This window comes from Prionailurus bengalensis, chromosome B3 (genome assembly GCF_016509475.1).
Source record: "Prionailurus bengalensis isolate Pbe53 chromosome B3, Fcat_Pben_1.1_paternal_pri, whole genome shotgun sequence".
Lineage (NCBI taxonomy): Eukaryota > Metazoa > Chordata > Mammalia > Carnivora > Felidae > Prionailurus > Prionailurus bengalensis.
This window is the reverse complement of record NC_057355.1, coordinates 7,396,080-7,468,168: the sequence shown is the minus strand read 5'-3', so window position 1 is coordinate 7,468,168 and position 72,089 is coordinate 7,396,080.

Below are 72,089 nucleotides of genomic sequence, written 5' to 3'. Positions count from 1 at the left end.
TATGTATAAATGTATCCTCAACGTATCTATAAGCATAGAGAAGAGACTGATAGGATAAACAGGAAACTGTGAGTGGTTATTTCTGAGTAGTAAAATTTCAAATGGCTTTTCTTCTTTTGGCTCATTTCTATTTTCTACATTTTCTGCAATTAGTTTGGATTGCTTTTGTAACATGGAAAAATATTTTAGAAGAGTTCTATTTTTAACAATCTTCGAATTCCCTTGAGCCATCTTATTTTCTAAGTCTTGCGTTATGGATTTGGCCACCTTTTCTTCAGTTCTACTCAGTTCTACCTTCTTACGGTTTCTGATTATGCCCAGTTTCATCCACTCTCAGATAGACTGGGAGCTTCCCAAAGACACTGGCCATTTCTTCTTAATCAACCAATTTCTGTTTATCAGTTCAAAGACTAGAGTCCTAGGACCCCATGAGTTTCCACCTGTCCAACAGATGAATTTAACAGGAAGGGAGGTCTAAAGGTTGTCAGAGACTCGGCCTGTAGTTGAATGGGATTTCAAGCTGGGTGGATTTCCCCATCCAGAGCTGCCTCACTCTTGCACAGGTTGTTCACTGCACAAGGCACCCACACATCCAAGGGGTCAAGCGGAGGCTGAAACCCCAGCCTTATTCTGCTCACTGAGTCTCATGCTCACTGGGCTCACAGGGTACAAGGGGTCCTTTTTAAAATTCAGAAGTCAAGGGGCACCTGGGTGGCTCAGTCGGTTAAGCGGCTGACTTCAGCTCAGGTCATGATCTTGCAGTCCGTGAGTTCGAGCCCCCCGTCGTGCTCTGTGCTGACAGCTCAGAGCCTGGAGCCTGTTTCCGATTCTGTGTCTCCCTCTCTCTGACCCTCCCCCGTTCATGCTCTGTCTCTCTCTGTCTCAAAAATAAATGTTAAAAAAATTTTTTTAAATAATAATAAAATTCAGAGGTCAAATACTATATGATCTCACTCATCTTTGGAATTTAAGAAGCAAATGAGCAAAGGAAAAAAGAGGGGTGGGGGAGAGAGAGAGAGAGAGAGAGAGAGAGAGAGAGAGACAGACCAATAAACCGACACTTAACCATAGACAACAAACTGATGGTTACCAGAAGGGAGGTGGGTGGAGGGATGGGTCAAATAGGTGATGGGGATTATGGAGTACACTTACCATGATGAAAAAATAAATAAAATAATAATTTTTTTTAAATGAAAGAAAGCAGGTGATCAAAATGTGAGGGGAATGCGTCAAAAAGGCAGTCCTGCTGGCCAGATCTGGGACAATGTAAGCATCAAATAAATAATAAGGGTAACAACAGATTATAAGCCACGGAATAAACTATGAATCGTGTATAACTCCTGATATCAATGAAAAACAATTAAAAATAAAAATAAATAAATGTTGTTAAAAAACATTCTTGGGTATAAGTGCAGGTCTCTCTAAATGTCCATTTAGAAGTAATATTTGCATCTTGCCAGCAGTACCTGATGGTCAAAACTTGTTTGTTGTGCTAAGTTCTGCCAGTTTGATGGGTGTGAAAGGGCATCTTACGTGAAAAATCTTAGAATATTGCCTGGTTCATAGTAGGGTCTCAGTAAGGTTGAGTTACTATTTTAATTAACATCTCCATAATCAATATGGACATGGGGCACCTTTTCATTTGCTTGCTGATCGTGAAAGTTTCCTCTTTGGTGAAAAAAATTAAATTTTAAAATTAAAAAATAAATAAAATTCAGATGGGCAACCATCCTCCTGCCAATCATGGCACCTGCAAGGCTGAGTCTCTCTAGAGGGGATGTGTTTCTAATTTGCACAAAAATGCCGTGTGCTAGCAGTGGCCTTGTCCCCAACACCGTCTGCATCAGGAAGCCAGTACTGATTTCCTTCATCAGGCTTCTATACGGATATTAGATCTCTTCCTTTGTCCTATCATCTCCTCGAATGCTTTCTAATTTGTTTCTACCCTGAGTTCCTCGACTCTCTCCTGGAGCAAGCAACAGCCTTGCATGCCACCCCATGGAGGGGGAGTGGGGTTCTGCTCAGGTTCTCGGCCCTGGCTGCATATTAGAATCCCTCAGGGAGATTCGTAAAGTCTAGATGCCTCAGCCACACCTCAGACCAATTAAATCAGAAGGCCTGACATGAGACCCAGCCAGAGTTGGAAAGCACTATAGCACTGGAAACAACTTGAATTAAAAAAAAAAAAAAAAAAAAAAAATCCTGGGTTTAAGGCTCAGCTTCTCTCTGCTTCTCACCACACAATCCTGGACAAATTACTTTATTTTTTTCTGGCCCGGTTCTTCAACTGTGAATCCACCAGATCAGTGTCTTCAATCAAAATTAGAATGTGACCTGGTAAACCCTCTGACTGTCCTATCGCTGACCCCAGAATGAGAGAGTGAAAGAGATCCAGCCACCGTGACTGAGAGAGAAGGGTGCAGTTGGGAAACGGGGGGAGGGTACGGGCATGAGGTGCTAAAATTTTGGCTCACCAGGCCATAAAACAGTGGTTGAGAATTCTAAGTCTAGATGCTCCCTGAGAGTCCTCTCCTCCCTAACAATTGGTATTCTGTACATGTGTACGAAGCTGGCAGGAAGATAAAACTCTGCTTCCACATGGCTCAGAGGGGATTGTGAATTGCCTAAATATGACACCATTTATTTCTCCCAGATTCAGGTCATCAGGCTCAGAGAATTTGCTGCTCCTGCCACTCCCTCCCTCCGCCATCTTGAGTCCTCCCTCCCCTTGTACTCGGGAAAACCTTTCAGCTACTGCCAGCCATTGCCAACCAGCTGGCTCCACTGAGAGATCACCAAGAGAAACAAAGTCACCGGGCCAGGAAAGTAACAACCCTTCAAGGAATTCGTCAAGTCTCTTAACCTTTTCCCACTTTTTCAGCTCCTCCCACAAAGACAAGCCACATGCCATTTTCTCCACACTGAGAAGCTACCCTGTCGGATGATGTGATATAGTAGAAAGAAGTGGGTGAAGCCCCAAAAGACTTGAGGTCAGGACAGAGCTCCACCACTTCCTAATTGCTTGAAGAAGCATACCCTCCATGAGCCTCAACTTCCTCATCTGTAAAATGAGGTTGATAATATCTGTTTTACTTTTCTCACAAGGTTTTGTAAGGATCGGTTGAAGAAGTGCAGCTAAAAGCAATTAACACACTCTGTTATTTCAGCCTAGTTTCCCAGCCTACATCCTGCCACCCTTAAACTCTGTGGTTCAGTGGGGCCAACAGCATCCCCCAACCATGCTCACTGGACAAGGGATGGTCATATGACCTAAGCTGGCCAGTGGGCCTTTTGCCGGTTCTACTACAGAACAGTCCTCTCTGCTGGGAGCCATCTTGTCCCCCCACAGGAAGAGGTATTCCAAAGAATGCAAGCAACACAGAGAGAAGCAGAACGGGAGATGTTTCAGAACAAATTTCCCATGATGTCATTTGAGCACCTGCATGAACTCATTCATTCATTCTTTCATTCAACAACTGGTCATTATGTCCGTCCTATATTCCATGTCCATTTCCGGATGCTTGGCATTTTGTGGTGAACAAAAGAAAGACTCTACCCACCTGGAGCCTGCAGGCCAGTAGGAATCCCAGGCAGTAAACAAATACCAAGTATATACATAACATAATGCCAAGTAATGATAAGTTATGAAGGAAAATTAAAGCAGGGTAAGTGGATGAACACAGAAGGGAAGATGCTGTTTAGATAAAGTGACTGACTCCAGCTCTCCCTACGGATCTTCAAGCTCCGTGAGCCAATAAAGCCTCATTGTGTTAGGCGAGCTTGAACTGGGTTGCCCTCGGTGCCACCAAGATTCCTCATGAACACAGCTTTACAAATGTAAGCATTGGTAATGCTGCTGCTGCTGATGATTACTATAATAGCAACAAAACAGCCTCTTGAGAAGGAACTGGACCACACCCTGGGGAATGCATATCTAAGATATTTATGCCCATGGAACAACCCAAGGACAGGAAATTATCAATCGATTTCCAAAAGTATTGTCTGCGGAATTAAACACATACAAAGGTCATTCCTCTAGATTCACCCACTCCATCCGTTGACTTGAGAGTCAGAAACTTAAAAAAAAAAAATGTGTTTAGGTCAACTACAATTGAATTAAAAAAATAATAATTTTAAAAATGTGCTTAGAAAATTGGAGTTGATCATCGAGTGAAATAAACTGTTAGGTTGGTCCATCTGTGGCCTGTTGGCTATCGAAATATTGCCAGCACGAACACCCTACCACTTACATGGATTTAAGGGACACTCTAAGGGCATGAGGAATAATTCAGTTACAGAGCATCCACAGCCAGTATTCGTGGGGAGCTGACTCCCTGTGGATCTTACAGAGTAGTTAGAGGCTGATAGTTGCAAACTCTGACCTCACATAACCAGTTGCCAAGGGTAAGAATGCAAATGCCCAATAATATCAGCATTCCCACAAAAGTTTTCAAACTTTCATCCCTTTAATTTTAAGTTCCTAAAACCCAGGACATTTTTCATGCTTTCTAACTCACCCCACGCCCCCTCACATACATAGACACATAGGCACATAATCTCTGGAATTCTGATGTGATGATTAGTATTTAAGGGGAGCTCCAAACAAACATAGGGTCTCTTAGCTTGAGCTCTTAGAAGGACTTGGGAGCATCCTATATCACTTTGATGCACAGGATGTATAACCAAATAAAGAAAAATGTGAAACTGGAACTTCTATCATTGTCCTCCTAGGCTGCCACACCCACACTGTGAATAATAATTTGCTTTACTCAGATTAAGACATGTGCAAGCCAAGATGAGCCTACTCAAAAAAAAAAAAAAAAAAAACAAAGAAAGTGCTTCAAGCCTTCCTGTAGCTGCTAGAGTTTCCTCATGTTTCTCTTCCACAAATTGCAACCATTGTGGAGATATCACATTACCTGCTGGGGAAAGGTGTTCAGTAGCACTGAACTAGACAGCATGAGGACCCTTTCCAGAATGTCTAGCAGGCATTGTCTTCTGTAACTGGGCTGGTTTAAAGTATTGCACACCAGGAATGAAATGAGCTTTGCAAGGGCGGTGTTCTGTCAGAGGTGCTGTGACTATGGTTTTGGTTCCTTTTTGTACCTGAATCTTGACTCCAAGAAACGTTTATAATCTACCTGATAAATATATATCTCAACATGTCCCCAAAAATGTTGGAACACAGGCTGTTACATGAGGAAGGAGTTCTATGGTAAAGGAAGTTTGAAAAACACTAGGTTTTCTTTTTAAAAAAAGACTTTTTAAGTGATAATACCCATTGGTTACCCAGAGCCTTTTAAATGGTAATACACATTGTGACTATCCCAGAGCGAGGTATGCCAGCGCTCCCAATTTTTTTTATCACAGATATTTTTTAGGTAGGAGCACCTGTTAACACCCCGCAGAGCACAATCTGAGACAAAGCGAATTGTGACAATATTCAGTAGAATTCTTTATTCCCAGACATTGGGGCTTCAACACAAAGGGATAAATGAGAATGTTTGAACTAACACACTATGGAGAGAGATTAAAAAGAGATTATACTCTGGTTTTAACTTAAGTATAATTAAATTCAACAAATTACAGATTAAAAATTTTGAAAACTTCTCTACTTATGAATGTCCAAGTTACAAACTTTCATGGAGACAAAGCTGCAACACATCAGCTCGGCCTCCCACCAGCAGATGGCAGTAGTTGTAGTGCAAGGTCCTTCCAGTTTGGACCACAGAGTCCTTTGTTAGCAAGCAGCAATCTTGCCAGAGTTCTACTTAGTTTTGCAAACGTGGTTAATCCCACTGTATCCAATGAGTACAAGAACAGCAAATGTTTTAAATAAAAGGTGTGCAATTGCAATGGAACTGAAAGAAGAGATAATAAAAGACTGAAAGTGCAGAGAAAAAATAAGGACTGTTGTGCTCCTGGTGCTGTGATTCATCCCAAGAGGAGGCATGGTTTGGGAGAATGCTTAGCATAAGCCCCGCTGCACACACACCCTCCATGACAATCAGCAAGAGAGGAGGGGAAAGAACAAACGCCAGGGGGCTTGAGAGCAGGGGGCTGCAAGATGAGCACCCACATGGGCTTCCCATAAGCCAGATGTCAATTCAGAAGAAAGCTGGGACTTGGCTCAAGGACCCAACGGCAGAGCATGGCGAATGTGCTGTTGTTGAAGTGTGTATTCGTTCATTCAGCACCTGTTTTACTGAGTGCCTAATACGACCCAAACATACTTGCTGGCTACCGGCAACACATTAGTGACTAAAACAGATATGTCCCCACCCTTGAGAAACATACATACTATGGGAAGATGCGGAGAGAAACAGGCAATAAACAAACAAAAACATAAAAGTGTACATGTTGGTGAGTACTATAAAAGAAGCAAAATGGAAAACAGTGGTAGAAAGCAAGAGAAGTGAAGGTGGGGTGCTGGTGGTGTAGATGTGGTCCTCAGTGGATAACCGGGGGTGGGCCCTAAGTTCCGGTCCCTCCAAATCTTCACAGCATCACACTGAGTGGGGAGGTAGAAAATGTAGCTACCATGGCAGCTTAGGGGCTCCACAGGAGGCAGGTGGAGGTGGGAGAGTGTCATCCAGATCCACAGACCTCCTAGTACACTGCACTGATCTACTTTGGAGAAAAGATGGCCCAGGAAATATTTATCAGCACAAAGAAGAAGCATCTGCTGGTTTTCAAGTTTCACAAGACTCATACTCCAATTAAGTGGAAATGCTCCCCAGGTCTTGGTTCCCCTGGACTCAAACAACAAATAGAGGAACTTCTGTGGTACCTAGCAAGGCTGTGGTGTTAATTTTTAACTTCTTATCACTTAATAACTGAAGACATGTTTTAGTGGATTTAACTAAAAGAACCATCTGTTAACCTGATCTGGATTTTTTCTTATCTTGTGTACCAAGGAGTCTGCTGAGCCTCTTCTATTCTTCCTACACTGATCTTGACCCACAGTTGTCTGCACTTCCTGTGTCACAGCCTTCTATTTGCAGACAGCCCCCAGTTTTTATTTAACATATCAAAATCACGTTCAGCATTTATCCATTATGATGCTGTGTTTGCTAAGATTAGGTTTGGCGATGAGTAGTAGCCAATTCAAAATAACAATGGCTTAAAAAGACAGAAGTTTATATTTCTCTCTCAAATAAGCATTGGAAGACAAATAGTCCAAGGATAATGGCAGCTCTGCTCCACAAAATCCTCATGAAGCGAAGCTCCTTTTCTCTTATAGCTCCAGCAAGCATGGCCTCTGTTTACTCAGGAGCCAATATGGCTGCTACAGCTCCAGCCACCATATCTGCATTCTCAGATAGGACAAAAAAGGAAGAACAGTCCCTTCGTGGACCCTTCCCAGTAGTTGCACTCACCTCTTCCACTTACATCCCATTGCCTAGTCATATGCCCAGACTTAGCTGCAAGGGAGTCTGGGAACTTATTCTCCATCAAAAATAAAAGGGCTGCCTCAGCCAACAAGCTCTACAAGTTGTCTGTTACTAGTTTTGATGGCTCTGCTGTGTTGTTTTTCATCTGTATTCCTACCTTAGCTCCTTCTGGGTTCTGTGCTCTATGAGAAGTCATATCTCCCTCTCCTCTGAGGTGAAAAGACACAGTGTGATTTTGACAGGGCTAAAAATGGCACATTGGGCAAACACCCAAACACCAGGATATACCCTAATTATTATAAGAAAATAATTTGTCTAGATTGCAGCAGCTTATAAATTTTCTATTTAAAATCATCATTTCCAGGGTGCCTGGGTGGCTCAGTTGGTTAAGCATCTGACTCGATTTTGGCTCAGATCATGATCTCACAGTTCATGAGTTCGAGCCCTGTGTTTGAGTCTTGAGTTGGGCTCTGTGCTGACAGCATGGAGCCTGCTTGGGATTCTCTTTTGCTCTTTATCTGTCTCTCTCTCTCAGTAAAATAACTTAAAAAATAAATAAAGGTAAATAAAAATAAAATCATCATATTCACTGTTCTAAGGACTGAAGCAGTAATTTTAGTAAAGGGTCTGAACAAGGAGGCAAAGATGGGAAATAATTTTAATGAAAAAAACCACGTTATACCACACATAAGCTCAGAAGCACTTTACCCACTTACAACCTCCAAGAAATAAATATTGCCTCAGAGACATTCATTAACTGTATTACTTCATTCAACACCTACTTCTTGAGCACGTGCTATGTGCCTGACACTGCTCTAGCCATGGGGCATGCAGCAGTAAACAAGACAGGCAGGGTCCCTATCCTCATGGTTCTTGTATTCTAGAAGCAGAGAGGAAAATAAGAAATAAGAAAATAAAATAATCACACATTCTTGCATAGTGGATAAAAGGACAGAATGGCAGGGGTTAGTGAAGGTAACATGTTATTGACTAATAGTAATAGCTAACTCTTACAAGAACTTACATGGGATGGGCATTATCCTGAGACTTGACAGACACTGACTCATTTAATCTCCACAACAATTCAGGCACTCAGGCACATGGAGCCATTACCATGCTCAAGGTGGCAGAGCTTAGATTTGAACCGAGGCTGACTGGCTCTAGAGTTCTCTCTGTTAATGCTACATGATAATATCCTCCTGAAAGAATGAGTAGAAGCCTGCCATGTGAAGAACTGGGAAAGAACATTCTAGAAAATGGAATAAACTTCAGTATGGGCCCTGAGGTTAGACCAATCCGAGATGTTTAGAGAACCATAGGAAAGGAAGCAGGATTAGAGACTGGAGGTGGTGAATGAGGTAGAGAGTGACATAAATAGGCCAAGTCCACTGACACAGGGCCGGGAAAGCCAGCCCAGGTAAGGAATTGCCAGAGAGTCACAGAAGCAGGTCTTTGTGCCACTTTCTTCACCACCACTCATCCTCTCTCAATGTGACACTGCCCCAGAGATGCTGAGCTGTGCTCAGCCAGAAAACACCCATGACCATCTGCTTCTAGTCGAAAGCAAGGTCATCTACAAAGGGACACTATGCCAACATTGGCTCAAAAGCCCTATTGTTAAGCTCTTGGAGTTAAGAAGAGTCGCCATTTTTTTCTTTTATAATCTGTCACATTTTTTTTAATGTTTATTTCTTTGTGAGAGAGAGACAGCACAAGCAGGGGAGGGGCAGAGAGAGCGGGAGACACAGAATCCGAAGCAGGCTCCAGGCTCTGAGCTGTCAGCACAGAGCCCGACATGGGGCTCGAACTTGTGAACTATGAGACCATGACCTGAGCTGAAGTCAGACACCTAACTGACTGAGCCACCCAGGCACCCCTGGAGCCTTGTACTAAGGCTGATAGCAGGCACTTTCAGGGCTCCTCAGAAGAAGAACCCACAGCTCCTATCCATTCCTCTGTAGGTACTGCAGAGTCTCGGCATGGTGTTTCCGCCCTCTTGATGACGTGAAGGAGAAGCAGTGGGAGGCAGGAGTTCTGTGTGATGGAGTGGTCTTCTCCCACACCACTGGGCCTAGGACAGACCTCTTCCCTTGGAAGTGCTGGCCATGGCCATGGAGTTTACCTCCTCAGGTGGGTTGATAACACCACACAATAATGCCCCTGAATCAATACTCACTGAGGTCTGGGGCTGGCTGCTGAGAAGTATCCTTAGAGAACCTGCCTGAAGGAGTCAAGCCAGTAACAAGGGCTGTCTGTCCACAGTGACCTCTTATATTGGCAAGTCATCCACATGCTTGTTCCACGAGACAAACTTCACCTTCTTTTTTCTTTTTTTTAGTGTTTATTTATTTTTGAGACAGAGAGGGACAGGGCATGAATGGGGGAGGGTCAGAGAGAGAGGGAGACACAGAATCCGAAGCAGGCTCCAGGCCCTGAGCTGTCAGCACAGAGCCCGACGCGGGGCTCGAACTCACAGACCATGAGATCATGACCTGAGCCGAAGTCGGAAGCCCAACCAACTGAGCCACCCAGGCGCCCCAGACCTCACCTTCTTTGTCACCCTGCTACCTCAAAACCTTAAAGGCTCCCATTCCTATAAAATAGAGCAAACACTCCCATTGTGTGTACGCGGCTTTTTAATGACCAATTGCTGCTTCACTGTTCAGGTTCATCTCCCCCCCCCCCCCGCCCCGTCCTCCATCATGCCCACTTTCCTCCCTCATGTCAAATACTCTATTCCTCAAACACATGTCCATTGGTTCAGGCTCTGCTCTCTACCTAGACTGTCTTCCCATCTTCCAGAGAACTCCATCCTTCATGGTTTTCATTCAAAGTCCACATCATCTGCAGAACCTTCTCTGACTTCCCCAGGCACAGGGGACATTCCTTCCCCATCCTGGTCAAATAGCTCCTTGCACACTGCACTATCAAGTTTATCTGCCACTGCCTCCACATGCACTGGTTGAGACAGGGTCCAGTTTTTACTTACCTTTGTCCCCCAGTAAAATTTTAGAATTGTCTCCATAAAGGTCTGGCATATATATCCTGTTTAAGATTACTCTCAGTATTGGGGCACTTGGGTGGCTCAGTCAGTTGATCTCACGGTTCGTGAGTTTGAGCCCCACATCAAGCTCTGTGCTGACAGCTCAGAGCCCGGAGCCTGCTTCAGATTCTGTGTCTCCTTCTCTCTCTGCACCTCCCCTGTTCACACTCTGTCTCTCTCTCTCTCTCTCAAAAAAATTTTTTTTTTCCTGGGTACCATTATAGAAGTTTTATTTCCCTAGTGAATGGGACTTTTTTTCTGTATTATATATTCTGGTTAATGACTACTCATATATTAGGTGTTTTTTTTTTTTTTTTGCTTTTACTTTTATCAATCTATCAAGCTATTGTATTAATCTATCAATCTATATTGATAAACATAAAAGTCTTTGAACAGTCATCTGGTTCAAAGACTTTTTCTTAAAATAAACATGAAGCTTCAGTCTTCCTTCTCCCCTACCTCTTTAACCCATTGCCACAGACAACTTTTCATTTTTTTTTAGATGATTCTTTTGGTATTTACCTTGCGATCTCTAAATACCATGTTTCTACTGCTATTTCTTGATATTATTTGTAGAAATTATCTGTTAACTTCCCCCTAACCTTCCCCTGACCAACATGCACATACTCCCCATCCACATTAGTTTACTAGGGCTGCTGTAACAAAGAACAATCAACTAGGTGGCTTAACCAAGAGAAAGTTATTGTCTTGTGGGTCTCGGGGCTAGAAGTCCAAAATCAGGACGTCATCAGGGGTGGTTCTTTCTGAGGGCAGTGAGGAAGAATTTGTCTCATGCCTCTCTCTTAGATTCTGGTGGTCTACCACCCGTCTTTGGCATTCCTTGGCTTGTGGACGTAAAATTGCAATCTTCATGTGGCATTCTCACTGTGTGTTTGTCTCTATGTCCAGATTTGCCCTTTTTATAAATACACCAGTCATATCAGATTAGAGCTCACCCTAATGACCTCCTCTTAATTTGATCACTGCAAGACATTATGTCTAAAAAAGATCACATTCACGCATAATAGGAGTTAGGACTTCAACATATTTCAGAGGAATACAATTCAACCCATAACACCATCCTTTCAAAACTATATAATTATATCACCACACTGTTAATGTTCAGTATTTACACTGTAATGAACCTATAGCTAGGCAGAGCTAAGCCATGTAGCTCTATTCCCTTTCCTGAATAATTTTGTTATATCCCTGGAGTTAACAATTATATTTTATTCTGTTTGATTATTTTTTTGTGTGTTCTTATCCCAAGCTCAACTGAAAACTCCCTGCCAGTTGTCTAATTTATTTTTCATCACATTCCCCCACCTCAGCTACTGTATCAATTTCATCATGATGAATTTCCCCTTCCCGAGCCTTCTGTCCTGCACTAATGTGGCCAGATTACTCTTTGGAGGATGTCCCTTCACCACTATGCTAGAGATTCTCCTTATTTCCTGTTTCTTGGATCAGATATCTTCCCTTTTTTAGCTACTCCCTTGATTTATATAGTCTCCAATAGTTTCCTAAGAAAAAGTGTGCAAGAGACAAATATTCGAGACCTTTTATTTCCAATAATATCTGTATCCTACTTTCACATTCAATGGATAGCTTGACTGGGTATAGAACTGTAGGTAAGAAATCATTTCACTTCAGAATTATGACAGCAATAGCTCCAATACCGCTATTCAGAAGGCTGAATCACTCTGCTTCCTATTGTTTGTGTGAACCTATTTATTTATAAGAGCTTCTTTTGGTTTTTTTTCTTGGTTTGTTTGTTTTTCAGTGTAGTTAGAACACAGTGTTATATTAATTTCAGGTGTACAATATAGTGATTCAACACTTCCATACATCACCCAGTGCTCATTACAAGTGCCCTTCTTAACCCCTATCACCTATTTCCCCCATCCACCCGCCTCCCCTCTGGTAACCAGCAGTGTGTTCTCTATAGTTAAGAGTCTGTTTCTTGGTTTCTCTCTCTCTCTCTCTCTCTCTCTCTCTCTCTTTTCTTTTCTTATCTTTCTTTGCTCATTTGTTTTGTTTCTTAAATTCTACATATGAGTGAAATCATATGGCATTTGTCTTTCTCTGACTTATTTTGCTTAGGATTATACACTCTAGCTCCATCCACGTTGTTGCCAATGGCAGGATTTCATTCTTTTTATGGCTGAATAATATTCCATTTTGTATATATACCACATCTTCCTAATCTATTCATCTATCAGTAGACACTTGGGCTGCTTCCATATCTTGGTTAATAATGCTGCCATAAACATTGAAGTGCATGTATCCCTTTGAATTAGCATTTTTGTATTTTGAGGGTATGTAAGAGCTTTGTTTGATCAACAGTTGTGGTAGGCAGAATTCTAAGATGACCACCCAGTGATTTACACCCTTATAGAATCTGAATGTGAGTAGAACCTGTGATTTACTTCTAGCCAATAGATTATGGAATGGTAACTTCCTTGATTAGATGACATTCTATGACAAAGGTGATGGGCTAATCACTCGTGATTGTATTATATACATAGAAGGTTCTGTCTTAGACTGGAATGGGAGATTTTCCCATAGGCTCTGAAGAAGTAGGTTGCCATATTGTGAGAGGGCTTGTGAAAGGGCAGTGTGGCAAGGAACTGAGGGATCTCCAGGAGCTGAGGGTGACCTCTAGCTGACAGCCAGAAGGGAAGCAGGGACCTCAGTCCTATGATCACAAAGAACTGACTTCTGTCAACAACCACATGAGCTTGGAAGAGAACTCCAAGTTCCAGACTGTAATGTGGCATAGACTGCAGCCTTGGGAGCCCCTAAGCAGAGGACCCGTCTAACCCATGTCCTGACCCCTGGAGACTGTGACATAAGTGTACGTTGACTTGAGATACTTACGTGCATGGTAATTAACTACAGAGTGATAGGAAACTAATACAATAGTACTCTAAAATTTCATGATGAAAAGCTTTTAGTAATGGTTTATTTTCATTTTCTTAAGTAATGAGAAATTTTCTTGAATTATTTCACCAATTATTTTCTCGTGTCCATTTTCTTTGTTTCATCCTTCTGACTCCTATTATTTGGATATTGAATATCCTAGGTTGATTTACATGTAGATTTATATATTTTTTTCTTTTCTACTTTGCATTTTTCTGTCTTCTTGTTATACTAGCTGAGAGATCTGCTCAGCTTTATCTTCTAACCCTTCCATTGAGTTTTTCATTTCTGCTACCATGATTTTCATTTATAACAGCATATTTTGTTCTTTGAATATTCTTTCTTCAGAGAGCATTATGTTCTTGTTTCATAGATGCAATGTCATCCGTTATGTCACTAAGGATATTTATGATAGCCTTTTTCATTGACATTTTCTTCTCCCTTCAAAATTTCTATTTTCTCCCTGTTCCCTCCCTATAAGCTTGTTAGAGTTTCAGTCTTTCATATCAGAATCTTTTCTCAGATCTCTGGTGGTCATATTTAAGAGTAGGGGCCTAAAGCACTGACTGGAAGCTCTGAGCCCATTGGTGGAACTTGCTGGTTGTGAACAACACTGTCAAATGATATGGCTGAACCATTTGCTAGGGAACCTCAACATCAGTCCTTCAATGTCAGCTTCTTCTGGAGCTACTCAAATTTCACAGAGAAGAGTTTTCCAATCTCCTGCTATGCAGTTGAAGGCCTGTGTTTGGGGATTCAAGGAGGGCAAGGTGTAGGAGAGAAGGTTGGGAGTCTTAGCATTTGGTTTGTGCTCAGTTATTTTTGTCCCCCTATTTTCAGTATGTACCCCTGACTTCAACTGTGTCTGGACCCTCTCTTTTACCTGTCCATAAAATAAGCCAGGATGGGAGAAAGCCTGTACTTTTATGAACAGGAAAGCCTGTCCATAAAATAAGCCAGGATGGGAGTACAGCCAAGGCCTGTACTTTGGCCAGGATGGGAGAACTTCCTACCCGGCAGCAAGAAGAAAGGGAGGGGCTGTAAAGGTCTGACTACTTCTTTTATTATTGTGGTAAAACATATATAACATAAAATTTGCCATATTAACCATTTTTAAGTGTACAATTCAGTGGCATTATTTATATTTACAATGTTGTGCAACAACTGCCACTACCTATTTCCAAAAATTTTCATCACAGAAATTCTGTACGCATTAAGCAAAAACTGTCATTCCAACTGCTTTTTAAACAGCTTTCCACCAACCCTCTTTATTCCCCCTTCTACCTCCAGTCTCAAAAGTTTCCAGTGCCACTGATCCCTGAGTCTTTGAGGATGCTGCAGTGTAAATGATTGGTTCTTAGGACTTTTCTTTGTTATGTTAGTTACAAAAGCTATCATTTTCCCATCTGCTTTCTAACTTCCAAAGTGATGTTGTCTCCACTCTCACTGTAATCCTTGCAGATTTATGGCAAAAAAGGAACTCTTTACTGGTAGTTTTAGTGGCATTTCAGGACAGTACAAGTTAGATGAGTGTGCTTAACCCACCATTTTTACTAAAAATTTGATTGGGTATGCAGATCTTATATCTGACCACCTTGCCAAAATGCTCTGATTTCCAACTACTTTCCAGTCCATTTCTTAAGTATATGATCATGTTGTGTACAAATAATGAGAGCTTTAAGATTTCTTGCAACATGGTCTCTTGAATTGATGCAATTCCCCCATCAAACTACAAATATGTAGAAAATTCAAGAGCTGTACTTGAAAGAAGGAGAAATGCCACGGTGTCAGAAATCAAGAGAGAAGTCAGAACTAAAAAAGTACAGGAAAGGTAATAACCACCCACAGAGGGCTTGGGGTTATGGACCAGGGTCAAACACTCACATAAGACAAAAGATGCTGCCTTAGCTCTTGAAGTGGGGACTCTGGAACTGAGCTGTAAGAGGTGTTTTTTGTGTCCTGTGTTATATTCTTTGGCCAGCCCCTGGTTTCCATGTGACAACATGACAGTGTCCCATGTCTAGTGTGCACCTAAGAGCAGAAGCCAGGTCATGTGGGGCCTAATAGACCAAGATAAGAAGTTTGGAAGGTTTTTACATCGCAGAATGATAGTATCTTATCTATGTTTCCAAAACATGCCTGTGGCTGCTATTAGTGGGAGCAAGAAAACAAGTTGGGAGGCCACTGTAGTTGTCAAGGGGACTGGTCTGATCTATTATCTATTGCTGGATAACAGACCAAATTTAAGTAGCATTAAAACAATAACCATTTTATTATACTCATGGATTCTCTGGACCCAGAATTCAGAAAGGGTACAGTAAAGAAAGCTTACTTCTGCTCTGTGAGGTCTGGCTCCTCAGCAGGAAAGTCAGATGAGTGTGGATAATTTCAAAGACTAGCAACTATGAAAGTGGGACTTAGCCAGAATTGTCAACTGGGCCACCTACATGTGCCTCTCTTGGGCTTCCTCACAGCATGGCAGCTCAGTCAAGAGAGAGCATCTGAAGGGAGAATCCCAACAGGACCAAACAGAAGACTCGTATGATCCATCCTGAGAAGTCATGTAGCATCACTTCTGCAATACTCTATTGGCACCATAGTCCTAGGCCCATCCAAGTTCAAGGGGAGGGAACATCACCACCACCTCTCAATGGAGAAGCATCAAAGAATTTGGAGGATGTGTTTTTAAAGCACTAAGGGAGAGATGACTGTGGCTACAACTAATACAATAGCAGTGGAGATGGTGGGAGAAATCAGATTCAAGAGACATTCAGGAGCCAAGCCAAGGAACTTGCTATTGAATTGTGTGCCAGAAAAAGGTGGAGTTCTATTTTAAAAATGAATCAAGGGTAGCTCCTATCCTGGGCATTTGGGTAAATGGCAGTGCCATTTATGAGATGGGGGGTGGAGTTATCCCAGAAGGTTTTATTTCATTCCAAAGGAAAGGTTAAAATAAAATTACATTTTTGACCACCTAATATACACAGATTTTGCGCTTGAAATGTGTCTTTTCATTTAATCTTTGAAACACCTCTGCGAAGTAGGAATATTTACTTACATTTTTCAGATGTAGTAACCAAAGCCCCAAGGATAAGCTACTTGCATAAGGTTGCGCGGAAAGTGAGGGTCAGAGCCAGGATTCAAACTTTAGACTCTACTCTCTCCTCAACAATCCTCCCTTAGCCAAGCTCACATAGCTAGGAAATGGAAGAACTAGACTTTGGAATAAATTCTAGCCCTAAAGCCGCTGCTCTTAACAGTGCAGGTCGTGACTGAAGGCAACGCAGCAGGTTTACCACTGGGACCCAGCCCATTCATGGAAGAATGCTAACTCTCTGAATAAGAATGTCAAGGCCCCACACGATGCCCAGTGCTCCCTGGACAGTCCCACGCACATCAGGATGCTCTGTGGATCGTAGATGATTTTCAATTTCAAAAACAGAGAAAGGAGAGGAAAAGGAAGAAAAATGCCTGCCCTTGAACACCTTGACCTAGAAGTCACTACCTAAAACTTGCCCACAGATCATCCATCCACCCAGGGTATGGTCTTATGGATGTTCTTTGAAGACACAGAGCTGTATGGGTGTTAACCCAAAGGGAACAGCAGTATCATCAACTTTTGAAATTCGAGAGAAGAGGTGTTTGTTTTGCTTAAGTCCCAAATCTTTGATCATCTGCATCACAAATTTTTGATGCTTCTGGCAGTCTGCAATTGGTGAAAATTAACACTCAGGTAGGAAGCAGGTTAAAGAAGCGGCAAGAAGTGAGATTTAGGTCTTAGATCTGAACAGCGGCACCCTTTATCTCCACCCTCTTCCCACTCAGAAGCTGAGGCTTGTTTATTGTCTCTCTCTTCCACTGGAAGTGAAGTTTCTTGAGGTCATGAACTTACCTGCCATGTTCATTCACTCTCCAGCGCCTAAAAAAAGGGATCTAGTATGGACTATGTCCTCAATAAGTACTTGTTAAATAAATGAATCAATAACCTAGTTACTTTTCTTTCCTCCTACACTAGAGAGTAGCATCTCTTGCCTGTTGGTGAAATCTCAGGGCGCCAAATCAGTGCCAGACTTCCCATCCCGACTGCCCACAGCCCGAACCAGGATAACTTCAGCCCAAGAACAGCACTAGGCTTCCTGATGGCTGGCACACTATCAGGCGGGCATCCCTCCATTCATGATCCTGTTGGAGCCTCCATGTAACCGGCAGTCCCCAGCTCAGGGAGTGTCAGAGGAACCAGGCAACCAGAGAGGGAAGTTCCACCTGTGTCTCTCCAGGATGCCAGTCCTACAGCGAGAAGCAGAGGGCACACATCCTGCGCTATGTCCCCAGCCTATCCCCATCCTGCTCACCCCATCGGCCAGCCTTGGCTTCATGCCCACAGCTGACACCAGCCTCTTGCCCAGAAAAATGCCTACTGGGCTACTGGATTCAGTGTGATATTCAACTCAGGATATTTGATAACCTTAGACAGCAGTAAGGGTGAAAAGAGAAAGCAAAGGGCAAGAAGGAGGAAGAGAACAGGGAAATTAAAAATGGACATTGGGGGCGCCTGGGTGGCGCAGTCGGTTAAGCGTCCGACTTCAGCCAGGTCACGATCTCACGGTCCATGAGTTCGAGCCCCGCGTCGGGCTCTGGGCTGATGGCTTGGAGCCTGGAGCCTGTTTCTGATTCTGTGTCTCCCTCTCTCTCTGCCCCTCCCCCGTTCATGCTCTGTCTCTCTCTGTCCCAAAAATAAATAAAAAACGTTGAAAAAAAATTAAAATGGACATTGGTTTCAAAGGGAATGGGTTTCTGAGGGAGGAGAGGAAGAAACGAAGTGACAAATTCTTCCTCCTTATAATGGATTTTTCCAAACCATGTAAAATTCTTCTCTAGAAACTTAAATAAGTTGTGATCAAAACGTCCTCATGAGTTTTGGAGGCAGACAGACCTGGTTTTGATTCCTGGCTATGGTATCTGCTTGTTCTGTGGCTTCTGTGGCTTCTCTGGATCTATTTCTTCCCCATGAAAGTGTGGAAATTACTTGTAGGGGGGCTATGAAGATTCAGTGAGGGATGGGAGGTGAACTCGCCCCGTGCACCTCATAGCCACTCAAAAAGGTATTTAAGTTTTTTCTTTCCTTGCTCTCCGCGCACTCCCCACCCCACGTTGAAACCCCGCCTTTGGTTGTCCTCTATTTTTGATTGTGGGTTTGCCTGTTCCAAAGTCTCTCACAAGCATCTGACCCTGGATTGTGAGCTCAGGAAATAAATCCGTCTATGAAGAAGCCCTGTGATAAATAAGTTGTTACGCCCCAAGCCAGCAATCAGCTGAAAATGGTCCCGGGAACATACCTGCCTTCAGTGGGACTGCAAGTCTCGTGGTGAGGTAAATCGGGGGGCAGCATGGGGACAGCGAGGTCTTGGGGTGGGGAGAAATAGGGGAGGATGAGGAAACTGAGGCCCAGGGCGGTTAACAAGCTCACCCATGTGAGTTAGTAGGTGGCAGAACTGGGATTCCCAGTCAGGCCTGTTGAAACCTGAGCTTGACCTCATAGCCTCTGTGCTGGAGGCCTCTGCCAGTGTGTGATGCAGAAAGAGAAGTCCACGGAGGACCAGGAGGCTGTGTGTGTGCTGTACAGGGACAGACACCAGACGTCCCCGTGCAAGCAGCAGAGTCTTCAGGGATGCAGGGAGGAGAAGTGGCAGGGCAGACTGGGTCCCGGACCACAGTCCCAGGGGACCCTGGGAACTCTTCGGGAGGGATTTGGGGGTGGGGACGGTGGTCAGAGTGTGACTGTCCCTGAAGTTCTATGGACGGGAGCTGTACCCTTCAGGTCCTTTGATGCAGACAATAAAAGCCAGCTCTGATCAGCGTATCTTACACAGGAAAGGAATGTGCTGGAGGAGATCAGAAGAACTAATATGAATCCTCGAGAACTTGGCTCAAATCACTAGGGGCCTGGCAGCCATGAGTTCCTGCAAGTCCACCCAAGTGAAAAGCTGATTGGGACCATGCTGATGGAGCACCCATCCGTCACCCCAGCACCCACAGACGACAAGTGATGCTGGGCTCTCCTCAGCTGCCCGGCCCCGGTGACTGATTCCAATACTCCTATGTCACCATTCTGTCCATGTTTGCAACTCCAGCAGCATCCCCCAGGAACCCCCAATAGAAGCTGTGGGGGGGGGGGTGCCTGGGTGGCTCAGTCGGGTGAGCGTCCAACTTCGGCTCAGGTCATGATCTCGCAGCCTGTGGGTTCGAGCCCCGTGTTGGGCTCTGTGCTGAGAGCTCAGATCATGGAGCCTGCTTCAGATTCTGTGTCTCCCTCTCTCTCTACCCCTCCCCCACTCACGCTCTGTCTCTCAAAATTGAATAAATGTTAAAAAAAGAAGTTAAAAAAAAAAAGAAGCTGTGTGTGTGTGTGTGTGTGTGTGTGTGTGTGTGTGTGTGTACGATGAGGGTGGATTTCAGGAGAGGAGATTCCACAGTGGCACTCTCTGCCTCCCACAGTGACAGGTTGGTTCCTGCCTCTCACCAAGATTCTCTCGATGCACGGATTTTCCCAAATAAAAACGTGTCTGGATAGGTGGTAGACAAACCAGGACAATGTCCACCTCAGATACTGACCCACCTTCCATCCTAGGCTGTGACTCTGCCACAGAGCTCACAGAAGATTTTCTCAGACAATCACTTCTGGGAGGTAGACAGAGCAGATATTAGGATTTCCAGCTCTGGATGGAGACACTGAGATTCAGCTTGCCCACAGGCACCTGGCCAGCTGGTGCAGGACAGGGAGGAGGACCCAAAGGTCCCCCAGTGCCCAGAGCAGCAACCCTGCCTCTGTTCCACACAATGCCTCTCCCACAACAGGGGCTGACACGTCCACCTATAACCATGGTTCCCCTGGAAGCTCCCTGATGTCACCACAGGGTGCCTCCGAGGAACCTGCCCATTCACAGTCACCTGGCAGACAGGCCAGCCAGCACATGGCAGAGGGCAGAGAAGACCTCCTGGTTCCTCTCTTTCTTATGACAAGCTCAGCATACTTCCCAGAGACCCTCTCCTCCATCCCCTCTGAACGCTGGGAAATGACAAAGAAAGGGGGCCATGGAGGTCAGAAAAGGGAAGTCGGCTGTCACGTGACACCGCGGGCTTACCCCCTCCGGCATTATATCTGTGGTTCATGCCGAGATGTGGCGCCAGACCCAGAGAGCAAATGTCAGCTCCTCGCCAGATGTGTGACCTTGGCATGTCACGTAAGCGGCAGCCTGTTATGTCAAATGTGAAACAGTAAAACCACCGTTCCCCTCACAGTGTTGTGGCGATAATTGAATGAGAGAAAGATGCACCCTGGGTATGACCCTGAAGGGCACGATGATTGTAACCAGCTCCTCGGACTAGCTTCATCTGGTGGTTTATAAACACAAACAGCTTTGCTTGATTTTTTCTCCTTTCTACTGTCTACTCTCCTTTCTCTGTCCATGATATATTGAGCAGTTCACATATATTTTCTGGGGGTTTTTTTCCAGGTTTTCACAGTTCTTAAATGTAGTAAAAGTGTGGAGGAATCTAATAGAAAATCTTCACTCTCATCTGATCTAAGTGGCTCCCTTCCCAGTGGCCAGAGGCCACAGTGGGAAAGAAGACATCTTGGGTTTCTCCATCCTTCTTGTTCAGTCTCTACCCCATTCACTCAACTGCTTGCACCACATGTAGGAATGGGGGCGAGTTGTGCGGAAGGAAGGGAAATAAAGGTCACAGAAGCTTTCACTTGACTTGTACTGTTGCAGTTTGTCATGGATGCCCTTCTAAGGCTTCCTGGCTCCCCTCCCCTCCCCTCCTCTCCTCACCTCTCCTCTCCTCTCCTCCCCTCCCCTTTTCCTTCCTTCCTTCCTTCCTTCCTTCCCTCCCTCCCTCCCTCCCTCCCTTCCTTTTGTTAATTATTGCAGTAAGAACATTTAAATATTATGGCATGAGACCTATCCTTAACAAAATTTTAACTGCACAGTGCAGTATTGTTAACTACAGGCACGATGTTCTACAGCAAATCTCTAGAACTTATTTGTCTTATGTAACTAACACTTATATCCACTAAACAGTGACTCCTCACTTCTCCCTCCCCTCACCCCTGGCAACCACCCTTCTATTCTTGGTTTCTATGAGCTTGACTATTTAGATTCCTCATATAAGTGAGATTATGTAGTATTTGTCCTCCTGTGTCCAGCTTGTTTCACTCAGCATATCCTCCAGGTACCTCCATGGTGTCACATATGGCTGGATTTCCTTCTTTTTTAAGGTTTAATAATACTCTATCACACACATGCACATGTGTGCATACACACACACACACACACACACACACACACACACATCTTTGATCCATTCATCCATCAGGGGACACTTAGGTTGTTTCCACAACTTGGATTGACTTGGACTTGAACAGCACTGCAATGATCATGAGAGTGCAGATAGCTCTCTGAGATCTTGATTTCAATTCTTTTGGATATATACCCAGAAGTGGGATTGCTATATCAAATGGCATTTCTATTTTTAATGTTTTTAGGAACTTCCATTCTGTTTTTCGTAACAGTTGCACCATTTTGCCTTCCCACCAACAATGTGCAAGGGTTCCAATTTCTCCACATCCTTGCCAACACTTATCTTTCGGTTTTGTTTTGTTTTGTCTTGTTTTTGATAACAGCTACCCTAACAGGTATGAGGCAATATCTCATTCTGGTTTGATGTGCATGATTAGTAGTATTAAGCGTCCTTTGGGGTTTTGTTTGTTTTTGCTTCCAAGTTATAGGAACCTATAGAGATTTTGTGAGCTCTGTCCTCCCCGTTTGGGAACCTCTCTGTGCGTGGCATCTCTGTGCAAGAGAAGTGCTCTCAGGTGACCTCCTTCCAGAGCCCACATCCAGTGACACAACCTACACAACCTCTTTTTGTTGGGGGAGTCCTCTTGCACAGGGCCCTTTCCAAATGCCATCACCCTCTTAAAAACTCAGAACCACTCAACTGGAAGAGGGAAGAGCCCCACCTGCTCAAGAAAAGCCCAAAGAAACTACAAGCTTCCCAGAGACATGTGTCCTCCAAATGCTCTGCACGTCCAGGAGCACCTCCCCAACCAGGACCCATGGGTGGAGCTCAGCAGGGCTGGGGCGACACACAGAGCTGGGCTTCTCCTCCTCTCGGATGTGCTCAGTGTCTAGGAGCAGAGATGGTCCCTGGGCTCCTGCACACGAGGACCTGAGGAGCAGGGCAACTCCCGTGGGAAAGTGTGGAGCAGGGGGTGGGGTGAGCCAGGAAGCCAGAGACAAGGCACTCAGGAGCCCTTGAGTTTTCATCCCCCAGCACACCTGCTGGTCCTCACAGAGGGCCCCCCTCAGGTCCTCACTGTTTCCCTTTCGCAGAGCAAAGAAGAGAATGGGGAAAAAAGTGACCACATAATAATAATAACAATAATAATGGCAAAGCAGCTCTAATTTGCTTAACTCTTATCACAAGTCAGCACAGGCCCAGGCTACACGGACTGTCGCTGTCAATGTTCATGACATTCTGAGGCAGTGGGCAGGGAGAATAATGGCCCCCAAAGAGATTCCTGATCCCCAGAATCTCTGTATGCTCCGTTGCATGCAAGGAGGAATTAAGGGTGCAGATGGAACGAGGGCTGCTAATTAGCTGACCTTGAAATAAAGAAATTATCTGGGTGCCCCAATGTAGTCATGAGGGTCCTCAAATGGGGCAGAGGGAGAAGAATGAGTGTCAGAGTGATGTCACGTGAGAGACTCAACTGGCTATTGTCAACTTTGAGGACAGAAGGGGCCACGAGACAAGGGATGGGGGTAAGGAAAAGGCAAAGAAACAGATTCTGCCCTGGAGCCTTCCGATGGGAGCCCAGCCCTGCCGACACCTGAATTTTAATCTAGTAAGACCTGTTTTGGACTTCTGACCTCTAAAAATGTAGAATGAGAAACTTGTATTGTTTTCACCCACGCAGTTTCGGGTAATCTGTTGCAGCCCGTGGGTACTCTTATCAGATGGGAGAACTGAGGGTGGGCTTCTCCCAACTGTGGGCCCAGGGCCAAAGACTTCCCCCCTTTCAACTCCTGTATCCAAGCCTTCTCCTCCTCTTTCGGACTCTGAGCTTCTCTCCCTAATTCAAGACCGAAGGCTGTGTTGGCAAAGGGGAAGATGCCACCTCGTGGGAGAGAGAGGAGAAGCGAGGGGGGGCCCGGCCAGCACAGGTGTACGAAAGGAAAAAGGAACATCTCCCCAGGGCTCTGCAGGCTGTCTCTGAGCAGATGATGCAGAGTGTGTGAGGGAGGCTGCTGCCGCCCCCCAGCCCATCACCATTCTCCCTTCTGCCTCCCTGCCCCCTCCCCGCCTCCTACTCAGAACCAGTGACTAATTGCATTGCATTTCTCTTTGACTTGCGTCACCCAGCAGAGAGTGTGTGGTTGTTTTTACAGCTTATTCTTTCAGGGATTCTAAGTGACATTTTTAAGTGCCCTTCCCCTGTCTTGGAGCCGTACACCCTCCTCTGCTCTCTCCCCCTCGCTCCTTCCTTCTTCCGGGGGCTGCAGGTGAGAAGAGGCCTGCCCCCAGGCCTACAAAAGCAGCAGAGGGCTCTCCTGTTCCCTGATCGTTGGGAGACCCTGGCAAGGGTGAGCCCCTCAGGAGGCACACCCCACCCTGCAAAAGAAGGCCCACACCACACAGCTGCCTGAAAGCCACACCTGGGTTCCTTCTGTCCTTCTTCCCCTCTTTTCTTTTTCCCTCCCTCTCTCCCTCCCTCCCTCCCTCCTTCCTTCCTTCCACGAATATTTTCTGAGCACCAGCTAATTGCCAGCCCCAAGTACAGAGTGGCAAGCAAAACAAACATAATTTCTGCCCTTGAGGTGATAGGCGGAGGGGGAGGTCCTCTGTTATCCATCAGGAAACTGGCTATTCTAACACAGTGGGTATATATATATGCTTCAATCTGGAAGGCTATGGGGGCCATTGCATTGCATTGAGTAGGGACCAAACCAAACCCAGGAGAGGAAGGATGGTCAGGGGAGGCTTCTAGGAGGTGATGTTACAAAATGAGGGTGAGAGGGGCGCCTGGGTGGCTCAGTCGGTTGAGCGTCCGACTTCGGCTCAGGTCGTGATCTCACGGTGTGTGGGTTCGAGCCCTGCGTTGGGCTCTGTGCTGACAGCTCGGGGCCTGGAGCCTGCTTCGGATTCTGTGTCTCCCTCTCTCTCTGCAGCCCCCCCCCCCCCACTCACACGCTGTCTCTCTCTCCTTCAAAAATAAAATAAACATTAAAAAATTAAAAAAACAAAACAAAACAAAATGAGGATGAGATGTTGGAGGAGAAGGGGAGGGAATGAACAGAAATAAAACCCCCAAAACTATCATCATGGTTAGAATATGATAGAAAAAGCAAAGGAGTGAGATGAACAGTTCAGTGTGAGCCATCGAGCAGCCATCTGTGGTCCTCAAGTTTCCTGCCCCACAATGTAAAGAATTTAGGCCAGATGACCTCTAAAATCACCTCTAGCACTAAAACTCTGGTAGTCAGGACGTTCTACCATTTAAAAAAAAAAGGCAAGTACAGCAAATGACAGAGAGCTGTGGAGTGAAAGGCAGTGGGTGGGCTTTGTTTCTGAGGACCTGGACTTAAGTCCAGGGCACTTGCCACCTGTAAAACTTGGGCAAGATCGATATGCTACTTGAGCCTCAGTTTCCTCATCTGTAAAATGGGATGAGAATGTTACCTGTTTCACAGGATTATCAGTAGAATTATCCTGTGAAGTGATAATGAGAGACTGTTTACAAGTGTGTATTGAGTGCCCAGTGACTAAGTTCTTAGCACCCGGTGACTAAGTTCTCAGCACCCGGTGACTAAGTTCTGAGCTACCACTGCCAGGGGTGTGCCTACTGGCCCACACAGAACGTTAAGGACGCAGGGATCTTTTTTTTGTTCGAGTTTCAAGCAGAGACTCTTCACATCAAAAGAAGGGAGGTGCTTAAAACCCCAAATTCCAGTCAGAGAGCCCAGGAGTACAGTCAACAAAACATTGCTGATCCCAAAGGACTTTTTAATTCCTGCCAGAGAAGCCACTGATGGGGCAGGGAACTGTAACATCACAGGACCCTCCACAGATTAGATGACCAAAGACCTCCCACTCCTAGGGCCTAACGAGCAGGCATCCCAGCACAGAGCAGACCATAGGGACAAGAATACAGAGGGGCACTCAGACCAAAACCCACTGCCAGTCTCAAATCTGCTAAGCCTTACCTGCTCCTTAGTGAGGAAGATGCAGAGACCAACATCGGGACCTGCGTATGGGGATCACTGGTCAACCGTCACAAGAGTAAGCCCTTCCCAGGAAATAGTTTGGACAGTATCCAAAAGTCCCCAGTGGAAGAAGAGCTCTTGTTCCACATGCATACCTGAGCATGCCAAGAGGGAGTAAATCCGGGTAGGCCACTCCCTTCCAGAACTCTGTCTGGGGGTGTGCCGCTCTGACAAAATATCCAGCATAGTACTCGGCACGCAGTAGCACACAAATGTTACCTGAACAACATCTCACTTGTGTCTGTTATTTGCAAAGTGACTTTATATCCATTACCCCCTTTAATCCCTACAGTAACCCTATGGGGAAGTTGCTATTACAATACTCTTGTAGGAGCCAGTAGTGCTGTTCACCAAATGCTTCCGTATCTCCCCCTTTCTGGGCACATGTTAAGACCGTACTTCTCTGCATCCTTGGAGTTAGAGGTGGCCATGTGACTTGCTCTGATCAATGAAACACGAACAGAAATGACTTGTGTTACCTCCAGATGGAAGTGGTGTGAACCACTGTGCCATTATTTGCCCCCGTTCTCTTTGTCCAAGTGTCACAAAAATTGGAAACATTTCTGATGACAATTTTTTTTTATCAATCTGAGTCCTAGAATGAAGGCAACATGTAGCAAAGCCATACATAAGTCCAAGATGGACATGAAAAGTGAATAAGAAATAAATCTTTGTTGCTCAATGTCACTCAACATCAGGGAAATACAAATCAAAACCACATTGAGATACCACCTCACACCTGTCAGAGTGGCTAAAATTAACAACTCAGGAAACGACAGATGTTGGCAAGGATGTGGAGAAATGGGAACCCTCTTGCACTGTTGGTGGGAATGCAAACTGGTGCAGCCACTCTGGAAAAGAGTGTGGAGGTTCCTCAAAATATTAAGAATAGAATTACCCTATGACCCAGCAATAGCACTGCTAGGAATTTATCCAAAGAATACAGGAGTGCTGATTCATAGGGGCACGTGTATCCCAATGTTTACAGCAGTGCTTTCAACGATAGCCAAATTATGGAAAGAAACTAAATGTCCATCAAATGATGAATGGATAAAGAAGATGTGGTTTATATATACAATGGAATACTACTTGGCAAAGAGAAAGAATGAAATCCTGCCATTTGCGGCAACATGGATGGAACTGGAGGGTATTATGCTAAGTGAAATAAGTCACAGAAAGACAGATATCATATATTTTCATTCATATGTGGAACTTTAGAAACTTAACAGAAGACCATGGGGGAAGGGAAGGGGAAAAAATAGTTACAAACAGAAGGGGGAAGGCAAACCATAAGAGACTCTTAAATACAGAGAACAAACTGAGGGTTGATGGGGGGGCAGGGGAGAGGGGAAAATCGGTGATGGGCACTGAGGAGGGCACTTGTTGGGATGAGCACTGGCTGTTGTATGTAAGTGATGAATCACAGGAATCTACCCCAAAACCAAGAGCACACTGTATCCACTGTATGTTAACCAATTTGACAATAAATTCTAGAAAGAAAGAAAGAAAGAAAGAAAGAAAGAAAGAAAGAAAGAAAGAAAGAAAGAAAGAAAGAAAAGGAAAAGAAAAGAGAAAAAAATCTTTGCTATGTTAAGCAATTGAGATTTGGGATTATTTGGTACTGCAGCATGAGCCTACACTGACCGATACACCCATGTCACAGATAAGAAAACCAAGGCTGAGTTAGGTTAAGTGAACTAACTTGCCTTAAGTAACACAGCAAGATAGGAGCAAACCCAGAATTTAGAGGGTGTTCTTGCTGATCTTAAGTCCAATATTGCAAAACTGTTTTGAATCTTGAACTTTGTCCCTTTGGAACTAGAGCTACAGGACTTCTTTATCCTTGTCATCAGTCCCTAGGATCTTGGCTTCTGGTGAAAAAGAACACATGAAACAAGTCAGTTCATGACTACCTTTTCTGGGTTGAAATTTCCAAGAGATTTGGAACCTCCCAATTATAGTCAAAGCTCATGCCAACAGTAAGCTGACAAGGATATGCCTCAGTTTCTCTATTAATGACAGAGAAGATGGCTTAGGTCACCAGCCCTTTCCTATCTAGAGCTATGAGAGGAGATAAGTATAGGCATATGGGAAGAACCAAGTAATGACTTAAGCAGGGAAGGCCAAAAGTCCCACCCACAAAGAATAACATTCACCTGAACCCCAGGCCAGACCACCAGACAACTCTGGAGAAGACTACCAGGTCGAGGATGGCTGGGGGATAACTGTCAGTGGAGCTCAGTCACCAGTGACAAAAGTGGACTAGGGTCTTAGATGTACAGCTGCATCCAGCATGGATTATTCTTCTAAGAAGAGAAATAGATACAGCTCTATACTTGGAGTTAAAAATATCCCAGAGTCACTGCTCTTGGCTTAGGCTGCTAGCCCAAGACTTTTAATGGAGGACCTTGGTACACCGCATAGCCAGCCTCACCCTGGCCCAGGCCTGCATAACGACCTCCCAGGCAGCCTGTCGGACCTGTAGTCCCTTATAATGTCCTTTATAGGTGCTCTGGGTTCACTCAGCCTTATCCAGCAGTTCTAACATACTAGGGTAGCAGGATGGCCATCCAGGAGTGGCCAGACAGGAAGGGTCTGGTGTAAATCGAGCATTTACCAGGCGTCAGGCACCGCCCTGGACATTTTACTTACTTAAATCATCTAGACTTCACAGGCTCTCTGTTGAACTGATGCTGTTTTGTTCATTTTGTGATGAGGAAACTGAGGCTCAGAAGACAAGTAACTTAGCACAGTGGCCTCCAAGAATGAAGTATTCACATAAACATTCATTCTTATTATTGTTACTGTCATCATCCTTGTTTTCATCATTTGGAAGATCCAGACTTCAAAGAATTCCATGGTGTCTCAAACTCCCTCTTTTAGACATCAGTAAACTCTTTAGATCAAAGTTTCTCAAACTTGAATGCAAATCAGAACTATTTCAGAAGTTCTAAAAAATTGCATATTCATGGGTTCTACCTCAGTCCAACTAAATAAAGATCTACAGGTTTGGGTCACAGGCCATGACATTTTATCTTACCTTCCCGATAACTGTAATATCCCTCCTAGATTGGAGAACCACTGACCCGGTGGAAGAAGTTTTACAGCCATCTGGCTACTCACCCACACCTCTACTATCTCACTCTCCAATGCAGTGGGGTGGGGTCTCTAAAGTCTGATTTCTTCTGCCTGAAATCTTAGAAGCCTAATCTCTGATCATTAGAGATTGGTCCTTCGGTGGGGAAGTGGTGTGTGTGATTGCTGAAGTAAGCAGTCTCTAAAATGGCCCCCAAATTTGATTCCCTCCCCCCACCACCCCATTCCCAATAGTCACACCCTTTGCAACCCCCCTCTCCATGAGTGGATTTATTCATTCATTTCTAACAAAGAGAACATGGCAGAAGTGATGGGATGTCATTTCCAGTATTGGCTTATAAAAAGATGGGGGCTTCCATTCTGGGGGCCCTCTTTTGTTCTCACACTCCCTCACTATGAAGGAATTCAGCTGCCCTTAGAAAGCAACTCATCCACTCCCCCCACCAAGCCTTGAGATGACTACAGCTCCAGGTGACCTTAATTATAGCCCTGTGAGAGACCCCACACCAGGAATAACTGAATTTCTTACCAACGGAAACTGTGAAACAGCAAATGTTTCTTGTTTCAACCATGAAATTTAGAGGTAATTTGTTAAGAAGCAATAGATAACTAATACAATTACCCTTAGGGTGACAGTAACATCGTAGGCAGAATAACAGCCCCCAAATGGCACCCACATCCTACTCCCTGGAACCTGTGAATATGTTACTTTACATAGCAAAAGGGATTTTGTAGATGTGATGAGTTAAGGACCTTGAGATGGGGAGATTTCCCTGGATTATCCTGGTAGGCTCAGTATAATCACAAGTGTCCTTAAATGGGGAAGAGAAGGACAGAAGAGTCAGAATCAGAGATGTGCACGGCACAGTAAGAAAGGCTCGACTGGCCATTGCTTGCTCTGAAGATGGAGGAAGAGACCACAGGCCAAGGAATTTAGGTGCCTCTAGGCAAAGAAACAGATTCTCCCCAGAGCCTCCAGAAGGAATGTGACCTTGACAATACCTTGATTTCAATTCAGTGAGATCCAATTCAGACCTGTGACCTCCAGAACTATAAGATGATACAACTGTGATTTTTTTTAAGCCACCAGGTGTGGTAATGTATTACAGGAGCCAGAGCTGTAATACAAGCATGTAATAGAAACTAACGCAGGCATGAACAGCACTGGGAAGTGTTTTTCTACCCCAAAATGTTAGTCTTGACATCCCTGTAGGAAGCCAGGCTTCGGCTAGCAAGGGTACTGGGATGAAGCTATGGGGCACAAGAAGATAAGGATGAAGTAACTAGTCTGCCCTCTTAGGGGGAGACCAACTAGGCACTGGCCTGACACACACCAGCTATCACTCAAAAGCATGCCCCAGATGAAACCTTTGAGAGACTTACTAAGAGGGTAGGACTCATTCAGGATAGCGTCTGTGCCTTTCAAGGTGTCTACACCACCATCTCCAGGTACCAGCAAGGCACAGAGCTGCCCATGAAATTCTCAGCCCAGTTCCCTACTGGTACCACTCACTCCCATCTCGACTTCCAGAAAATGGAGGTCAAGAGTAATGGGGCAGTATTGGGGACCCCCTAAACCTCAAGTCCACTGAGATTTTCACAGCCATATCCGACTTTTCTTTACTCAGATAAGAAATCTCCCCACCACCCCCCCTCCCAGATGGCCAGGGAGTCTGCCCAGTGGATTGCTGTTATTGTAAGATCTCTCACTTTACTGATCTGATCTAATTTTGTCTCTAATCGATCAATGAAGTAAGTCGAGAAACTAAGGCTCAGAGAGGTTAATGGATTTCAGAGCCAAGACTAGAATCCAGATTTCCTGATTCTGGCCCTACGTTCTGTCTAACAGACCACACTTTTGCCCACTTGTAGCAAAAGAACTCGAATTAAAATCTAATCTATAGGGCTGTGAGACAGACCACTAAGTTCCAAGCCTGGCTCAGTCACAGAAGTGCTGTCTGTCACTTCCCTGTGCCTCAACTTCCTTGTCTATAAAATAAAGATCTACGGGGCACATGGGTGGCTCAGTCAGGTAAGTGTCTGACTTCCGCTTAGGTCATGATCTCGTGGATTGTGAGATCAAACCCTGCATTGGGCTTGCTGCTGTCACACAGAGCCCACTTCGGGTCCTCTGTCCCTCTCTCTCTGCCCCTCCCCTGTCTATCCTCTCTCTCTGAAAATAAATAAATAAACTTAAAAAAATAATAATAAGGGGCACCTGGGTGGCGCAGTCAGTTAAGCGCCCGACTTCAGCCAGGTCACGATCTCGCGGTCCGTGAGTTCGAGCCCCGTGTCAGGCTCTGGGCTGATGGCTCAGAGCCTGGAGCCTGTTTCCAATTCTGTGTCTCCCTCTCTCTCTGTCCCTCCCCCGTTCATGCTCTGTCTCTCTCTGTCCCAAAAATAAATAAAAAACATTGGAAAAAAATTTTTTAAAAATAATAATAATAATAAAATAAAATGAAGATCTATGGGCCCCTGGGTGGCTTAGTCGGTTGAGCATCAACTCTTGATTTTGGCTCAGGTCATGATTCCAGGGTCATGGGATGGAGCCCCACATCAGGTTCTGTGCTGAGTGTGGAGCCTGCTTAAGATTCTCATTCTCTCTCTCTCTCTCTCTCTCTCTCTCTCTCTCTCTCCCCCCCCCCGCCTCTCCTGCCACTGTGCTTTCTCTCTCTCTCTTTCAAAAGTAAAATAAAAATAAATAAAATAAAATAAAATAAAATAAAATAAAATAAAATAATAAAGATCTAACAGGAAATATGAAACAGAGTTTGTGGTGATGTCAGGGAGCTGAGGAGGAATACAGAAATACCCAAAAAGTCAGTAGTCACCCCACTCAATTTTCCAGACCCAAAGCTAGAAACCATGAAGAAAAAAAAAAAATTCTCCAAAGTTTTTTTAGAGCAAACTTTGAAAACTAGAATGTGGGTGTGAGCACTACTTTAAGGGTTTATGAAGTGACACGTGGATCACCTGTCAGGGAGCCAGGATTAGAATGCTGGGTTTAATTACACCGAATATTCCGCTTTCTTATGCAGAGGCATAATCAATTATCTTATTTAAAGGCATTACGATAATGTGTGTGTAAAATGGAGCCATTCCCTGTATTGCATTAGATTCTACTAATTATAGGAGAATGTTTGGAGCTAAAATGTCAGCTTGTCATCCGGATGGCTTGTAATTCAGGATTTGCATTCACAGATGAGAAGGGAACTCTGACAAAAATTGCATTCAGCCCGAGTCTGGCCTCCGCCCTCACTGGCTCTAGCAGTGTGGGGAGCACTGGTCTTTGCTCTGCCCCCACCTCGCCTTCCAGGTGTGGGGAGGGGGGGCTCCACCCCGTCTCCTTCCCCCAAAGGGCAAGACAGTGAGGAAGGCGTAAGGGCAGGACCAGAGCACAGCAAACCACACCAGCCACAAAAATGGAAGAGCAAAATCCCCCTCAACCCCCTTCTCTCCTATTTTGTTTTTTTCCTAGTAACCGAAATTCCAAAAGTGGTGGGTGCTTAAGGAGATTCGGGTTCCAAAGAATTTATGATCTTTGGCTTTCTTAGGACTAGCAATCTGATTCGATTTAATTCAATGCAACAGGTATTTCATGAGCACCTACTACGTGCAGCACACCAGGAATTTGGCTCAGGCGGCACTGGCTAATAGTGCAGGCTCTGGAGCAGGCTACTGCTGCCACATCGGCCTCTAGAACTTCCTGGACATGAACTGTGAGCCAAGTTAGCTCTCATTCATCTGAGTCCCTGTCTGTAAAGTGAGGAGGGTGGGGTCACTGTTGAGGTTGAGATAGATGATCTCTGTGGAATGCTTAGAAGGAGGCTGATGTCAATTAAGCAGTCAGCAAGTCAGCAAAGCTTAGCTGTTACTGCATCCGTACATGACGTACGTGACCACGACAGTCCAGGAGGACAAACAGGCACTCAGCAAGGGAGGGCTCCCTGCCCTCGTAGGGCTAATCGCACTAGTACTCACTTTCTCATAACCATCTGCTTTATAGCGAATTATTTCAATGCCTGTTTCTCACTTTATCCTCCCAAAACTCAAATGATTACTCCTCCTCCCCCCAGAATAAAATGGACCTTTCTGAGCAGTGAAATAAGTGGATTTTCCTTTCGAGAGAACCCCTCTGCCAAGGGGGAGCAGGATAACAGCCCATCTGGACAGAAGCGGGTTTCCATTCAAAGTCTCCTTCTCGTGGTTGCATTCTCGCACATCTAGCCCCAACCTATCTGGAGGGTGGAGAACCAGGGCTGGGCCATACCAGGAGTCCTGCCCCCAATGGCAAGCAGAGGACAGAAACAGCCTGCCCCAGCTGGCTGACGTCAGGGGGCCAGGGGGCCCTCGAGGGGGGATGTCAAGCTTCAGTGTCCCTCTCCACAGTGGGCACTGCTCCTGGACCCACTCCTGGTCAGTGGGCTATTGATTCCTGCTCAACAGGCCCTTCTCACCTCCCCACTCCTGCCCAGGACCCCGGGCCAGCTTCCTTGGCACCCATCCCCCTCTCAGGACTCTGAGCAAAGCTTCAGACGTCGTGCCTCCATGCCTCCCCACAGGACTCAGGGACGTGGTCGACTCAGTTGACTTCCATTCTCTTGATTGAAAAGCCCAGCCCCATGGATTGGTCACTTGGACATGATCTGCTGCTGCCTAAGAACTCCCAAAATGGTCAGGCTGACTACGACCAACTCAAAACTATGTACCTGGGGCGCCTGGGTGGCTCAGTCGGTTAAGCATCTGACTCTGGTTTCAGCTCAGGTTCGATGGGATTGAGCCCCACATCAGGCTCTGCACTGACACCGTGGAGCCTGCCAGGGACTCTCTCTCTCCCTCTCTCTCTCTCTCTACTCACGTGCGTTCATGCCCTGTCTCTCTTAAAATAAATAAATAAACATTAAAAAAAAAAAAGTTAAGTACCTAAAACACCAGCTTGGCCAAAAAGCCAATCAAGATCAGGTTACTTTACCCACCCTTTCCCAGATGCTGTCACTGTCATTCCTCAGCTGCCCTTAGACTTTCAGAAGACCCATCCGAGTCTTTGGGCTCCAAGGAGAGAGACCACGCTTCCCCCATTCTGTCTTCCCTGGGCTTCACTCTTTCATAGGGTCCTGGTGTTTGGAAGCAGAACCATATCTGGGGCACCCCTTCTCCTCAAAACGAAACTCTTAATCTCTGGTCTTAAACCTTCTTCTTTTGATTTGTTTTTATAATTACTTTTTGTTCTTTAAAAACTATCGTATGCCAAGAAAAATATTAAATGCTCGCTGTAGAAAATTTGGAAGGTCCAAAAAAGCAGAAAAAAGAGGGGGGAAAGTCACCATCAATCTTTGGCCAGGAGGCCACTACAGTTAGCATCTCTTTGTTGAGTTTTATAGATGGGCTTTCTAAAATTAAATCAGATCACAGACTGAGGTTGGAAATTAGCTGCACTCAGATCACTGTGGAAGTGTGGGATCCACTCCCCTGTGAGGACCACTTGATAGTTTGCATTTCTTCCCCAAAGAATTTCCCGTGGTCTGATCGCCTGTAACAAATCTTTAGGGATGGCTAGCCAGGCTGCTCTTGAGCTATACTTTACTTTTGTCCCTGGAGAAACCTGGTGCCTGTGTCCCTAACCTAGCCCTCTTGAGTCATCGTTATGGTCCCAATGTTTGTGGCCTGGCTTCAAAATTCATATGCTGAAAGGCAATAGTATTAGAAGCTGGGACCACTGGGAGGCAATCAGGTCATGAGGGTGGGGGCCTTGTGGATGCCCTCGGTGCCCTTCTGCCACGTGTGGACACAATGAGAAGATGGCAGGTGATGATCCAGGAAGCACGTCCCCACCAGACACACAACCTGACTGTCCTGGCACCCTGATCCCTGACTTCCAGACTCCAAAACTGTGAGAAATAAATTTCTGCCGTTCCCAAGCCAGCAAGGCTATGGTGCATCGTGATGGCGGCCAGAACGGACGAAGACGGCCACCCTCCAGGTTCCAGGGGGCCCTGCTCCCCTTGAGTCCCACTTCCTCAGCCCTGGCCAGGGCCCCTCCCCTGAGCCCAGATCCATGTGTCCGAGTGCACCCCAGTGTCTCCTTGTCACACCCAGCTGCGCAAAGCCCAACTCGCTCATCTCACCCTGAGACATGCCCCCCCCCCCCCCGCCTTCCTCGGCAGCATTGTTTACTCGCTTAGCGCAGCTGGCAACCTCCAAGGCATCTCTGACTCATCCTTCTTGCTCGTACCAGTCACTCATCAAGTCCCAGTGTTTTGTCTCGGAAATGTCTTGCACGTCACTCCTGTCTCCTCCTACCGCCACCACTGCTGTCACCTCTCCTGTGGCAGTCAAGGCCCTTTCTCAGCAGCCTCAGTCTCCCTTCCCAGTCTCGTTGACAGTACGTCTCCCCAGACAGACTTCGGACATTCCAGGTACAGTCCCAAGTGCCTGTCATTGACGTCCCCTGCCCTGTGACAAGGTGCTCCTCATCGGGCCCGTGCTACATCTGAGAATCCAAGGGTCAGAGGAATCAAACGTCTCGGTTATCTACGAGTCTGTGACCCTCAAACTCAGTGCCTTGAAACGTCGATGATTTTTTTTCATTTCCCACAATCCGGGCTTACAACCTGGGGGGTCCTTCTGCAGGTCTCACCCGGGGTCACTCAGCTGCCGGCTCCCCCGGAGCTGGAAGGGTGCCTCACTCGTGAATCTGGCAGCTGGTGCTGGCTAGGAGCATGATGTCTGGTTCTCTTCCACATGGGCCCTCACCCCCCACCAAGCTAGACAGGCTTCCTTTCATGGTGGTCTCAGGGCAGCGTTCCAAGCCAGCAGAAAGCAAAATCTACAAGGTCTCCTGAGGCCCAGGCTCCAGGACTCACCTAAAGTCTCATCTACCATATTCCAGTGGTCAAAGTGACGAGCCACGGGCCAACCCAGTGAGAGGGAGATGGAGAAGTGAACTCTTCTCTCGGAGGGAGGAGTGGTGACATCTCAGTGCAGAAGGGACACAGGGAGGCCTGTCTCTTTGGCCTGTCCAGGACCATTTCTAGAATAAGCTACCATACGAAAGAACCTGTCCACAGTCGCTCACTCAACCCAAAAGCCCCAGCATATGAGCCAGGGCTTTCTGATGCCTATGTGCTCCCATTTTCACATCTACCGCCAAACCTGCTTTCTACCAAGAGGAGGCCATCAGGGGACGGGTCACCCAGAGGAGTCACAGTGGTGACACCGCCTGCTTTGCCACCCTGGATGAGAGTGGCTGTCCAGTGGGCTGGCACCACCTCACCTTCCAGTGGCACTGGCTATGACAGCAGCTGCCCATCCCGCCTTCCCACCACCGCATCCAGCTTGGCTCCAGCAAGCAGCATAATGCGGGGCTTGAGATCTCCCCCAGGTCCCCAGACTCCATTAAGGAGCTGATTAAAGTTTGATGCTCCCATTTAACACCTATTAGCAAACCCAGTGCCCTCCTGCTTGGAGAAAGAACTTGGAAGAGGGGGCCTCCCCAGCTCCCAGCGGCACCCTTCCTGCCAAGGTGGCAAACCATTAGATGGAAGAAAGCAGAAGCAGAGCTGGGGGGCGGGGGAGGACCAGCCCTTCCTGAGCCCCAAAGAGGGACTGAGAGCTTAAGTCCTCAAGTGCAAGTGTCCCACAGTGGGTGGTGGGACCGGGCAGAGATGAGACATTGGCATCCGAGAAAGTGAAGCATAAGGGATAGTGAGAGGCCCCCTTCTCTCCCCTGCCTTCCCACAAGGAAAAGATCTAAATTGTCCAAGATCATGAAAAGATGCATCATGGGAATGAATGTCATCAGGATACAAATGCTCCAGCAGAAAGAAGTGGATCTCTGTTCCCAAGGTCAGGTATGGGAACTCCTCGCAAAAACTTCCAAACGGAAGGGGATCTGAGAGAAAATGACAGCATCCCGTCTCTCCCTCCTAAGCAGAATGACTTAAGGGCAGCGCATGTTGAATCGGGCCTAGGAGGGAAGAGATAATCAGCCGAGTGTTGACTGAGCACTTCATATGTTAGTCCCTGGCACGAAGGGGGGCTTGCACAAAGCAGAAAGCAATCTCTACCCTCAAGGAGTGTATAATTTCACAAGGCTACAGGTGCACACACACCTACAGTTAAGTACCACTACAAGGTGTTGAAAGCAACAGAGAAGCGGGATTTGACACCCAAGCTTTTCACTTACTAGTTGTGTGAAAAGCTTCTAAAAAGCTAATTCAAGCACTTCTGGTTAGCACTTAGCAAACACAGTGCCCTGACACTCTGAAAGGGAACTCAAAAGGGGGCTTCCCCAGTGACCTTCAAGGCCACAGTGCCAGCCATTAGGAGAAACCTAGCAACTCACACTTCACCTCAAACCTCAGCATCCTCATCTGTAAAATGGGCATGATAATACCCATTGAAAAGGGTGATTAGGATGATGGGATGATATAATGCACACGAAAGCACCTTGGGAATGTTCGAGGGCAATTCAAGGTCATTGAACAACACTTATGGTTGTTATGACGAGTGCTTGGAGAAGAACCCGTCTCCTTCAGGTTGTGGACCTTCCTGGGGTCACTGTAATAACATGGAAATTGAGATGTGTTAAGGTTTATCCAGTTAACTTTATTCCCTATGAGGCCCTCTCCCTGAGATATGAAACCTTTCCAGTCCGACCCAAGAACTGTGGCCTTGGCTATATGCCATAATAGGTGTTTTCACAGCAGAGCCTGGAGGAACCCTGTGATGACCCTTGTCCATAATATGGATGTGCCCCCAACACACCCACCTCCCTCCCCCGCAGGATCCTGTGGTTGACCGATGGCTCCCGTTATCTCTGCTTCCTCTTTTGGCCTTTTCCTCTATCCAGGGCTCTTTTCCTCTGAGACTCAATGCCCTTGGCCTCCCTTTTACCTTGGCCAGCCCTCAGCACCACTTCCTGGGGGGTCAGGCGGACTTCACATCACTATGGCATCAGAGGAGGGCTGGCTGGCCAGGGAAGGTCCGGAGAGAGGCGAGGGCCCAGTGTACCTTGAGGAACACATGTCCCTGAGTTTGGAGGGATGGGGTGGCCTCAGCAGAAGGGCCGTTGTGCCTCTCTGGGGGGCCAGGACAGCAGAGGTTCTGTCGGGGATGGTATCAAGCGGACTTGAAAGAGAAGCCCAGGGCCCTGTGGTGGTCGGACCTTCCCTGCCAGGCTGGAGAGCTACGTGTGCTCTGTAGATAGTGGTGACACGGGGTGCCCGGGGGGCTCAGTCGGTTAAGATAGTGGCAACACACTGCAAATCGGGCACGTCTGAGCAGTAGAGGGATGGAATGGAATCACAGCAGTCCCCCTCAACCGCAAAGAAAACGTCCCAAGACCCCCAACAAAGCCTTCCCTGTACTCCCAGTGGACTCTACTGGTTTTCCCTCTATGCCAGGGGTCTGCAAACTACAGCCCAGATCCCGCGGACCACACGCTTTTCTCTGGAGCATGAGCTGAGGATGGTTTTTACGTTTGTAAGCGTCGGAAAAACATCAGAAGAATCGTATCAGGATACAAGAAAATGGTGCCGAGGTCAACTTTCAGTATCCATAAACAGTGTCATCAGAGTCCAGGCACGCACACTCGTTCACATGTTCTCAGGCTGCTTTTGTGCAACTGGGGGAGAACTGAGTAGCGGTGAGAGACCACATGGCCCACAAAGTCAGAAACATCTACTCTCTGACCCACCCCCACCCCCACCCCCACTCTGTGTTGCTGTGGTTTTCATTCCTAACAGCTCCGGTCCTAGGAACCAGCCGTCTTTTCCGTGGACCGGGAACAACTTGAGGAAGAATCCGGTTCAACTCTATCCCTGGGGCCTGTCCCAGTCCCTGGCAACAACAGACACTCAATGTTCTGTTCCCACCAAAAATACTTCTTCAACGGCCCCGGCCCCTGCAGGCAGGCCCGTGTGCCTGGGGTGTGGCGTTGCCCCTTGCCTTTGGCCCTCCAGCCCCGGCAGTGGCGAGGTCTGCTGAAGACCCTTACGGAAGCAGACAGCAGAAAGCGTTCCGCTCACCAGGACACGGAAACCGCAGCCTGACGGAGCGAGCCGGCTTTCCTAAGATCACGCAGGTAGAAGGGCCAGAGCAGAGATGCGAGTCCAGACCCTTCCCCGCAGACCTTGTCCGAACACGGCCTGGGGCCGCGCGGAGGGACCCGGAGAGCCCTTCAGCTCTGGGGAGCCGGGATTCCCTCGGCAGCAGAGTCCCGGGACCGCAAGCAAACGCCGCGGGAGTGTTTGTTGCGTGGGGTTTATAAGTAGCATTTGTCTAATAAAGTAATTTCTGAACATCTCACATCCCCTAATTACTTGTCACAATAATGTGAGGCATCTCCCGGCATGCTTGTTTTTCCCGTTGCTGGCACAGAGCGGGAGCTCCTGGGCCCAGGAGGCGGAGATAAATATAGCCACTCATTTACCCACCAGTTGGGTTGCCGGAGCGCACAACCATCCACGTGGCCACCCCACACACGCCAAGCCCGTGCGCGCATGCACCTGGAGTGACGCTGCTCGCGACGCGTGACGTCACTGTGGCTTCCTGGACCAGCCCTAACGTGGAAAGGGGCGCAGACTTGTCTGCCCAGCATGGCACCGACTGGCCACAACTGGGACCATTTTGGGGGAGTTACTGAGGGCAGTGATTTAAGAAGGAATCTCTCTCGTGATAGGAGACACTTAGTGATGCCCAACCAAGGGCATTTGTCACTAGGCAAGGACGAGTTACCTTCTAAGGTTCTCAGAGTTCCCAAGCCCAAGTCCTCCCACAACGTTTACCCAACCCGTGACTTTCTTTAGGTTCTGCTGAGGATCCTGTCACTAGCTCTGCCTCTTGGGAGGATCAAGAGCAGGGCCATGAGGTGGTGATGCACGTGGTCTCAGTTCTTTCCTTTCTGGGTCCACACTCCCATCCTCCCTCAGCGACCCCTTTCTGGCATGCCCAGTGTCCCCACAACTCTTGAACTCCCAGCAGCCCCTCCCCAGAGTCTTGACCAGAGCCTTTATTTCCCCACATCATGGTCTGGAGGCCCCAGATAAAGTGCTTCAGAAAGAACGTATGTGTTCCCCCTCTTTCCACGCATGTGCATGAACAGAGCTGACCCCAAATTGTCTAGAAAACAGCCCCAATCTAGAAAGGCAGAAAACTGCTTCCTGCGGACAAATTCTCATTTCTCTCAAATGGTCTTGCTCAAAGGGTCCTTCTTGCTTGCAAGGCTCCAGGTGGATACAGAACTGAAATACCTTGTTGCGTGGTATTTGTCCAGCTCCTCCCAATGTAGGGATCATTCCCGGGGTGGGGGGAGGTCACAGGATTCCCCTGCTCTCTGGTGTCATTCTGTGAAACTCCAGGACTTGTGTGTGTTCAAAGCACCCTGTGAGCCCAGTCATGTCAGGCAAAATACAATGGCATTTGCCAAACATTAAGACTGGCTGGAAGAGGCTTTGGGCAAAACAGACAGGTAGTGCCACTTGGAACAGATTAAAGAGGCCAGGTGTCTTCAGTGTAGATGTGTCCCTTAGACAACCGTGATTCCCAACACTTCTGCCCAACCACCTAAGGTCCATCTGAGGTTTACCCAGTCAGTGGCTTTTTTCTCATTGGTTATTCCAGAAGACCAGATTTTTTTTTTCTCATCATTCCCTACCCTGTTCCCTTCTACTTCCCGAACAAGCTGAAGTTTCCTGCAGTCCCCTGTCAAGCCTGAGAATCAAGGCAGAATGAAGAGTGAGCCCAATGTGGATTGACATTGCATCTCTGCTAAATCTTAGCTGTGTTAACCTGTTACAAGCCACTTAATCTCTTTTAGGCTCAATTTCTTCATCTATAATATGGGGGTTGCAATATCTATCTCTAATACACAACTACCATTTTTGCCTATCCAAAAACCATTCTCCCATCTTCTGGTGTCAACCCCATTGTTTTCTTTTGAGGAAACCACATCTTTCTCACTCTAAATCCATGTAGTTTAGACGGGGCAGGCGCCCCCATCACCGTAAGAGGGCAGATTGCCCTGGGTTGGCAGTGAGAGTACAGCCAACAGCCTGGCCATAGTGATTGGCTCAGGAAAGGCCATGTGACCAGGCCAAGCCAATGAGAGTCAGCCCTGGGATTTTTGCTGAGGACATTGCTACAAAGACAGAATGGAAATGTAGAGCCGGCAGTGGTCACCTTTGCCACCATGTGAGGCACGCCTGCCGGAGAATGAAACCAATACAGAAAAAAGCAGAACCGGGAAATACAGAAAGAAATTCCTCAGGACACTATTTAAAGAGCTAGACCTAGCCATATCTGAAGCTCATCCCTAAGCCTCCCAGTGACGTGAGCCAATTTCCTGTATGCTAGTTTAAGTTGGGTTTCTTTCACCAGCAACTAAAAGTCCTGACTGATAGTCTACCTCCAGGCTTTTGTCAGAAGCAAATGAAACAGCATATGCAATCACCTCACAGACTGCTGGCACATAATAAGAACTCATTAAATATTAGTCACCTTCCCAACAAGAGGAGGAAGGGAAAAGTGCCAGTGGACACAAGACTGAGAAGACAAGAAAGATATATAATCAACAGAACAAGAGCCCAGAAGAGCCAAGAAGGGATGAGATCAATGCACGGATGGAAGGCTTAGCCTAAGCAGGGACAGAGCAGGGAAAGGGACACTCCTTTTGGGCGGTGAGGTGAAGAAAGTCCAGGGAATTCAGAAAGACTGAGGCAGGGAGCAAAAACGGCAGCCTGGTTTGTTCAAGCTCGGGTTTGGGGTCCTCTGCTGAGTGGCCACATGGGTGGCCTCAGAGGCTGGAGGACAGTGGGGACAGGCTGGATTGACTGCTATAGCAAGAGAAAAATGGCGGATTGCTGCAGAGCAAGAAGCCTGCTGCCCGTGGCTGCTGCCGACCTGATCCACACGGTCTTGTGCCTTTTTTCCTATAACGTTTCTTTGGTTCTCATCCTGTCTCCCTCTTGATTCTGAAAAGAAGAAACTGCACCTTGCTTCCCAGGAGATGAGCTCTAGGACCCACGACCAGGAACTCCCTGCCCCCAAAACACGCAGCCCTTGTTGGCGGGAGGGCCCTCCTCTGGTTCTGCTCCTCTGGGAAAGAGAGAAGTTGGTTCTTGATGGAGGTCGCTCCTCCACTCAAGCTGTCTCTGCTCGTGCTCTCTTTCACTTGCCTACAGTAACCACCCTCCACTAGAATCCAACACATCTAAGACCTACGGCCTCCTTATCCTCAGCCCCTCACCCAAGGTTGCCCATGGGAATCCTACTCAGCACTCAAGGCCAGACCCACAGCAAATCCTTCTGAGTTCCCAGGGCAACCTCTTTTCCTCCAAATCAGAGGTTGGCAAATTTTTCCTGTAAAGGTCCACATAGTAAATACTTTAGGCTTTCTGGGCCAAATGGCCTCTGTCACAAGCAACTACTCAACTCTGCAGTTGTGGAGCAAAAGCAGCATAGACAACACATAAACAAATGGGAATGGCTGTGTTCCAATAAAACTTTATTTATGGACACTGAAATTTGAATTTCACACATAATTTTCACATGTCATGAAATATTACTCTCCTTTTGATTTTTTTTTTTCCGAACCATTTAAAAATGTAAAAATCAGGGGCATCTGGATGGCTCAGTCCGTTAAGCATCCGACTTTGGCTCAGGTCATGATCTTGTGGTTCATGAGTTCGAGCCCCACGTTGGGCTCTATGCTAACAGCTCAGAGCCTGGAGCCTTCTTCAGATTCCCTCTCTCTCTCTCTCTCTCTCTCAATCTCTCTCTCTCTCTCTCCCCCCCTCCCCCTCCCCTGCTCATGCTCTGTCTCTCTCTCTCTCAAAAATAAATAAACGTTAAAAAAATAATAAAAATGTAAAACTCATTCTTAGCCTTTGGGCTGTGCAAACCTGTCAGTAGAATGGTAACAATTTGCCAACTCCTGCTCTCAAAAATGAATGCCAATGGCTGCCATTCATTAAATTCCTGCTCCGCACAACATCTACTTATATTTCCTTATTTAATCATGGCCCCAGCCTTATTAGATGAATAGGATTATCCCTATTTTACAGTTTAGAACATCGGAGTTTCAGAGAGCTTCTGTGACTTGCCTCACAGTATCCAATCCAGCCCACGGGTGGCGAAGCTGGGGTTACAAACCAGGTCTGCTGTCCCCAAAGTCTGCTCCTTCATCAAGCTCTTTCCAAAGCCCCTCGCATCTTTCTGAACCCTCCTCCCTGCGTGGTCCCATTGGTCTGATTTATAGCTGTTTGTTATCTTGACTTAATTCCCCTGCAGAGGTATACACTGCCAGAGGGCAGGGACACGACTAATTTACACACACATCCCCCGGCATTACTGCTGAGCCCTTGGCCAACCCTTCTTAGTCACTCAACGAAGCAAACCACATGGTGAGGCTGGTGTTCCTCTAAATTCAAGACCACAAAGCATCCTCAGCGCTGCCCAGCAATCCTAGCATGTTTCTCTAGAAACTTCTTTCTCACTCTCTGAACTGATCATTGAATACCTCTTCTTCTCTCTACATCCCTCCATCCCCTGCTCCCTAAGTCCCCCTCACCCTCAGCAGCTGATCTCACCTGGTGTTTCCTGCTTAGTTCAGAAACAAAAGCCACACTTGGGTACCCTCTTAGCTGCCATCACCAAATCCACAACCGTCCCTCTATCCAAACCCAGAATCTCTTCCACGAGCCCCTTTAGGATCTGGCACTGGCTCCCTTGCTAACCCCATTTCCCCACCTCTCCCCACACTCATGCTCTTCCTTGAACAGATGGTGCACATTCCGCTGGGGCGGGGCGGGGGGGGGGGGGAGGGGAGGGAAGGGTCTTGGCCTCTCTGCCCTTCCCCCACCACCTGCCTCGTCCACTCCTTCACTCCCTCCAGTCTTGGGGCAAATGTCACTTGCTCGAAAGTCTTCCTGGGCCTAAAACCAACCTCCTTGTCTCTCTATCTCTTAATTTGGCTTTATTTTTCCTCTTGCAGGTCCTACTCCCTGACAACATACCACATATACACCTGCACACATGCTTCTTTTGTGTCCCCAAGGCAGAGTGTGAGCTCTGCAAGGGCAGGGAAGGCCATGCTCCATTTTGCTCAGTGGTGGACCTCCACCATCTAGAGCAAGCACCCACAGCAGGTGCTCAGTAAATATTTTTGAATGCACTAAGAAAACTCAGAATCATGGAAAAACTTCTGCCAAATCCCCTTTCCTAAAACTTCCCATCTCTATGGGGCACCTGGGTGGCTCAGTCAGTTGAGCGTCCGACTTCGGCTCAGGTCATGATCTCGTGGTCTGTGAGTTTGAACCCCGCATTGGGCTCTGCTGACAGCTCGGAGCCTGGAGCCTGCTTCAGATTCTGTGTCTCCCTCTCTCTGCCCCTCCCCTGTTCATGCTCTGTCTCTGTCTCAAAAATAAATAAACATCTAAAAAAATTTTTTTAATTAAAAAAAAATTCCCATCTCTAGAATTTTCCTTCTGGTGTCCCAGAGGCCTCCCTTCCTGGTCCCAGGGGTGCTGACAGGGATGGGAGACTCCCAGAGATCCTTCAGGAAACACTCTCCTCCCTCCGCTGCCCTGGTCCACATCTCCAGAGCCTGATGCCATCGGAGCTATTTCCGGGGCCTTGTAAACTTTCTTTAACTTGGGAAGCCCAGGGTGGTGCTAGAAACCAACAGAGCAATTAGAGGGCTTTTAAACTGCTGGGCTCCTCTGTGCTCCCTTCCCCAGGGGCCTCTCCGAGGCCAGGACCGGGTTAGGCCAAGAGGGAGGAGGAGAGCACGCTCATCTCCCCCAGGGCAGAGCATGTCTTCAGCTAATGCAGCAGCTGCCTGCTCAGGGCCTCAGAGGATGGGCACCCAGGGAACGGCTTGGGCCGGACAGTGGATCCAGGCTCCCAAACCCCCAAATCAGGACCCGGAACTGGCTGCGGTGGGAGGGTCTCCACCAGACCAGGGATAGTTGGGGGCGGGGGGAGGCACTGACCTCAAAGTTAAGCCTGTGTCCTTGGCAGAAAAACCAGAACTGGCTCTCCCTACCTCTCCAGCTGCATCCCTGGGGGGCCATCTGGCCCACCAGGCACATATCTGTCCATCAGATGGCCAATGACACTGAAAAGCTCTTCCTGGCTTACGAGTCTGCCTGCTTCCTCTGCAGCCCCCTTGATGCTCATGGGCTGTGACTTTTTGTCCCCAGAGTGGGTGCTTAGTCAATGTTTGCTGAATAAAGAAATGGCCCAGGAGAAGCAGGTGGGGTAGGAAAGGGGTGCCGAACAAGTCCACCTCATATACGGCCTGGTATATCACAGGCCGTGAACTGCTCTGCAGCTCACCAGTCTTCAAGTGGGGTCGGGAAGGTGGGGAATTTGATACGGAGCCAGCTAGAGCCCACTCTTGCCTCGAGCCCAGTCGCCTCCTGGAATGCAGGGTTAGATGTGGCCCCCGGAACAACAGCCCCTCAGCTCCACCGCTCCAGCCTACCCTCCAGGACAGGCTTATCTGTGGCACTAAGAGCTCAGCCGCCCCAGGACACAGCTGAGTGCCGCTCCTCCTGAAAGCACAGAGTGTCAGAGCTAGAGGGGCCCTCAGGACTCCTCGAGGCCAACTTCCTCAATCAGAAATGCTGGACGTGGGGATGCCTGGGTGGCTCAGCCAGTTCAACATCCGACTTCGGCTCAGGTCGTGATCTCACGGTTCATGAGTTCGAGCCCCACATCGGGCTCTGTGCCGACAGCACAGGGCCCACTTTGGCTCCTCTGTCCCCTTCTCTCTCTCTACCCCTCCCCTACTGGTTCTCTTTCTCTCTCTCTCTCTCTCTCTTACTCTCTCCCTCTCTCAATAAACAAACTTAAAAGCAAATTGTAAAAAAGATAAAAGGAAATAAATGCTGGAAGTGAATCCCCAGAGCTCCTGGTACCCTAGCAGGACCACCGGGAATGGGGTGGCCTCACAGAGACCATGGTGCCGGGGGAAGAGGCTTTCATCCCTCGGGGCTTGAGCAGTTCTGACCCTGGGGGTCTGGGGCGGGCCCCAGAATCTGTAGTTAACAAGCCCCTCAGAAGAGGCTGAGGCAGCCCGATCCACCTCCGTTGGGGGATGTGTGCCACTGGGCTCACTCTCCTGTGAAGACTGATAAACCGCCTAGAGACACCGAGCGATGCCATGCTAGGAGCCTTGGCCCTCCTCAGCCCCTCTCCTGGGAACCACGTGGATGGCTCCCGAGGTGTGAGTAGGGGCACAGAGGAACTTCCCCAGGCTCTCTCTGGCTGAGAAGACAATGTCCTTTGGAGGGATGGGGCAGGAGCCTCTCTGAAGCTGCCATCCTCTGGGGTGACCGAGTGGCCCAGTCTCTACGCTTGGGGATGATGTCCCACTGGGACTCACACCTTCACACAAGGAGGAGGGCCTTATCCAACTCAAAGCTCTGTGCTGGGTGGGGGTGGGGGAGGGGGAAGAACAGAGGAAGCCCTTACTAGGCCCCTCTGAACCAGCTCTCAGTGAGTAGTCACAACCACCCGGGGGAAAGGCTGTTGCTGCCCCCATTTTACAGGTAGGCAAACTGAGGTTCTGAGAGATGCAGTGGCTTCCCCCATGCCATCCACCTGGCATGCGGCAATGGCCAGAGCCCAGAGCTTCTGGCCCAAGGCTGGTGCGCTCAGCCTCCCCACTCAAGGCCTGATGGCGATCACCATTCTGACTGCGGATGAGGCTGCTTCCCCCTCAAAGGGCTGAGAGACAGCCGAGACTGGGTAAAAGCTGTGGGTTCTGACCCCAGTGGAGCCTCTAGGGCAGTATCGAGATCACCGCCTCCGGCCACACCCCTGCCACCAAGCGAAGAGGGAGATTTTGCTGGTTCGGTGCATCTCCCCACATCCGGCTGTGAATCAGGGAAACAGATAGAGTTCACGAGCCGAAAGTGCAGGCTGAAAGCCCATTAACAACGCTCCTGGCAAGGCCTGACCTAGGCTGCACAGGGGGGTGCCATTCATAACTCTCTGCCTTGGGCTCCAGCTTCTGCACCATAGCCTGTAGGGAAGGGATGATCTGGTGTGAGCAGCCTCCAGAAGCGACTGGGAGAGGAGCCAGGGGTGTGCTGAGCCCCCGGAGGGGGACCTGAGAACCTCTTGTCCCCCACACCCTTCTCCCCAGACTCCACAGCAGCGGGAACCAGGAGGGACGCCTGACCATTCTTTTCCAGGCTATCCAGGGAAGCTGCACGCTTCACGGTCGAGGATGACCTCCAGCCTGGAGCTCTGGGACCACAGGCAGGCGCTGAGCTGATCTCGTCCAGGACTGGTGACAGCTAAGACCCTTCCCTTCCAACTCCGCCATCCTCGGTGCTTACACAAACCTAACCGTGAAACTCAGTTTCCCTCTTGGAGGGTAAGGAACTAACATTTCCAGAATAACCACCAAGATCTAGGCACCCTGCGTGCTCTACTTCAGGGAGTCTCCCCAATAACCCGATGAGGCAAGTGCTCTTGTGATCCCTCATTTTGCAGAGGTGAAAACCGAGGCTCACGAAGTAAAAAGAACTTCCGCGGAATCACGGATCTATCCACGGACAGGCTTAGCCACTCAGATCCTTTCGGAATGTGACAGAGAATCAAAGAGAAAACAAAAACTCACACGGAGGTAGAATTCAAACCCGGGCTGCTAGGCCTGCTAGCCCCTGTGCCTCCCCAGAGCTTCTTCCTCCTCACCAGTGGTCCTCGGCAGAGACATGGGGCAATGTAGGGAGATGTTTTTGATTTTCACAGCTCAAGAGATGCGGTGTACAACTGGCATCTAACGAGCAGAAGCCAGGGATGCTGCCCCAAATCCTCCGGTAAACAAGACAGTTCCTGTAATAAGACCACCAAAACCGAAAAGTACATAGCACCACAGTGGAGAGACCCAGACCTAGAGCCCCTGAAGACAGGACAGAACTGTGCTCTGTCTGGGCTTCCACTGCACAGATGCTCTGAGACAGGGCCAGAGAGCCCCGACCGACGGTTTCCAGAGTATCCTGTGGGGTGCGCTGGGTGTAAATGGGAACGCCTATTGTTGGCAGGTTCTTGTTCACGCAATTTTAGGAAATAGAAGCTCACCAAAGTGAGAGTGACTCTGGTGTAGGACTTCTCAGTGTGTTTATTTGTGTGGTCAGTTTTTATACGTCAACATGCCTGGACAGAAGCCCTGGTTATTCAATCGAGCATTGATCTAAGTGTTCCTGTGTACGTATTTTGTAGATGAGATTAAAATCCATGATCTGTTGCCTTCAAGTAAGAGGCATCATCCTTGGCCATCTGGGTAGGCCTGAGCCAACCAGTCCAAAGGCCTCAGAGGCAAAACTGAGTCTTTCACGAAGAACAAATCCTGCCCGACTGAAGCTGCACCCAGTGCCCGAGGGTTCCAGCCTGCCCTTCCTGACAGCCAGCTTGCCCTGCAGCCTTTAGACTTGCCTGGGCACCCCTAAATTGTGCAAGCCGATTTCTTGCAATAAATCTCTGTCTGTCTGTCTGTCTATCCCATCTATCCATCCTCCTGGTCCTATTTCTCTGGTTGAACTCTGCCTCATCCAATTTTTATCATGATTTATAACCTCCAAGAGTAGAACATAGTTTTATGACAATTCTGAAACAGATTTAGCAAGTGGGGCCCTGAGCTGGGGAGTATCTCATGGGATTCATGCTGGGCAGATGTCTCTCTCTCTCTCTCTCTCTCTCTCTCTCTTTCTCTCTCTTGGTCTGTCTCTCTCTCTCTCTCTCTCTCTGGCAAACCCTGGTTTAGGCAAGCTGGACAAGCAGACCACAAGGGAACGCCAGCTCCCCATGACAGCTGGCATGATGGTGTTACCCCCACAGTGGGCAGGGTGTCCTCACCGCTGTCATGTCAGCCTCCAGTCACGGTCCCGGCGGCTAACAAAGCACATCCTCCACATCAAGTCAGGTGGGACTCCCTGGGACACCACTGGGGCCCAGATGTTTCTCTCAGTCAAGGACTTTGTCTATAAAGCAGAGCTAACAGCCCCCAGCCCTTCGTGGAGGGCACAGAGACAAAATGAGACTGTGCATGCAAAGGACCTGGCACACAGAGGGTGGTGGGTGCCAATCCCTCCTCCCTCCTCCCCCTGACAACGCACTGTGCTAAAACAGGCCTCCTACTATATAAGGTATGAGCAATGTTTCAAAACCACTCAAAATGTTCAGCAGTTGCCAAAAGATGCTACGGAGCTCTCCCAGGCCCGTGGCCCACCCTAAATTTAACAGGCCCGTGTTTACAAACCCAAATGCATGCATCTCCGAGGCTCCCACACACAGCCCAGCTGCACTTCTCAAGAACTCCATTTGGAGCGTCTGTGACAGCGTCACCGCCAGCTGGTGCCTCTCAGAGTGTTCCTGACACTCAGCCTGGGCTCCAGGAAGCCACTCACGGGTGGGAGAGAGTGGGAACCAGGAGACACTTCTGCTGTCTAAGGACCACTGGGACCCCACGCTGGAGGGTTCAGGCCAGAGCTCTGAAACCAGGACACGGGGTAAACCCTAGCAGCTAAGCGCAGGGAGCGGAGCAGGAGACCCACATCTCTCTGAGCCCTGGTTTTTTCTCTTTCTACCCTTCCTTCCTCCCTCTGCATGCACACGGGCACAGGCGCACAGACTCCACCCTAGGACTCAGCCACCCTGCAACAATCCAATCACACTGCACAAGAGCTGGGACCCAGGGAGAAGCCCCTTGCTTGGACAGAACACAGATTAAAGTGCCCGCAAGTCTGCACACAGCAGAGCACCTCAGCCCTCGCTGGACCCTATTTATCCCTCCTCACAGCACTGGTCCTCCGCCGGCAGGGACAGCTGCACCACCAGGACAGCTTGTTAAATACAGCTCCTGGCCCCACCCACAGAGTTTCTGACTCAGCAGGTTTGGGAGGGAGCCCGAGAATTTGCATTTCTAACAAGTTCCTAAGTGAAGCCCAGCTGCTGGACCAGGGGCCTGGCTCTGAGGATCATCCCTTTCCAGTTTAGAGAAAACAAGTCCACTGACTCCCCAGCACTCCTGGCCCAAAAGACCAGCAGCTAGAAAATGGAGCACAAAACTAAGATGAGAAAACCGTGCTTTCCATAGTTGATCAGTTTACCTGTAAATAGAGGGCATTAATGAGAATCAGCCTGAGCTACTGGTTGGCAGGAACCACCTCTGGGCTGGCAGGGAAGTGGAGAACTGCTCCCTCCTGGCACAACGGGCTGCAGTAGCCAAGCAAGACTCGAGGACATGTGGAGACTCCCCGCCAAGCTCCCCAGGCTGAGGACCCATCTTCTTCTCCCCAGCTCCATCACAGCCTTGAATCCATTTCTTGAGAACTCTACAGAACTCCTCAACTTGCCAAGAAGCCCAGCAATGTGGACATGCAAGTGTGCTATAACCTAGCAGCTGCCTCACCCACGAAGACAGTTTTCCTCACTTCTCCTCGGGCGAGATTCAGATGGGTTCTGATTCTCCCAAAACTTCTCTCAAGGTTTTTCCATGGGAGAGTAAAACTTTTTAAGGCGGTAGTTTTCCCTATTTACCACCAGTCCGAATGGCACGTTTCTCAGACAGACTTCCTTCTCTCACATAGAGCCAGGGTGTACTACATTATGCGCTGGTAACAAACTCCCTAAAATCTCCTTGACTCTCGATCACAAGATTATTTCCCACCCCTGCAGCATGTCTGTCCCAGGTCAGTTATGGTTCTGCCCCAAGAACCAGGCTGAAGGAGCAGTCACTCCTGGAGGCTGACAACCACCAGGGAAGAAGGAAAGTGAACTTGGCAGAAGCACCTGCTGGCTTCTAGAGCTTCTTGATTGGCTAGAGCCAGTCCCATGGCCATGTTGAGGTTCAAAAAGATAGGGATATATAATCCTTCCCCAGCGAAGACTGCTAAAGAGAAGGACACCAAACAGGAGTTACATAGTTATACAACCCACCACACCCTTGACTTGCCAGGCTGCCATCGTCCTTATAATAATTTATAACCCATCACAAGCACACAAACACCACCCACACCATCATCACTCTCCACCCCCACCACCACACTCACCCCCCTCATCACACCCACATTAACACCCTCCTCAACAACGTGCTATTGTTATTACTATCTGTCTTCACCCAGGGCTCCTGGAGAAGAGATCCTGCCTGGGAGGAAAGCTTACCTACTAACATTTGGTTGGAGAGTACAATACCAGGGAAAAGGAGACTGAGGCAGGGAAAGAGGGGGAGCAAATAAAAGAGGATATTTAAGAAGCACACCACATTTCACAGCAAATGCAAATGATTACTGATAGGTCAGCCTGGTTTTTTTTTATGTTTATTTTTGAGAGAGAGAGAGAGAGAGAGAGAGAGAGAGAGAGAGTGAGATCGGGGGGAGGGACAGAAAGAGAGGGTGATAGAGGATCTAAAGCGGGCTCTGCACTGACAGCAGTGAGCTGGATATAGGGCTCGAACTCACGAATTGTGAGATCACGACCTGAGCCAAAATTGGATGCTCAATTGACTGAGCCACCCAGGCGCCCCCTGATATTTTAGTCTTTCAGGTCATCTTCAGATCTTTTTTGTTTTTTAATTCAAGATAGTTAACGTACAGTATACTCTTGGCTTCAGGAATAGAACCAGGCGATTCATCTCTTACATGTGACACCCAGTGCTCATCCTGAAAAGTGCCCTCCTTAATGTTCATCATCCATTTAACCGCCCCCCACACACACACACTCACCTCCCCTTCCAGCAATCCTCAGTTTGTTCTCTGTATTTAAGAGTCTCTGATGGTTTGCCTCCTGTTTTAAATTATTTTTCCTTCCCTTCCCCTATGTTCATCTGCTGAGTTTCTCAAATTCCACATGAGTAAAATCATATGATATCTGTCTTTCTCCGACTGACTTATTTCACTTAGCATAATATCCTCCAGTTCCATCCATGTTGTTGCAAATGGCAGGATCTCATTCTTTTTGATCGCCGAGTAGTATTCCATTGTATATATACCACATTTTCTTTATCCGTTCATCAGTTGTTGGACATTTGGGCTCTTTCCACAATTTGGCTATTGTTGATAGCACTGCTATAAACATTGGGGTGCATGTGCCCCTTTGAGTCAGCATTTTTTTATCCTTTGGATAAATTCCTAGTAGTACAATTGCTGGGTCGTAGAGTAGTTCTATTTTTAATGTTTGGAGGAACCTCCATGATGTTCTCCAGAGTGGCTGCACCAGTTTGCATTCACAGCAACAGTGCACGAGGGTTCCCCTTTCTCCACATCCTCGCCAACATCTGCTGTTTCCTGAGTTGTTAATTTTAGACATTCTGACCTGTGTGAGGTGGTATCTCATTGTGGTTTTGATTTGTATTTCCCTGATGGTCACCTTCAGATCTTAACAGTTGCTCTGCCACACCTCTTCCTGGTTCATTTGTGGAGAGGAATGGAAAATAATGTATCTATTGACTCCCTCCTGGCCCCCATATCCCATTGGTCAAAGTCAACTCTGTGAAGCATTTATCCACTTGCTCTTCTAAGATGTGTGACCTGATCTCCCCAGAAAACCTCTAGAGAAGCTTCTGGGGGTCTGGGGCACAGCAGTCAATATCATTATGCAGTCTTGTCTTCAAGGATCCTCCATCCATAGTGGTAGTGATGACACAGACAGCCAGAGAACTGGCTTCACTGTTGTGGTAACAACATGCGAGGCTCTTGCTGACTCTGCTTGACTGGAGAACAAGGCAAGTTACCAAGGCCCAGGAAGAGGGAAGCTGTGGCCACATGGGCCTGGGGTGGCATACAACCAGAGTCCAGTACAATCCACCCCTTGTGCCTTTTGGATCTACTCATTCCAATTTATAACAGGTATCTCATATCAGAAAAAGATACCTTCAACTCATCCCAAGAAGTGAGATGAAATCCAGTTCTTCAAGGTGACAGCAGTTTTCAATCTCCAAAAAAAGACTTAAAGGGCCAAACTTGCTACATCTGCATTGTGGCAGCTGCTCCTGAGCTGTTATAACTGATACTTATCATCACTTCATTCAGCATCCATTTCTGCTTGCCTGGTGCAGTGACCTAGACCTTCTACCCCCAAGGAGTCTGAATCCTTAGTTGCCCCAACCTTGTAGAGCCACCATTGCTAGGGTTTCCCACAAGCACAGTGGCACCAAAATATGCCCCCAGTGAATCATCTAAATTCCTGAAATACTCTTCCCTGTCCCCATTATGTAAGAGCAAACCTGGCCCCCGTGACAATCAGAGTCAATTACTCCCCCTACCCAGTGACTTCTTGCTTTTCCTATTGATTTCATTGGACCTGTGATGCTTATTGCTAAAAAATACTAACCATTATCTGAGCTTTAGGTGAGTTATAACCACTGATCACAGAATACCATAACAAATACAATAAAGCAAAAGTTCAAAATATTTCAAGAATCACCAAAATATGAAAGAGACACAAAGTGAGCAGCTGCTGGTGGAAAAATGACACCAACAGAAGCTCAATGCAGGGTTGACACTAATCTTCATCTTGAAATTAAAAAAAAAAAACCACAATATCTGTGAAGCACAATAAAGCAAAGCACAATAAAATGAGGCATGCCTATATTTGTCCTTGCGATTCACTGATCTTGAATCTGTCCATTTATGTCTCACAAAATGGAAATTTTCAGCCATTTGTATCTTCAAACATTTCCTTTTCTGCCCCATGTTCTCCTTCTGGGACTCCAATTCTACAGATGTTGGACATTTTGATGTTGTCCCTTGGGTACCTGATGCTCTAGTCTATGTTTTATTCAGTCGTTTTTCTCTCTCTGCTTCAGATTATACAATTTCTACTCATCTGTCTTCAAGTTCACTAACTCTTCTGTTACCTCCATTTTCTTGGACTCTTTTTACTTCATTGATTTCTACAATTATGTTTATTATTTCCTTTACACTATTTACTTTAGATTTAATTTACTTTCTTTTTTCTAGTTTCTTAAGGTGGAAGCCAGATAATTGATTTTAAGCCTTTTCTTAATATGAGCCTTTCAAGCTATCATACTTTATTTTTATCCTACAAATTTTTAAATGTTCTGTTTTCATTATCATTCAATACAAAGTACTTTAAAATTTCCCTTGTGATGACTTCCATGACCTATGGCTTTCTTAAAAATACAGTTTAATTTCCAAATATTTGGGGATTTTCCAAATATTTTATTGTTACTGATTTCTTTTTTTTTTAAGTTATTCATTTATTTTGAGAGAGGCAGAGACAGCACAAGTGGGGGAAGAGAGAGACGGAGAGAGAGAATCCCAAGCAGGCTTGGTGCTGCCAGGGCAGAGCCTGACATGGGGCTTGAACTCACAAAACTGTGAGCCAAACCTGAGCCAAAACCAAGAGTCAGAGGCTGAACGGACTGAGTCACCCAGGTGCCCCAGTTGTTACTGATTTCTAATTTAATTTCACTGTGATCAGAGAACACATTCTGTATTATTTCATTGTTTTTTTATTTAAATCCAAGTTAGTTAACATATAGCGTAATAATGGTTTCAGGAGTAGAATTTAGTGATTCATCACTTACATGTAACACCCAGTGCTCATCTCAACAAATGCCCTCCTTAGTGCCCATCACCCATTTAGCCCATCCCCCTGCCCAATGCCCCTCCAGCAACCCTCAGTTTTTTCTCTGTATTTAAGAGTGTCTTATGGTTTGCGGTTTGCCTTCTTCTCTGTTTTTATTTTTCCCTTCCCTTCCCCTATGTTCATCTGTTTTGTTTCTTAAATTCCACATGAGTAAAATCAGATATTTGTCTTTCTCTGACTGACTTATTTCGCTTAGCATAAAACATTCTAGTTACATCCATATTGTTGTAAATGGCAAGATTTCATTCTTTTTGATTGCCAAGTAATACTCCATTGTGTGTGTGTGTGTGTGCGTGCGTGCGTGCGTGTGTGTGTGTGTGTATACATACCACATATTCTTTATCTATTTGTCAGTTGATGAACATTTGGGCTTTTCCCATAATTTGGCTATTGTTGATAGTGCTGCTGCTTTTTGAAATTCATTAAGACTAGTTTTATGGCCCAGTATATGTTCTGTATAGTGCACATTCCATATGCACTGGAAAAGAATGATTGTACATTCTACAGATGTTGGATGCGCTGTTCTACAATTATCAGTTAGATTAAGTTAGTTCATAGTGTTTAAATTTTCTATACACTTACTTATGTTTTAGTTATGGTTCTCGAATTACAGTGCAGTGATATTAAATATCCAACTATGAATATTCATGTCTTTTTCCCCCCTTTATTTCCATCAATATTTGCTTCATGTGTTTTTCCAGCTTCTTATTAGGTGGGTACACATTTAAGATTATTAGATCTTCTTGATGAACTAGACCTTTTATTATTATTAAATGATCCTCTTATATCTGTAATATTCTTTAGCTTGTCTGATCTTGATATACTAACAGAGCATCTTCTAATGCTGAGTGTCTACAATTTATATACTTTTCCATCTTTTACTTTCAATCTGTCTGTCTTTAGATTGAATGTGGTTTTCTCATAAACAGCATATAGTTGGGTCTTACTTTTTTTTTATCACTCTGATGATCTCTTTTAGTTGGAGTGTTTAGGATTAGTCCATGTACATTTGACAAATGTATTGATACGGTCGATTTAGTTCTATCATCTTACTATTTTTTGCAATTGTCCGTGTTTTTCATTTCTCTGTTTTTCCCTTTCCTACTGTCTTTTGAGCTAATCAAATTTTTTAGTATTCCATTCTGTCTCTTCCACTTCTTTGCATTACTTTTAAGCCATACCTCTTTGCATTACTTTTTGGGTCTCACAGAATTACAATATGCATACTTAATTTATCACAGTGTACCTTGAATTAATGTTATGCTACTTCACATATAAGAATTTATAACAGTAAAGTTCCATTTACTTTCCCCCCTTTGTTGTCATATATTTCCCTTCTACATAGTACATGGTTGTTATTTTTATGCTAAAGAATTATCTTTTGGGGAGCCTGGCTGGCTCAGTCAGTCAAGCATCCAACTTTGCTCAGGTTGCGATCTCACGGTTCATGAGTTCAAGCCCCACATCAGGCTCGCTATTGTCAGTGCAGAACCCACTTCAGATCTTCTGTCCCCCTCTCTCTGCCCTCCCCCACTTGTGCTCTCTCAAAAATAAAAACATTAAAAAAGAACTCACTTTTAAAGTAATTTAAGAAAACAATCTTTTCCCATATATTTATCATTTCAGCATTCTTTATTCTCTCCCATAGATTCAGATTTCTATCTGATATCATTTATCTGATAATACCTTTATTTTTTGCCTTCATTTTTTCTCATTTATTTTGTCTTCATTTTCAAAAGATTTTTATACTAGACATGGAATCCTAAGTTGATAGATTTTAATATGTCATTACATTCTCTTCTTGAATGACTTTTATGAGAAGTCAGCTGTTATTCTTATCATCATTCCCCTGTATGCTGCCTCTCTAGACTTTTTACCTGGTTGCCTTTAAGACTTTTTACTTATCTATTGCTTTCATCATTTTGATCATGTGTGATTTTCTTTATATTTACCTCCTTTGGGGTTGGCTCTCCTTTTCAGATCTGTAAATTGCTGTCTTTGATCAAACTGGAAATTTTGGGTCAATATCTGTTCAAATATTTTTCCTGCCCTATGCTTTGGGCTCTTGGTTTTGTTGCCTCCCCCACCCCCACCCCCATCCCCACCCTGCCACCTCAGGACTCCAAGTACATGTATTCTAAACTCCTTAATATTCCTTTCAAAGGTTATTGAGACCTTATTATTTTATTTTCAGTTTTTTCCCTCTTCGTTTCAGTTCAGATCAATTCTATTGGCCTGTCTTGAAGTTCACTCATCTTCTTTTCTATTCTGTCCAATCTGCTTTTAATCTCATCCAATAGATTTTAATATTTTATTTTTGTAGTGTTAGCATTTCTATTTGGTTTTGTTTTATAGTTTTCAAATATCTTTTGAAATTCTCCTTCTTAGGGAGACTGGGTGGCTCAGTAGGTCGAGCATTCGACTTTGGCTCAGGTCATGATCTCACAGTATGTGGTTGGAGCCCCGCCTCGGGCTCTGTGCTGACAGCACGGAGCCTGGAGCCTGCTTCGGATTCTGTGTCTCCCTCTCTCTCTCTGACCCTCAGGTTCTGTCTCTCTGTCTCTCAAGAATGAATAAACATTTAAAAAAATTTTTTTTAATTCTCCTTCTCATCACCATTATATCATCTTTTACTATAGATTCTAACATACTAATTCAATTATTTTGAAGTATTATTTACTAAAGCTGACATTTAGAGCAACTCTTGGTCTGTTTCTATTGACTTTTTTCTCTTCACTATGTGTCCCATTCTCCTATTTCTTCTCATGTCTAATTTTTGTTTAGCAAGCATTTAAACTACTGGCAGATAACCTTGGTCTTTTGGAGGCTTTATTTTAAGCTTTGTTAGGATAGGTCTTTTCAGTTTTTCATTTTTCCCAAGGAGCAGCCCATAGTCCTTGTACATGGCCCTTATGCCTAGAGTTTTACCCTTTGACATTTTAATAGAAAAGCTGAGGTATCTGTCAAACTCTTTTAACTTGGCAGAACTTGAACTGTGTATCCACAGAACTGGGGAATTGCTGTAATATCTCTTATAGGAAGTTCCCTAGAGTTTTCTTATAGGGTTCCTTAGAGTCTTGCCCTGTGTCTTCACAGTTCAGGGGTCAACCAAGAATTTGAGAGCAGACTGTATGCAGATTTAGGGGTTTGCTCTCACATAACTCTCTCGTTTCCTCAATATCACCCTTCAATTTTCAGCCATTCTAGCAGCCCTGACCTCCAACCTCTGTCTCCTCAGTCCATTTGGAATTCTATATGCCCCTGGTTTGGGTTATGAGCTCTTGTACATTAAGCAGACTGGGGAATGCTCTCAAGTAAAAACAAAAACAAAAACAAAAAAACCACATCTCACCTAGGATGTTTCCCTTTTTCCATGGGTTGTAGCCCCTCCAGTTTCTACCTGCTTTTGGTCACTCTATGGTGCCTTCAAACAATTATTTTTTGTGTTTTCCAAGAATTTTAAGTTATTGTCACTGGGAAAGTTGGTCTGATATAAGGTCCTCTTCCATTTGAAGCCAGAAATCTCTTGAAATATTTTTATTATACAAACTGAGAAACATTCTAGTCAGTTGTCCATATATCTTACTACTTGAAACCCAGCCTTTAGATTATCTGTCATTTATTTGGGCAGCATGTCAATATCCTTGCAGATAAATCCATTTTGGTTTGAATTAGCCAGAGTAAATTCTATTATTTACAATCAAGGGCTGGGACTAATACCTCAGGTTTATATTGACTGGATGTTGCTCAAATCTTGCCTACATATGTGGCTTCAAAGACCTCTCCACAACCACTGGCCATCTATGACTCTTTGAAGATATTATCCCAGATCACTGCTGCCTTTAATTTTTTCAATTTTTCATTTTCTTAATTAACAGTTCGACTTAAAATATTTTATTTTATAATAATTATATTTCTGCATATGACTAAATTTATTTCTCCCTGATACTATGAAATCATTTTACCCCCTGGTGTGCATAGTGCTTCACTAGCCCCTTCAACCTGTACCTTATTGGTCAGAATTCCCCTCCTTTACATGAGTTCTAAGGCCCTATAACACCCTCATTTAACCATCTGCGTTGCTCTCCACTCATGCATACGCATGCACGTGCCCACACACAGACACATATGTCAGATGCGTATGTAAAGGCAGATGTTCCAAATTTTCACACCCTCTCCTCCCAGTGACAGGCAGAGAAGACTTCCAGACAATTAGTAAAAGAGAAAAAGAGATGTATATTTGGAACATGGTGTATGACATCAAAGGCAGAAGTCAGGAGTGAGAAAGAATACTGTGAGTGCAAGAAAGCTGATCTAGGGAATTTCAAGAAGTCCTCATGAGCTCATTTGGTTGTGCACTGTCCAATCATTTTCAGAATTCCAAACAAAGTGCTGCACTTGTTAATGAGTATGTTAATGACCCTTCAATTTACTCAGTGAAGACCAATTTATAAAATATTCATGCTCCATTATGCAGGGTTTCCTTTGTATCTCTGAAGTGAATCTTTCTCTCCTGAGAGAGACCAAGAATGGGAATGGGCAAAGTCTTTTAAAAACTGGGTTCCTGGCTCACTCTTCCTGCTAAAGTCAAGAATGGATGAAGAAGAGGAGAACAAATTTTGGTAGTACCAGGCCTAAAGTTAAGTCTCCACTCAGCTTCTTACTAATTTTGTGGCCTTGGGAAAGTCAATTATGAATAATAATAATAATAATAATAATAATAGCTAACATATACAGAATATTGAGAGCTGTGTGTTATTCAAATACTCTAAAAGCTTTTCTTTCACTTAATCCTATAACCATTGAGGTAGTTACCATTACTATTCCTATTTTGCAGATGAGAAAACAACATCATAATAACATGTTATCTGAGCCCTGCCAGAGCGGACAGCTTTTATTCACAGTGTTTGATCCTTGGTTTCATAAATGCTGTGCATCAGATGAAAGCAGCAGCAGGATTGCAGCTATAACGGTTTCATCGTATGGTTGGACATACCTCCCGGTTGTGTCGATTCTGGCTTTGTAGCTTTCAAGCTTGGATCTTGGACCTTCTAAAATTCTGTAAGCGTGCTAGTATACTGCATTGGTTTTCCATTGCTATGTAATACACTGTCGCAAACTTAGTGGCTTAATACAGCCACTAACATTAAAACATTAATTATTTCATAATTTCAATATATCAAGAGTCCACCATATTTTACCTAGGCCCTCCGCTCAGGACTTCATAGAAATCAAGGTGCTGGCCAGCTATATCCTCTTCAGGAGGCTTGACTAGGGAAAGATCAACTTTCACTCTCTCAGGTTATTGGCAGAATTAATTTCCCTATGGCCATGTGATATGGTCTCTATTTTCTTAACTGTCAGCTGGGACCATGACCAGCTCCCAGAGACTGCTTTTGGGTCCTTGCCACATGGCCATCTCTACAATATGGCAGTTTGCTTCCTCAAGGCTGACAGGAGGGCATCTGTTATTTCTTCTCATATCTTTCAAGGGATTGGGGAATTGAGTGAACTGTTTTGGTTTTGGTTTGGTTTTTTTAATAGTCTTTTTAAAAAATAAACTTTATTTATTTTGAGAGAGAGAGAGTGCGAGCACATGGGGGAGGGGCAGAAAGAAGGGGAGGCAGAGAATCCCAAACAGGCTCCACACTGTCAGCACAGAGCCTGATGTGGGGCTTGAACTCACGAATTGTGAGATCATGACCTGAGCCAAAATCAAGAGTTGGGCACTTAACCAAGTGAACCACCCAGATGCCCCTGGTTTGGTTTAAATGAAATGTTTTAAAACTCAATGGATGACCCACAGCAGAATTGGAAGATAATAATATAAAGGTATTAATTCTCATCAAGTTGATCTACAGGTCCATTTAAAATCCTAGCAGAAATTTTCATAGATATAATCAAGTTAATTCTAAGGTTTATATGGAAGGCAAAGGAATTAGAATAGCCAAAACAATTTTGGAAAAGAAGAATAAAGTTGTAGGAATCACACTACCCAACTTGGAGACCTACTGTAAAGCTTTGGTAATCAAGGCAGTGGAATAATGGTAAAAGGATAGGCAAATAGGTCAGTGGAACAGAACAGGGAGATGAGAAATCAACACACATATAGCGACAATTGATTTTTTTTAAACATTTAAAAAAATTTTTACATTTATTTATTTTTGAGAAACAAAGTGAGACAAAGCGTGAGCAGGGGACAGGCAGAGAGAGAAGGAGACACAGAATCTGAAGCAGGCTCCAGGCTCTGAGCAAGTGGTCAGCACAGAGCCTGATGTGGGGCTCGAACCCATGAACAGTGAGATCATGACCTGAGCCAAAGTCGGACACTCAACCGACTGAGCCACCCAGGCACCCTGGGACAACTGATTTTTAATAAGGATGTAAAACCAATTCAACAAAGAAAGTATCTCATTCAACAAATTTTGTTAGAACAACTGGAAATTCATGCTCAAAAAAAATTTTTAACCTCATTCTAAACCTCACAACATACCAAAAAAATTTTTTTTCAGTGGAATAGAGATCTCAATTTAAAACTTAATACTATAAAACTTTAGAGGAAAACATAAGAGAAAACCTGGGTTTGACCAAGATTTCTTATATCTGACACCAAAAGCATGATCCGTAAAGAACAATTTACTTCATCTAAATCACAAACTTGTGCTCTTTGAAAGGCATTGTTGGGAGAATGAAAATACAAGCTACAGACTAGAAGAAAATATGTGAAATCATGTATCTGACAAAGGACTTCTTTCCAGAATACAGATATCTTTAAAAGCTCAACAGTAAGAAACCAGACAACTCAATTTTAAAATGGGCAAAACACAGGGCGCCTGGGTGGCTCAGTTGGTTAAGCGTCCAACTCTTGATCTCAGCTCAGGTCTTGATCTCAGGGTCATGAGTTCAAGCTCTGCATTGAGCTCCACGCTGGGCATGAAGCCTACTTTAAAAATAATAATAAAACAAAATGGGCAAAACATTTGGACAAAGGAAATGTATGGACGACTAATAGGCACACAAAAAAGATGTATATCATTGACCATTAAGGAAACACAAATTAGAACACACCTATTAGAGAGGCGGGCATAAAATAAAAACCTGACAGTATCAAGCAAGTTGGGAAGAGTGGGGAGGAAGTAAAATTTTCATACTTTGTGAGCAGAAATGCAAAATAATGTATTCACTCCAGAAAACACTTGAACAGTTTTTTAATAAAGTTAAACATACACCTACCATATGACCCAGCAATCCCACTCCTCAGGTATTTACCCTAAAGAAATAAAAATTTATGTTCACACAGAAACCCTCACATGAATGTTTAGAGGAGCTCTAGTCATAATTGCCAAAATCTATAAGCAACCAGAATGTCCTTCAGAGCTGAGTGGGTGAACAAACTGGCACATCCACACGATGGAAAATTCATCAATAAAAAGGAGCAGAGTACTGATACACACCAACAATGTGGATGAATCTCAAGTGTGTTAAGCTAAAGAACCCAGTCTACAAAAACTACATACTATGTGATTCCACTTATATGACATCATCAGAAGACAAAACTACAATGATGGAGAGCAGACCCATGGTTTCCAAGAGTTAGGCGTGGGGGAAGCGTTAAGACTGCACAGGGGTAGCACAAAGATTTGGGGGTGATGGAATTATTCTGTAACTTGATTGTGGTGGTATCTACATGAATCTACATGTGTATTAAAACTCATAGAATTATACGCCAAGAAAGTCCATTTTGCTGTATGTTAATTTTTAAATTAAAAAAATATTTATGAGGAACATGTGTGGGAATGGAGCCTCATGGACCTGGAACAGGGAGAGAGGAACTTAATTTTAGATTAGGTTAAATTTTCAATGTGTGAACACCTACTAGAGACTCTGGATGCAAAATATTGACTCAAGCAACTGGGAAGGATTCCATTTATTTGCTTGGTTGATGGACTAAAACTAGAGTCAACAGTAGCCTATGTGAATTTGAAATGCCAGAAAGAACTTGATATAATATAGAGGAAAGAACCCTAAAAGCTGCGGAGATGAGACTATAAGAGCAGATTTCTCATATGTTCACAATTCCTACCCTGAAAATAACCCACACGAGGGCTCAGAAGACAATCTTTTCACCATAGTATTGAAAAATATGTTGTCAACAAAGAGCAGCAACATCCTTTAGAAGCACATTAGTAGCTATCCACTGTAGATAAAGTATAAAGGTAGGAAAAGCTGCCATTATAATGATCTCCTTAATTTAGGTGACATGATGGAAACTTAGAATAACAAAGATCTAGCAGGTGTACTCAACTACCCAAGCAAATGTAGAGTAGTTCCCAAAATACACAGCAGAGCCAAAATAACAAATGGATTGGTTTTACCTATAGGGATGTTTGGAGATAATTAGATCTCTATGACTGAATTAAATGGGCTACCAAAGTTTTACTTAATGTGCATGACCAAAAAACAACAACAACAACAAAAACCAACCAAAAAACCAAAAAACAAAACAAAACAAAAAACCCTAGGCTTAGTAAGCAGAAAAGATTGATTTGAGCCACCACTCTAGAGACTCACTACATCACTACTATAGAGACTCACCCAATTCTCAGACCTAAATCAGTTCAAGGAGCCAGAGCTTTCTGATTGAAAAGGAGATTGGGTATCCTTAAAAAAGGATTATGTGGTAACATCAAAGCACGTACCATCAAATGTTACCAAAGGGACATAAAATACATTTCAGCATAACTGTACACTAGGGAAAAAAAACTCTTAGGACTTTGGGGGATTATTTGATCCTGGCTCTGAGCTAATACTAATCTCTAGCAACACAGAATATTGCTCTGGTCCACTGCCAAGGTAGAGGCTTGTGGAAGTAAGGGTGACCGGAGTTGGGTGTGAGTCCCACCTCGGCTATTCCACCAGTTCATGACAGTGTAGTTGAAACAGGTAAGACTTACCCACAAGGCTGCCTGCTTTGTATGGAATACAAAGCAAGAGAAGGCTGTGTGGAAGGCTCTGGATGAAGTGCAAAACTATGCCACTAGGCCTGCATGTCCTGGCAGATTTGTGGCTGACTGAGAGCTGTGTGGAGCCGGTAGCCAACCCCAGTAAGGGAACCACAGCTGAGGCAGCTGGAGCCTTGAAACAAAGCCATGCCCTTTCAGTGGGCAGATTACACTTCGTGGCTTCCATGTGTTCCTGTCAGCCTTTCTATTCAGATGGGCAGGCTACAGGTGCCTGGTCAGACAGCACCATTGACTTCGTTCTGCAGATGAGCAAAGTGCTGGTCAGGACACTACTTGAGCTCTGCAGGGAGGAACCGAGTCTGCTTAGATCCCGGTGTGGGTTGTTCCAACCCTCTGCTTCTCCAGCACAGTCAGATTCCCAGGGGGAGCCCTGAGGATCCCCTGCCATCCCTATGGGGCACACCTGGAGTGGAGACCCCAAGAAGCAACCCACAATGTTAGGGGAGCTGGATGTCCTCCAGGGGTGCTCTTTTCCCACTGGAGGGACTGTGGGCTCTAGGAGACCTCTCTATTAGGTGCTGAACCATTCCCTGCGCCGTTCCTCTTCCCTTCCTGCAGTCTGGCTTGGTCTCTGTGTGCAGGGGTGCCTCAGCCTCACCCCGTGTTCTACGATTCTCTCAGGGGTGTCTTGCCCATGAATAGTTGTTAATTGTTCTTGTGAGGGAGAGCAAAGTCAGGATCTGTGACGCCATCTTGTTGATGTCACCTCAACGGTTCATGGCTTGCTATTGGCAGAGGCAGAATGTCCAACCATGAGAAAACTGGAGGCCTTGTAATTAAGCTGCCCATCGTGAACTAGAGATTGCCAACCAGTGTTAGGGTGGATCCAAAAACACTTCATGACCAGATGGAAGTGGTATGCAATGTATAAACTTAGCTGATCCAAAAGACACAAGAAATTTGCATGATCTCCCAGGGTATCTACCTTCTCCACATTTCCATCCTTTCTTCAACCCATGCCATAGCCTTAAGAGGTGCTCCAAATGATGGGGCACCTGGGTGGCTCAGTCGGTTAAGCACCCAACTCTTGATTTCGGCTCAGGTCATGATCTCATGGTTCATGAGACTAAGCCCTACATCAGGCTCTGCACTGTTAGCTTGGGATTCTCTCTACTTCTCTCTGTCTGTCCCTCCCTTGCTTGTGCACTCGCTCTCTCTCAAAATAAATAAATAAACATTAAAAAAAAGAGGTGTTCCAAATGACCAATTGACTATAAAGGTAAAAACGAGTACCTGATTTTTAGGTAGCTCTGCACACTCTGGGGGCATCAGATGAAAATGGACTATCACTCCACATAGAGATACAGTAAGGAAAAGAACAGAACAGTACAGTAGGGAAAAGAACAGTATAGAACAGTAAGGAAAAGAAATCTCTCCCACTAGGCAGACTTTTAAGGGCACATCTCAGCCTCTGCTGTGTATGGAAAGAGAGATGCCCTGGAATTGGGATCGTCTAGGTCTCATGGGCAGTGGCTAATGGTTTGAACAGACTCGGAGCTAATATTGAAGGATTGATGACAAGTACTAGAGAAGAGGCATGTGGATGGACCTCTCCGAATGGACACAGGATGAGAATACTCTGTGGTTCCTACTGAAGAGGAAGCTCATAATATAAGGATGGATAAAATAAGCTGTTCTGTGGATATCAAGGCCTCTTCCTTCAGCCACCCTTAATTGCTCAACGGCTCATAAAAAACATGACCGTGGTGACAGAGATAGATATTATGCATGGGCTCAACAAGGACTTTCCCTGATTGAGAAAATGACACCGGTAAGCACACAACTTGCCAGTGGTAATAACCACCTGGGATCCCTGGACAAGTTACATACCTTGACAGACAGCCAACTACCTTTGGGCAGACTGACTGCATTGCAGTCTCTTCTCCATGGAGGGGGCACTAATTTGTTCTTACTGGAACAGATACTTATACTTATTCCAGTTTGGGCTAAATTGTGTATCTCCAAAATTCATATGTTGAAGCTGTTAACACTCAGTACCTCAGATTGTGACTCTGTTTGGAGACAAGGTCTTTTAAAAGGTGACAAAGATAAAATAAGGCTGTTAGGGTGGGCCCTAATCCAATGTGACTGGTGTCTTATAAGAAGAGGAAATTTGGACACACAAAAAGACACCAGAGATAGGTGAACACAGAGGAAAGGCCATGTGAGGACACGTGGAGAAGATGGCCATCTGCAAGCCAGGGAGAGAGGCCTCAGAAAAAAGTAAACTGGTTGACACTTTGTTCTTGGACATCCAGCTTCCAGAACTGTGAGAAAATAAATTTCCATTGTTTAAGCCACCAGTCTGTGGTATGTTTTTATGGTGGTTCTAGCAGACTAATACATCTTCCTTGCCTACCATTCTTCTGAAAATCACATAATTCATGGACTTACTGAATGCCTTATTCAAAATCTGGACATCTTTTAAACACTGCTCATCACCAGGGAATTCATGTACAGCGAGTTAATTGCAGTGATAGGCTCATGTGTATAATATTCACTGGTCTTTCCATGTATTCCATTGTCCCAAAGTAACTGGCCTTATAGGACAGAGAAATGCGCTGTTGACGTGATGGCTTCAGCAGACAGACATCTGGTAAGGTTGAGGTGTTGTCCTACAAAATTCAGTCTATTCTTTAAGTTAATGATGACTGTCTCACCCCAAGAAACAATGGTAAAAGTAGGGGTAGCTCCCTTCATTATGTTACCTGATCAACCACTTGCTAAATTTTTGCTTTCTGTGACTTTGGGCTTTGCAAGTTTAAAGGTCTTTGAACCAATGGGAGGGATACTTTTACCAGGAGACAAAATAATGGATCCATTGAATTGGAACCAGAGACTTCCACCCAGACATTGGAGACTTATCATGCCCTGTTGGACAAAATGACTGATCCAGATTATCAAAGTAGACTGCTGCCATACATGTAGGCAGAAAGGACTATTTCTGTAAACCATAAGGGATTCCCTGGGGCACCTCTAAAATTGCCATGTCCGGTGATAAAAGTTAACAGAAGGTAACTTCTAACCCCATACAGGCAGAGCTAGGAAGTATTCAGATTCCCCAAGAATGAAGATTGGGTCACCCCTCCGGATAAAGAATCATAGCCAATGGACTCTTTTGCTGAGGACAAAGAGAACATGAATCGGTAGCAGAGAAAGGACATTTATAAAGACCAGCTGCAACCTTGTGGCCAGTTTCATACATAAGTTCTGCAGTAATTATCCATAATTGCTTCTCTGTCTGCTTTATCACGTACATATCTATGTATATTCAACAAATTTTCTTTTTTCTTCCTCCTCCCTTTTCTCTACTGTTTACAATTTAGTCCACGGGCTACAGAATATCAATGTGCTAATATGGCAGAACTACAGGAGAAATGCCTATCACCCACTTGTTTCTGGAATCAGCAACTAATGAAACTTTGGGTCCTTCCTTTGGGGAAGTGGATTATCATTGCATAAGGGATAGTTGTATGATGTTGGGCAAGCACAGGTTACCGTTACTGCTGTGGTTGGAAATGTAAGTATGAAAACAGGGCCCATGTTGATACTAGGGGTGAAGGAGTGGATTATAGTGACATCTGTAACTTTTGAACACTTCCACACTACAAATCCTGCCTTTCTAAGATATAATCAAAAACCGGTGCTTTCCAGCCTCCCTTTTAAGTAAGGTACAGACATGAGACTAGCTTCCTGCAAACAGACGCCTTCGCGTGAGACCTAGAAAGCAGAGGGAACAATAGTGAGGTTACAGTTATTACGAGGTCTTAGGCAGATCTGCAGGAGCTATATCAGAAGGAGGTGCAGTGGAGGGCCAACCTGTACTTTTGTAGGAGCTGAGCAGAAGGTCACAGCATCTGCAGGATTTCCAGATGAGAAAATAATCGAGATCTTGCTATATCCATCTCTATCTGCAGACATTGCTTTCCTCTGCACCGGACTTCCTTGGACTGGGTTTTTCATGTGGGTTCTCCCCCCACAGCGGCTTCTGGCAGCTCCAACCCAGGAGAAAGAGAGTTTCTCTTTCCAAAAAAAAAAAAAAAAGTCCACGGATTGGATCTCATTGATCCAATTTGGGTCACATCACCGAACCAACTGCAACAGCCAAGGGGACAGAATATGCCAGACCTGGGTAATGTGCATACCCCGAATGCTGAGAACAGGATGAAGTCCGAAGGGACGAAGAGATTTCTCCCATACATATATCTCCTCCCTTATATTTTATCACCCAAAAGCAACTGGCCATAGAATGAAGCAACAGCCTATTGAAGTTATGTCACCAGCGGTGAGGCTGAGGGATGGCCCCACAAAATGTGCCATATGCTTTGGGTTCGCAATGACTAACCTAAAGGTAGCCCTCAAACTCCACTCAGGATGTAACTAAAAGCAAAGATAATGGATGGTGGGCAGCAGAAATGGCAGCTGTCCACCAGACAGGAAGTGCTGGCTGCTCCCTTTGGCTACGAACGGGATAGCAACTGGCAAGCCTGCAAGCAAAGACCCTGACGCTTCTCACCATGTGATCCCAGAAGCACTTTCCGTTTGCTGGACTAAAATTCAGAGGCCCTCATTGCCAATTCTGTTGTCTGTGAACTTGGGAATCTCCCTTAACTTTTCCGGGCCATCATCCCCTTCTTTGCCAAGTGAAGACCTAACAAAGCCTGCCTTTTGAAGATTCAACAGGATACAACTTCTAAAACTGACTCGAAATCTGTAAAGCACTCTACCTATGTAATGGGTCATCTTTATTGCTCCAAGGAAACCAAGGATGACCCGAGCCTAGCTCATCCCATTTGCTAATAATGGGGAAATTGAGGCAGATGGAAGAGGTAAGACAAACAGAGGAGCTTAGATCGGAACCACTGTCCCCACGCCCCTCACCATAGACGGGGCCGATCCACCTCTTGCTAGGCTGTGATCACATTTTTCTGAGCTCTTCCCCTTTCCGGGATAAGAGTGAAAATAGCAGGTGGGCTCCCACCCAAGGCTTACACAGTAAATAGGTTTGACACAGAATTCCTCAATGCAAACATTTCTTCTAGGAAAATAATTGGGCAAAAAAGCAAAGATTCCTACAGAAGGAAATCTATTGTGGTAATTATTAGGAACACAAAAAGTTTGAAAGTAAATGCCCTGCAGTGAAGGATTGATTATATAGTTACACAAATGATGGTATTATCTCTTCAGTGGCATACCAGGAGGTCAAGTAAAATATGGATATTATATAGAAGGATATCCAGGATATAACAGCTGAAAAGAGCACATACACTATGATCCTGTTTTTATCAAACAATCACAGATGTATTCATATGCATAGACAAAGATTCAAAAGATATATAGTGGAGTCACATCATACATGCATTCAATTTCTCTGAATTCAACGCTGTGCCTATGCCACACGGTGGGGAGGGGCAAGGGAGAAAGAGATAGAACAACTTCAATAGTGTACCTGTGATCTGCCACCCTCCTTGCTAAGATGGGGACACGAGGCTGCTGAAATTTCAGTCCCTCTCAGTTCCCATCTGCCTTCCAGAATGTGAGCATCCCCCCATGCTGAGTGTGACTAGAATGTTTCACGACGTGTATTTTTCATGCTATCTGTCCCCTAAATGCAAGCCAGCTACTTTTTCTGGGGCTCAACCAACAAAACAGTGATCTGGTTCCATCCCAGAAGAAAGTGGTTGGGTTGTATGGATTGAGAGGTCGTCTGTCCACTGCTAATGCAACACATTCCTTAAGGAAATGTCCAGGGTAATTTTCCTCCTGGTGGACTGCCCCCCTCCACCCCCCAATGCCAGATCCTATTCAACAAAGTGTGGACAGTAGGGATGTCTGGGTGAGGCTGGGTGTTTTTTTCAATTTATGATACTCTATATCGCCAAGTTTCCTAAAACGAACATGTATTTATGTGATATATTTTTTAATGTTTATTTATTTTTGAGAGGGAGCATGAGCAGGGGAGGGGCAGAGAGAGGGAGACAGATGATCTGAAGGGGGCTCTTTGCTGACAGGAGCCAGCCCAACGCAGGGCTCGAACTTGTGAACCGCGAGACCATGACCTGAGCCTAAGTCAGACGCTTAACCAGCTGAGCCACTCAGGAGCCCCTTCAAGGATATCCCCTTTCGGGATAGAAGGAACATACTTAAAGATCATAAAAGCCATTTATGAAAAGCCCACAGCTAACATCATCCTCAACGGGGAAAAACTGAAAGCTTTTTCCTTGAGATCAGGAACACGACAAGGATGCCCACTCTCACCGCTGCTGTTTAACATAGTGCTGGAAGTTCTAGCATCAGCAATCAGACAACAAAAGGAAATCAAAGGCATCAAAATTGGCAAAGATGAAGTCAAGCTTTCGCTTTTTGCAGATGACATGATATTATACATGGAAAATCCGATAGACTCCACCAAAAGTCTGCTAGAACTGATACAGGAATTCAGCAAAGTTGCAGGATACAAAATCAATGTACAGAAATCAGTTGCATTCTTATACACTAACAATGAAGCAAGAGAAAGACAAATAAAGAAACTGATCCCATTCACAATTGCACCAAGAAGCATAAAATACCTAGGAATAAATCTAACCAAAGATGTAAAGGATCTGTATGCTGAAAACTATAGAAAGCTTCTGAAGGAAATTGAAGAAGATTTAAAGAAATGGAAAGACATTCCCTGCTCATGGATTGGAAAAATAAATATTGTCAAAATGTCAATACTACCCAAAGCTATCTACACATTCAATGCAATCCCAATCAAAATTGCACCAGCATTCTTCTCGAAACTAGAACAAGCAATCCTAAAATTCATATGGAACCACAAAAGGCCCCGAATAGCCAAAGGAATTTTGAAGAAGAAGACCAAAGCAGGAGGCATCACAATCCCAGACTTTAGCCTCTACTACAAAGCTGTCATCATCAAGACAGCATGGTATTGGCACCAAAACAGACACATAGACCAATGGAATAGAATAGAAACCCCAGAACTAGACCCACAAACGTATGGCCAACTCATCTTTGACAAAGCAGGAAAGAACATCCAATGGAAAAAAGACAGCCTCTTTAACAAATGGTGCTGGGAGAACTGGACAGCAACATGCAGAAGGTTGAAACTAGACCACTTTCTCACACCATTCACAAAAATAAACTCAAAATGGATAAAGGACCTAAATGTGAGACAGGAAACCATCAAAACCTTAGAGGAGAAAGCAGGAAAAGACCTCTCTGACCTCAGCCGTAGCAATCTCTTACTTGACACATCCCCAAAGGCAAGGGAATTCAAAGCAAAAGTGAATTACTGGGACCTTATGAAGATAAAAAGCTTCTGCACAGCAAAGGAAACAACCAACAAAACTAAAAGGCAACCAACGGAATGGGAAAAGATATTCGCAAATGACATATCGGACAAAGGGCTAGTATCCAAAATCTATAAAGAGCTCACCAAACTCCACACCCGAAAAACAAATAACCCAGTGAAGAAATGGGCAGAAAACATGAATAGACACTTCTCTAAAGAAGACATCCGGATGGCCAACAGGCACATGAAAAGATGTTCAGCGTCGCTCCTTATCAGGGAAATACAAATCAAAACCACACTCAGGTATCACCTCACGCCAGTCAGAGTGGCCAAAATGAACAAATCAGGAGACTATAGATGCTGGAGAGGATGTGGAGAAACGGGAACCCTCTTGCACTGTTGGTGGGAATGCAAATTGGTGCAGCCGCTCTGGAAAGCAGTGTGGAGGTTCCTCAGAAAATTAAAAATAGACCTACCCTATGACCCAGCAATAGCACTGCTAGGAATTTATCCAAGGGATACAGGAGCACTGATGCATAGGGCCACTTGTACCCCAATGTTCATAGCAGCACTCTCAACAATAGCCAAATTATGGAAAGAGCCTAAATGTCCATCAACTGATGAATGGATAAAGAAATTGTGGTTTATATACACAATGGAATATTACATGGCAATGAGAAAAAATGAAATATGGCCTTTTGTAGCAACGTGGATGGAACTGGAGAGTGTGATGCTAAGTGAAATAAGCCATACAGAGAAAGACAGATACCATATGGTCTCACTCTTATGTGGATCCTGAGAAACTGAACAGGAACCCATGGGGGAGGGGAAGGAAAAAAAAAAAAAAGAGGTTAGAATGGGAGAGAGCCAAAGCATAAGAGACTGTTAAAAACTGAGAACAAACTGAGGGTTGATGGGGGGTGGGAGGGAGGAGAGGGTGGGTGATGGGTATTGAGGAGGGCACCTTTTGGGATGAGCACTGGGTGTTGTATGGAAACCAATTTGTCAATAAATTTCAGAAAAAAAAAAATAAAATAAAGCTAAAGAAAAAAAAAAAAAAAAAAAAAAAAAGGATATCCCCTTAAAGGATAGGGAAGGTCCCCTGTCCCGGTGGGTATTTGACCAAGCACCCTCCAGAAAGCTCCATCTAGGCATCTCAGCTTTGCCAACCCACAAGGGCAGCTTCCTGTCAGGTGTCTGTAGGCCGTCCTGCTGTGGCTGCAAAGCTGCTCTCCCTTTCTCTTGGCCCTTATCAGTGAGGATCTTTGTGGGTGATAGCATTAGGCCAGGCGGGGAGCCCTGGATGGCTGCAGGGCCCAGGGTGCCAGGCTGCTCGGGGCCATCTCAGCCCATCGCTCCCAG